Source organism: Ranitomeya variabilis, chromosome 4 (genome assembly GCF_051348905.1).
Source record: "Ranitomeya variabilis isolate aRanVar5 chromosome 4, aRanVar5.hap1, whole genome shotgun sequence".
In the NCBI taxonomy this organism is placed as follows: domain Eukaryota; kingdom Metazoa; phylum Chordata; class Amphibia; order Anura; family Dendrobatidae; genus Ranitomeya; species Ranitomeya variabilis.
Window position 1 is genome coordinate 431,041,937 of NC_135235.1, and position 72,089 is coordinate 431,114,025.

A 72,089-nucleotide genomic window follows, 5' to 3' on the forward strand; every position below is an offset into this window, starting at 1 on the left:
ACGTGCCTACATTGGTTCTAGACGTCTCGCGCCAGCCAGAGAACTAACTAACCCTAGAAGGGAAAAGATAGACCTTTCTTGCCTCCAGAGAAAAGACCCCAAAAGTTGGATACAAGCCCCCAACAAAAAATAACGGTGAGGTATGGAGAAAAGACAAACGTAAGAATGAACTAGATATTTAGCAAAGAGAGGCCCACTGACTAATAGCAGAATATAGTAAGATGACTTATACGGTCAGCAAAAACCCTATCAAAATTTCCACGCTGGATATTCAAGAACCCCCGAACCGTCTAACGGCCCGGGGGGAGAACACCAGCCCCCTAGAGCTTCCAGCAGAATCAGGAATCACATTAAGTACAAGCTGGACAAAAAATAATAGCAATGCAAATAACCAAAAAACAAGGAAGCAAGACTTAGCTTAATTTTGCAAGATCCAGGACCAGCAGACAGGAGCAAACAGAAAGGAACTGATTACAACGATGCCAGGCACTGGACTGAGAATCCAAGAAGTTTATATAGCAACACCCCTGGACTAACGACCCAGGTGGGTGCCAAACTGAGGAAAGACAATCCCAGAGTCATATCACTAGTGACCACAAGAGGGAGCCAAAAAAGTCTAATTCACAACAGGGTGCTAAAAGTTTCGAAGTACGCGCAGGAAAGGGAACAACCCATGGGGAGACAGCGATCGACGTAAAAACCTCCATCCCAATAGCAACCCAGGAGATGCATACTCTCCGGGTGAACCGGTAGTAGCCTGAAAGCCGCTTCGATATCCGTTTTCGCCAACAGTGCGCCACCCCCACATACCCGCACCCAATCCATAGCCGCATCAAATGAAGTGTAAATCACCGAAAATAACTGAGGGTCAATTCCGTCATTTACTGAGGACCCTTTCGGAAAGGACAGATGATGAATCAATCTGAATTTATTGGGTTCCTTTTTTGGTTCCACGCCCAATGGGGAAACCCTCAGAATGCGCATAGGCGCCACTGGAAAAGGGCCGGCCATCCTACCCAATTTAACTTCACTTTCCAGCATTTTAGCAACCACATCAGGAAATTGCAAAGCCGATTTCAAATTTTTTGTGGAAAATTTAAATACGGAAACCATCCCGAAAACCTCCTTCTAACAAAACTGCAGCTGGTGAATCAGGGTACCTATTTAGAAATAGCACCATCACGTCCAGACGAATTGGCATCATTCCTTTTTTCAGAACCGTCTCCACTTCTCTGTCTGCCACCCTTAAAACATTTGGATGACCCGTGCGGTCCCCCGCAAGTTGCACATTCATGCTTGAATTTGCATTTTCCCCCAAATTTACATGACCCTTCATTGAATGCAAAGCACAGTCCTGCATTGCCGCTAAGTGTCCCGACTGCCCTGAACCCCCAGCGCTTCCAAGAAATGACTGGCTGCCTGACCCGAAGCGTGACGGGACCATAACCTTCATCCACAAAGCTATATCTTTGTGATCCCACCGAATACTGGGCCTAATGGCCTTCCGTTGCCGGAATTGCTCATCGTATCTGAGCCAACCTTGGCCCCCATAAGTCCGATAAGCTTCCCCAATCGCATCCATGTAACAAAAAAGCCCCGAGCAGTTCTCGGGGGACCTCTAACCAATCACACTCGCCAAAATGGCGAATGCCTGTAACCAATTAGAAAACGTCCTAGGAATCAGCCTAAAACGCCTCTTTTCTTCCTCCTCTTTTTTAAATCATCTTTGCGCAACCTGTCCAATTGAAAATGCTCTACTGGTAATAAGGAGAATATTTCCACGTATTCCCCTTTCCAAATTTTATCCCTAGTTTCACTTTTTAAGTGTGCCTTCAACGGTCCCTCGAAACAAACGTATACCTCTCCACGGGCCGCGTCATCCAAACACACTGAGGTATCTTTTTCCGCTTCCCCTGCCTGACTGGCAACAGACATGCTAACTGAAGGTACGGTGGTACTCGTCGCCGCAGCATCATTCCCCACGTTATCTGATGACATACTCCTAGAACTCATATCAGTGAACCCCCCCAGAGAACCCCTCAAACCCGACACTTCCCCCGGATTCCCAAGCCATGCCGCAGAAGGAGAAGACCCCAGGTTTGAACCCCCCGATCCCCATAGCGCCGCCAGATCTATAAGCCCGGGCATGATAAGTCCTAACCCCCCTGACTCCCCCCATAAATACATCCCTATTAACACTGACAGAGGGAGCTAACATAGGGGTACATGAAAGAAAAGGATTGTTCTCACCTAGCTGCCCGAGCGCTGTGGACCCGGCAGCCGAAGATCCTGAAGCCAGACGTACGTGCTCCTCTCCTGAGCTCTCCATCCGTTGGTCCCCGGGTAAGTCAGATGGCCTACTGCTGTCCTGTGACACCCCATCCGAAGGTGCAGGGTCCCTTGCTGTTGACGCCGCCGCTGTGAAGATGCCTGAGCCAGCGTAAACGCTGCCCATGCTGGGAAGTGCTCCTATCTGCAGCTTTGACATGGCCAGACCCCTTGGATGGACTCAGCCCCGGACTGCGCTGGCTAGAGGAAGTCAGCCCTCCAGCTCCCTGCCCCGTCCCAGGAAGAGCGCTGCTGACAGGGCTGGCAGAACGCCGCCCGTTAGATGCCACACACCAAGAGGCCTGGGAATAAGGCCCCCGTCTCCTGGAAGCGCCCGATCCTCCGCGCCGAGCAGGCTCACCTGACCTGTCGCAGCCCGCCGCTCCTGGTCCCAACATCTGGTGAGTCACACGTGCCGTGGAGGAGGCTGACACTTCCCCCTGCTGCAGGCCCCGCCGTGCTGCCGGATTCCTCCCGGCTCTGCTGCGGGCTGCTGCTGCACCGCCGCTCACGTCTCCTGCCGGAGGGTCCCTAGAGGGGCTCCTGATACGGCGCCGGGCCCGAGGGGTGACATCGGGGCTCAAGCACGCCGGAGGCCTGGACCTCCGCGGCCGGCGTCCTTCTGCAGGTACCTGGGCTGGTCCCGTCTCCGCTCCATCCAGAAGGCTGCTGATGGACTGCTGCAGCCACTCGGTGCCCTGTGTGCTGGCCTGTTCGCGCAGTCTCTGAAATAAGGCCTCCACGTCCATCACTGGGGATTGATTTCAGCCACCGCCGGACCAGCAGGTGAGCATGGCAGTTGCTGATGTGAAATTGTCAGTTTCTTATCCAAATCACCCCCTCAGTAAGCTCCCCCTGCTTGCTCCTCTCTGACTCATCCAAACCCCGCGCCCCTCTGTCCAAATTCAAAAGTACACAGCCCAAGCAAACTAATTAACCCCGACTTGCCCTTGCCCATCCTGAGGCTTTGCCATTCCCCGTGACCCAGTCATGCAGGCCTCCCTTGAGGGCCAGAGGCCCAGTACGGCCTTTACTTGACAGCTGGTTAACTTCCAGTGAGTTCAAGCCATCATTTATTAAAGGCAGTGGAATCCACTGAGTGTTACGGCATTGACTGCAACACCAGCAGCTTGACCAGGGAGTTGAATAGACATGCAAGTGAATAAGTGAGTGCATATTGTTATTTCCTGTATACACAATAGAGGAGAAGAAGCAGGGGTAGTCACAGTATAATAAGCTGTAGATGGTTAGCTTTAATCTTGGTCATCACAAGAAGTATAAAAGAATTGCAGCAGTCACCTGATCCTTGGTGATATATGTCCTTATTCATTTGCATGGATAACATAATCTGGTGTATGCGGTGTGCAGGTGGTAGGGGAGATAAACAGGTGACACAAGAAGCCTGATGGAATAAGGCCGTTTTGCGCTTCTATGGGTCCATTATGGAATGGAATAAAGAAATATATCACCAAGGATTGGGCGAGTGATGCAATTATTTTATACTTCTTGTTATTAATTCATATATGATATGATGATGCACCACGGTGAAGTGATCCACTGAAGAGGTAAACGACGTGGTAATATTTCCACAGACACTTAAAAAGAGACACAATTGGTGCCTGAATCTTTACTTGTTGGTTAATGTTGCTCCCAATGCTGGCCAATTTACCTTTCCCAAGTTTCATGCATGAAGAATATAAGGTAAGGAAGACCTGTGGCACCCATGGAAGAACGTCAGATTATGTGTGGCCCAAGATGGTGGCCAGAAGCATGGATTCCGAGATGGGGACAGCGGCGGTGAAGAGAAGGAGAAGAACCATCTATCGTGGGTGTGGACGGTGTTTGAGAGTGTGAAAATTTGTTCAACCCCAAAGAGGGTCTGCCTGAAGAGGGATGTGCCCTGCAGCCAGGATCCGACTCGGAGTGGGAAATGCATACCTAAGGAGGACACAATGCAGTGCAAGGTACGACCGATCGGATGGAAGATGGCAATGGCAAAAGGTACGTCCAAAGGAGAAGCTGCCGAGAGGGCATCATGATGCGGCGGTAGATTCATAAGTATGGCACAGAAAGATGCGGAGTGGAGCAGCCAACGCCATTTGGAGTGAGGAGCTAGGATGAATGGCTTAGGCAGAGATGGCACATAGCGGAAAAGTCCAAGGCAGGCCCCACGACTGCCCGATGAATATGAGTGAGGGAGAGATGAAAGTGGCGGAGGAAGTGCCTGAGATCGTCACCCCCGCATGCTGTAGCCGTATTCCAGAGGAAGAGGCTCTGGCTGAGGGAGAGAATACCCCTGAGGCCACCAGCGCAGGAACAACATCCCCTGAAGAGGGCAAACCAGACCCTTTGTGGCTGGTCCCAATTCAGGTCTCTGCCAGAGAAGTCCCTGAGGAGATGTTGAAACAGGTCAGGTCTGATGTCAGCATGGCAGAGGTAAGACCGAGAGAGCAGAAGGTCCCTCGTATTATTTGGCAGGAGATAGAGCATGACTTAAAGCTCTGTACCCCATTGCCCAACATCCCCTTTTATACATGTCCCGAGGGACAGTAATCCCTGCCAAAAAAGGCAACCCCTGAAGAGCCTCATCTGACGGAATGAGAAGTGACCAGTCAGAATCCCCAGGAGGGTCATGAATCGGCTAAACTACCTTGTCAGGTGGGGTCACCAGGCTTGCTAGAGCTGTGGAAGGAAGGTCCAGGAAGGATGAAGCAGGAGTCAACTGAAAGAAACTGGGCCACAGCAGGATAAGTAGTCCATAACTTACAGATGACCAGTTATGGGTGGAACTGTTATGTCTAGAGGAGATTATCCAGTTAAATTTCCAAAGCAACCCCAGAAGTTGAAAAGACCACCCTCCCCCACTGCTTGGGCCACTTTCATCAAGGAAAGCCTGGAAGTCCTGAAGAAGTCTTGAAGGCTCGGGCCAAAGCGCCCTTGTGCTGGAATGACAGTTTAGCAGGAAGCCACCCCAACCCTATCTACCAAAAAAGGTTCAAAAGGTTAGGGTCACTTAGAAATGTCCTTTTTTTAAAAAAAGAAAAGCACAGTTTTTTTTTTTACAATGAAGCTAACATTAAGTGATTCATAAATACATTCTATACATTGTTAAAGTGGTAAATGACTATTCTAGCTGCAGATGTCTGATTTGTAATGCAGTATCTTCATGGGTGTATAGAGGCCTATTTCCAACAACCATGACTCCAGTGTTCTTATGGTACTTTGTGCTCGCTAACTGTGTAGGAATACCCTTGTGCAACTATGTTAGCACAGCTTAAATCAGTTTGGCTGATTAGAGAACCTATAAGCCTGACCTTCCTTTGTTCTAGTTGAGAATCTGGAGCATTACATTTGTTGGTTCAATTAAACTCTCAAAATGGCCAGAAAAAACGAACTTTCAAGTGAAACTCGACAATCTATTCTTGTTCTTAGAAATGAAGGCAATTTCATGCGAGAAATTGCAGAGAAACTGAAGATTTCCTACAACGGTGTTTACTACTCCCTTCAGAGGAGAGCACAAACAGGATCTAACAAGAGTAGAAAAAGAAAAAAGAAGTGGGAGGCCCCGCTGCACAACTGAGCAACAAGACAAGTATATTAGAGTCTGTAGTTTGAGAAATCGACATCTCACAGGTCCTCAACTGGCAGCTTCATTAAATAGTAACGCCAGTGTCAATGTCTACAGTGAAGAGGTGACTCCGGGATGCTGGCCTTCAGGGCAGAGTTGCAAACAAAAAGCCATATTTGAGACAGGCTAATAAAAGGAAAAGATTAATATGGGCAAAAGAACACAGACATTGGACAGAGGAAGATTGGAAAAAAGTGTTGTGGACAGATAAATCCAAGGTTGAGGTGTTTGGATTACACAGAAGATCATTTGTAAGACGCAGAACAACTGAAAAGATGCTGGAAGAGTGCCTGACGCCATCTGCCAAGCATGGTGGAGGTAATGTGATGGTCGGGGGTTGCTTTGATGCTGTTAAAGTGGGAGATTTGTACAAGGTAAAAGGGATATTGAATAAGGGAGGCTATCACTCCATTTTGCAATGCCATGCCATACCCTGTGGACAGCGCTTGATTGGAGCCAATTTCATCCTACAACAGGACAATGACCCAAAGCAACCTCCAAATTATGCAAGAACTATTTAGGGAAGAAGCAGGCAGCTACAGTAGTGTAGCTGGAGAATTCCTGTTGGGGCAAACCAACCTAATTTCAGTTGAAGATTAGTAGGCTGGAGTTTGTGTGTTTTGTTTCATTTTTGCACCTAAAAAAATATGAGAGACTGTTCTAATACCTTCAAAGCCGGGAAGGCCTGTGAGAGCTGTAGTTTATAAATTTGTTGCATCTGCAGTTTTCTTTGCTTTTGTGCGCCTTTTACACCTTTGTTTTCTGGACTGCAGGCACTGATATGACTATGAGTGTCTGATATCCTCAACAATAGAGTCTGTGAGTTTCTTGGGCTTTGTCCCTACCTACCATCAAGAGACGGTGCTAAAATGCGCAGGACGGTGCCCTTTGATAAAAGGGGCTACTGTTGTGTTGGCCCATTGGCTTCTGTTAAGATATGGACATTAACATTTTGCTTCTAGGGTCCTTACCAAGAAGGACAAGTGCATGTGAAGTTTTAAAGTTATGGACTGTGTCATTTGCTGTTCCACGACCCTTACCAATAAGGGCCAGGTGTCCACTGAGAAGAAGATGCCGGGTCAAGACTGCAGCCTGAATATTTTTACAATGTTTTATGATATATGCATTAACTCTTGTCTTAAAGGGAAGGTGCCACCAGTTTTCTTGTAGTTTGTTTTTTTGTGAAATTAAGCTTAAAATAGTAAATAAAATGTATTAATGCAATGTTTGCACTGTTTGCAAACATTTCTATATGAAAAATATTATATATTTTCTTACAAATATATATATTGACCACTAGGGGGAGCATTTTCCGTTTTAGACCTCAAGCAGCTATAGTAAGACTTACCAGCTTTACTGTTAGCTGGAAAATCTGGGCAGTAACTGCTGACATCAGCATTTCCCTCCCCTTTTGGGTGGTCTAATATCCCTGGGGCAGAATGAAGAGCAGCATCACAGGGCAGAGCCATTTTGTGTGTGACTGCCCTGTGATCTGCTATCACCAGCAGTTACTGCTTCAGAAGCACAGTTAGTTTATGTGGTGTGTATGGAGCAGCATTGTCTGTGCAGAGCTGTCTGTGACTCATCCCTCAGTAAGATAAGAAGGAGCTCCAGGTCTGCAGTGAATGGCCAGGCATTGTGGAGGGAGGGGAGGGATACATTGTATGGCAGAGAGATGTGTCAGGTGTCACCTCTCTCTGCAGGCTGGGAAAGCAGCTTAATGGAGTGAATGGAGCTCCTGTGATAGAGAGTAAGTGGAGCTGGGCAGAGAGCACTGGGCTATAATAAAATGGCTGCTAGTCACACCTACAGCAGTGAGTTGTGCAGCCCACAGAGGCGTGCCCAGCTCACTGCTAACGCCTCTCCCCTTGTTAAAGATAGGGTCAGCGCCGGTCTATTATCTCCTATGTCCATGGGGTGCTGTAAAATGACACTGTTAGTGCCCTGCTACTGCTGCAAAACCAAGATGTCAGCCCCCAGTTCCTTCTTTAAACACATATAACACACGAAATCTGTTTCACATGCATTTAAAACTTGGTTATAGCAGCATGTTATGCTACATTACAGTGATTTATTAATGATCTACAAACGCGGTACCTTACCTTTAAGGTCTCGGTATGGTTGAGGAAAACCATAATTAAAGTGTGGGGGAATGTGAGAGCGATGAAAGTGGTGTTTCATTCTAACACACCAAGTGGTTAAATGTATTTTATAGTAATGCAAGTATCTGAAAGCAAATTCCCACTGGGACTACAGTATAGCTTAGACAGGGTTAACTGTAATGGCTGGCCAAGATTGGGGAGAGGGAACTGAGAGTTAGTGTCAAGTTCAGGAAGTATCAAGTCCAGTTAGAGAAAGTGTGATGAAGTGCCAGCAGTGGTCATATGAAGTGGGCTGCTAAGACCAACATGAGCTTTTTACTCGGGGAAGTGGATTGCCAAAGAACCCTTCTGGATGAGTCGGACTGTTGGGTCAGAATCCTCAAGCTTGAGGTCGGGGCCTTTTGGGGTACTAAGCCTGTGGTGCTGCAGGGAAATATGGACTCTCAAAGGCAGAAGGTAATGAAATCTGGGTGCACTACTTCTGGGGAAGAAGAATTCCTAGTGCTAGAAAAGTAAGCAAGAGGGATACTCTATCCAGACCAAGAAATAGGGCAGAAGTCACACCTCGTACCCCTTTTGTGCCTTATCCTATGTAGGATGCTAGCAGGTGCGTTTGATGCAGTGACACACAGGAGGCAGAACAAGGGTTAACAGGTTCTTTATGTATAAGAACATTAATGGTACAAGCAGGGGGGTAAGGAATGTGATTGAAGGATAGGGGGAAATGCAATAAAATGTAACAGGTTAACTTATCAGTCTCTGTGCGCTGGAGGAAGGTGGCTGGAAGATCCAACAGCAGCACCTCAGGCAGCGCGAGATGTCTCCTATCCGGTCCCATAGAGGAGTGATGCACTTTCTCCTTGTGACGATGAATCCTCCGGGTTCATTGGCACGCGATCTCCTGATTTGTGAACACGGTGAGGCAGAAGTGATGTTCGGCAGCATAGAAGGGGAAGCAGAGAGCAAGGCCACAGTAGGGGCACACAGTCCAGCGGACTCAGCCGCAGGCATGGGCCGGTCCTCAGCAGGCGCCGCAAGGATGGGACTAAGTGGTGCCTCCGCGGTGGTGAGCAGATCAAAGATCTGTACTTTATCCTGGTCATTACCCTGTGAGGAAGTCTCTCTGTTCTGAGGGTAGGAAGCCTCGGCAGTAGTGTTGAGCATTCCGATACTGCAAATATCGGGTATCGACCGATATTTGCTGTATCGGAATTCCGATACCGACTTCCGATATTTCTGCGATATCGGAAATCGGAATCGGAAGTTCCCACAGTGCAAAAATGCAGTCTAATTGAGTGAGGGCGGTGCGTGGGCGGAGACTGCGTGTCTCTGTGTGGGCGGGGTCTGTGCAGGACCGTGGGTGGTCTGTGCGTGCCTGCCGGGGGGTCTGTACGGCCCTTCCGGGGGGTCTGTATGGCCTCTCCGGGGTCTGTGCGGCCTCTCTGGGGTCTGTACGGCCTGCCGGGGGGTCTGTGCGGCTTGCTGGGGGGTCTGCGTGGCCTCTCCGGGGTCTGTGCGGCTTGCCGGGGGGTCTGTGCGGCCTGCTGGGGGTCTTTGTGTCTGTGCAGGCATCGTCCGATGGGACTACAAGTCCCATCGGACGATGCCTGCTACAATGACAGTGATTGACACATTAGCCAATGATGGGACAGTAGTAATCCCATCATCCGGCTAATGTGTTGAATGTAAAAAAAAATACTCCATACATGCTACATACATGCTACACACATACTACATACATACTACATACATGCTACATACATGTTACATACATACATGCTACATACATACATGCTACATACATGCTACATACATACTACATGCTACATACATGCTACATACATGCTACATACATACATGCTACATGCATACATGCTACATACATACTACATACATACATGCTACATACATGCTACATACATGCTTCGTACTACATACATACATACTACATACATGCTACATACATGCTACATACTACATACAGTTAGGTCCATATATATTTGGACAGAGACAACATTTTTCTAATTTTGGTTATAGACATTACCACAATGAATTTTAAACAAAACAATTCAGATGCAGTTGAAGTTCAGACTTTCAGCTTTCATTTGAGGGTATCCACATTAAAATTGGATGAAGGGTTTAGGAGTTTCAGCTCCTTAACATGTGCGACCCTGTTTTTAAAGGGATCAAAAGTAATTGGACAGATTCAATAATTTTAAATAAAATGTTCATTTTCAGTACTTGGCTGAAAACCCTTTGTTGGCAATGACTGCCTGAAGTCTTGAACTCATGGACATCACCAGGCTCTGTGTTTCCACCTTTTTGATGCTCTGCCAGGCCTTCACTGCGGTGGTTTTCAGTTGCTGTTTGTTTGTGGGCCTTTCTGTCTGAAGTTTCGTCTTTAACAAGTGAAATGCATGCTCAATTGAGTTGAGATCAGGTGACTGACTTGGCCATTCAAGAATATTCCACTTCTTTGCTTTAATAAACTCCTGGGTTGCTTTGGCCTTAGGTTTTGGATCATTGCCCATCTGTAGTATGAAACGATGACCAATCAGTTTGGCTGCATTTGGCTGGATCTGAGCACACAGTATGGCTCTGAATACCTCAGAATTCATTCGGCTGCTTCTGTCCTGTGTCACATCATCAATAAACACTAGTGACCCAGTGCCACTGGCAGCCATGCATGCCCAAGCCATCACACTGCCTCCGCCGTGTTTTACAGATGATGTGGTATGCTTTGGATCATGAGCTGTACCACACCTTCCCCATACTTTTCTCTTTCCATCATTCTGGTAGAGGTTGATCTTGGTTTCATCTGTCCAAAGAATGTTCTTCCAGAACTGTGCTGGCTTTTTTAGATGTTTTTTAGCAAAGTCCAGTCTTGCCTTCTTATTCTTGATGCTTATGAGTGGCTTGCACCATGCAGTGAACCCTCTGTATTTACTTTCATGCAGTCTTCTCTTTATTGTAGATTTTGATATTGATACGCCGACCTCCTGGAGAGTGTTGGTCACTTGGTTGGCTGTTGTGAAGGGGTTTCTCTTCACCATGGAGATTATTCTGCGATCATCCACCACTGTTGTCTTCCGTGGGCGCCCAGGTATTTTTGCATTGATGAGTTCACCAGTGCTTTCTTTCTTTCTTACGATGGACCAAACTGTAGATTTTGCCACTCCTAATATTGTAGCAATTTCTCGGATGGGTTTTTTCCTGTTTTCGCAGCTTAAGGAAGGCTTGTTTCACCTGCATGGAGAGCTCCTTTGACCACATGTTTACTTCACAGCAAAACCTTCCAAATGCAAGCACCACACGTCAAATCAACTCTAGGCTTTTTATCTGCTTAATTGAGAATGACATAACGAAGGGATTGCCCACACCTGTCCATGAAATAGCCTTGGAGTCAATTGTCCAATTACTTTTGGTCCCTTTAAAAACAGGGTGGCACATGTTAAAGAGCTGAAACTCCTAAAGCCTTCATCCAATTTTAATGTGGATACCCTCAAATGAAAGCTAAAAGTCTGAACTTCAACTGCATCTGAATTGTTTTGTTTAAAATTCATTGTGGTAATGTCTATAACCAAAATTAGAAAAATGTTGTCTCTGTCCAAATATATATGGACCTAACTGTACATACATACATGCTACATACATGCTACATACATGCTACATACATACATGCTACATACATGCTACATACATACATGCTATATACATGCTACATACATACATGCTACATACATGCTACAAACATGCTACATACATGCTACATACTACATACGTACATGCTACATACATACATACTACATACATGCTACATACTACATACATGCTACATACATGCTAAATACATGCTACATGCATGCTACATACATGCTACACACATGCTACATACATGCTACATACATACTACATACATGCTACATACATGCTAAATGCTAAATACATGCTACATACATGCTACATACATACATGCTACATACATGCTACATACATCCTACATACATACATGCTACATACATTCATGCTACATACATACATGCTACATACATACATGCTACATACATACATACTACATACATGCATGCTACATACATGCTACATGCTACATACATGCTTCATACATGCTACATACTACATACATACATGCTACATACATGCTACATACATACTAGCATACTACATACATGCTACATACATGCTACATACATGCTACATGCTACATACATGCTTCATACATGCTACATACTACATACATACATGCTACATACATGCTACATACATGCTACATACATACTAGCATACTACATACATGCTACATACATGCTACATACATACTACATACATACATGCTACATACATGCTACATACATGCTACATGCATGCTACGTACATGATACATACATGCTACATACATACATTCTACATACATGCTACATACATACATACTACATAAATACAACATACATACTGCATACATACTACATACATGCTACATACATACTACATACATACATACTCCATACATACTGCATACATACATACTACATACATACATACATACTACATACATACTACATACAATACATTCATACATTACATACAATACATACATATAGACATACAGTACATTAAACATAGATTACATACTCACCATTACTTGTAATTTTGATCCCCGAAGCCAGTGTCTTCTGTAAAAAATATTAAAAAAACAAACAACCAATATACTCCCTGTCCGCAGAAATCCACGAGTGTCCCACGACGATCTCCCGTGGAGAACAGCAGCAACAGCTGTTGCAACCGCTCTCCAAAGGCTCCAGGAACACAATGACGGGAGGAAGGTATTCCTCCGCCGCTGTAAAAAAAGTCCCTAGTCTCACTTTATGGCATTGCTGTAAGAGAAATTATCCCAGGCAGGAATTGCCATAAAGTGAGACTTTGAACTCAGGTAACCTCAGTGATGCACTGCAGGAGCCATTGTCTCCTGTCAGTGTGTCACTGAAGGTCCTATAGAGCAGTGACATCACCCGATGTCACTGTTCTATGGGGAGATCGTCCTGGGACCCTCGTTATTAATTGGACTACGGCAGACAGGTAGTATATGGTTTATTATTTTACGTTTTTTGCAGGTGCTGAAGTATGGTAAGTATGGTGAAATGAAGAATATTAAAATACTTTTTCTTAATGTGTGCGTGTTTTATTAACCCTTTCTTACTATTGAATTAATAATGGATAGGCGTCTTATTGACGCCTCTCCGTTATTAACCCGGCTTAATGTCACCTTACAATAGCAAGGTGACATTAACCCCTTATTACCCCATATCACACCGCTACATGGGAGTGGGAAGAGAGGGGCTAAGTGCCAGAATTGGCGCATCTTACAGATGCGCCATTTCTGGAGCTGTATGTATTGTATGTAATGTATGAATGTATTGTATGTAGTATGTATGTAGCATGTATGTAGTATGTATTGATGTATGTATGTTGTATGTATGCATGTATTATGTATGTATGTAGCATGTATGTAGCATGCATGTAGCATGTATGTAACATGTATGTAGCATGTAGCATGTATGTAGTATGTAGCATGCATGTATGTAGCATGCATGTAGCATGTAGCATGTATGTAGCATGTATGTAGCATGTAGCATGTATGTAGCATGTATGTAGCGTGTAGCATGTATGTAGCATGTAGCATGTATGTAGCATGTATGTAGCATGTATGTAGCATGTATGTATGTAGAATGTATTTAGCATGTAACATGTATGTAGCATGTAGCATGTACTGTATGTAGTATGTATGTAGCATGTAGCATGTATGTTGTATGTATGCAGCATGTATGTAGCATGTAGCATGTATGTAGTATGTATGTAGCATGTATGTCGTATGTATGTATGGAGTATTTTTTTTTTTCATTCAACACATTAGCCGGATGATGGGACTACTACTGTCCCATCATTGGCTAATGTGTCATTCACTGTCAGTGTAGCAGGCATCATCCGATGGGACTTGTAGTCCCATCAGACGATGCCTGCACACACGCACAGAGCCCCAGCATGCCACACAGAGCCCCCCCCCCACACCGCACAGAGACCCCCCCACGCCGCACATAGACCCCCGCGCCACACATAGACCCCCCGCACTGCACAGAGACCCCCCATGCCGCACAGAGACCCCCCACGCTGCATAGAGCCCGGGCAGCCCACATCGAGCCCTGGCACGCCGCACAGAGCCTGGGCAGCCTGGATACAGCCCCGCACAGAATTAGATCCCTGGCAGGCCCGCACAGACCCCTCCCGCACACATAGACACTCACAGTGTCTGCCCACGCACCGCCCATGCACCGCCCACACTCTTTCCCCCTCTGGAACAGCATATAGAAGGATAGAAAGGGCTTATTTACGTTCCAATATTTGTGTCCCATTGACTTGCATTGGTATCGGGTATCGGTATCGGCGATATCCGATATTTTTTGGATATCGGTAGATCAAATCCGATACCGATTCTTTTGAATATCGGAAGGTATCGCTCAACACTAGTCGGCAGTCTGGCTAGCTGGGGGTATAGGCACAGCTGGCGGGTGTGGGTCCGTGAAGAGGGAGTTAACCGTCTTACTACTCACAAGCTCGGTCCCTCGAAAGTGTCCCATCTTCCTACTCAAACTATTTAAGTCTGACGCGTCCCCGTCAGTCAGGTGCCCTGTACTGCTCCGGTCAGTAATCTCATCCTCCTGCACCACTGCTGACAGCCCCAATGGTTCCGACACAGATACGAAGGAGAAACCATCAACTTGGTTCTCCCTACACCTACATTCTTCATTTTAATGACTATAAACTGCCAAGTAAAAGATTGACTGTTATAAAGTATTCAGTGTCCCTTGGATTGTGTACTGTAAGTATCTGGAAGATGAAAGCCTGGAGCCAGTGGAAGTCTATGGGCCACAAGTAAGTGTAATACACCCCACACACAGCAGCACATCGGGACTGGGACAAGAGTTTCCTGTAGGGTGCTGAAGTGTGCAGAGGCAGCAGCTCATCCACGACTACCTTGCTCAGGTACCTGGAACAGGTTGTCCAGCCTCTAGCTGGGGAGGCAAGTGACCTGCTCCCTACCTTGGCTTATGGGACAGCATCACACCCTACAAAAGCTCTCAACTTCCTGCTGGAAGCTGTCAGATATATTTCCTGTTTCTGACTTCAGGACGTTTGGTGACCATTAACGTGCCTGATGTTTATGCACCTTGCCTACCCTACTGCTTCTTACCAGGCTACCTGACAATTCCTAACAGCCTGCACCATCAATCAGCAGCTAACTCAATGACCCAAGAATCCCTGTGTCATACAAGATCCCTGCATTTGGGTTAAAGAGTGAAGGCCAGGACCTCTCTGTGATCTGCTAACTGAAGTGACTAGCTCCAAGCCTGTTTGTTATAGTAATTTTTAGATCTGTCAGACAACTATAAACAGTGCCCTCTATTATAATCTTATTACAGATTATGGTCCAAGAGCAATGAATGGTCAATAAATTTAAAATTTTGGCCCTTATTAGCATTATTGAGAAGTACTGTCTTTTTAGGGACTGCTTATTTTTAACTTGTAACTGCAGCAATATATTAGTACACTTGTTGTAACAGTACTTCATATGAAATAACTTTATCTTCTAAAAATGTTCACAGGTCATGTTTAACTTCAAACAGACTAGGGTTGAGCGACTTTTATTTTTATAGGATCGGGTCGGGTTTCACGAAACCCGACTTTCTCAAAAGTTGGGTCGAGTGAAATCGGCCGATCCTATAAAAAAGTCGGGGTCGGGGTTGGCCAAAACACGAAACCCAATGCAGTGCAATGGGATACTATGGTTCCCAGGGTCTGAAGGAGAGGTAACTCTCCTTCAGGCCCTGGTATCCATATTAATGTGTAAAATAAAGAATCAAAATAAAAAATATTGATATACTCACCCTCGGACGCGCCCTGGTACTAACCGGCAGCCTTCCTTCCTAAGAATGAGCGCGTGAATGACCTGCGGTGACGTTGCGGATTGTGATTGGTCGCGAGCGGTCACATGGGCGGTCACGTGACCAATCACAAGCCGCGACATCATCTAAGGTCCTTCACGCGCTCATTCTTAGGAAGGAATGCTGCCGGAAAGAAGCAGGGCGTGTCCGAGGGTGAGTATATACCTAATAGGAATATACTCACCATCGGACGCGCCCTGCTTCTTTCCGGCAGCCTTAGATAGGAAGTTAGTGAGAAGCTGACTGGGTTGGAACCAGGCAACATCCTGTGGCAGAGGGTGTTGCAGGGGAAGATTCAGGGGGGTCCCTGTCAGGGGTGGGATCCTGACAGAGGCCTAGCGAACAGAAAGAACGTTACGGGACCGCGCCTGCACTTCATTGCGGCGGTACCCCAAGAAAGGACAAGAAGCGAGGTTTATTGTGAAGAGTGAGAAACGAGATCAACGCAACAAGGAGAAACGCCAGTAGGATTCGTGCTGTAAGAACGAGGCAACATCCTGAGGCGCGTAGCCGGTGGCCGGAAACGCCGAGGAAGTATTGAGCTCCAGGCCTTACTTCAAACCTATGGCAGGACAGTCAGTTATAGGCGGGCTGTCCCACCCAAAATCACCTAAGCAGACATAGGGGGCAACAGTTGGAGAGGGGCGACTCTAGGGTCCCGGAAGACCTCCAGGCCTACCCGTCATACGGGTGCATCCTAGCCATATCATCTGGGGGACGAAGAAGAACATCAGAATCAGTTGTGAGGGAACTTCAGAAACAGACACAACAGTTGTGAGGACTATCCCGTGGTGCTAAGCAGGGAAGGACTACAACACAGAAGCGCTAGAAGGTAGGCACAGATTTCCACCTGCAAAGGGAACTCTGGAGGTGCCATCGGACCGGCCGGTCTCAGACAGCCCTGTTAACCGTATTCCGGATTGAGGATCCTGAAGCCTTCAGTAAAGAGGTAAAGAGACTGCAACCTGGTGTCCTCGTTATTCATCGCAACCTGCACCACACCACAACATCGTCACTCTCCACTTTCACTGGACGCCCCTCAGCAGGGTCACGGACCGGGTCTAGCCACCGTGACAATTCCAGAACCGAGACAGAGAGGCCCAGTACCTGGTACCCCTCGGCCCTGCGGCAGTGGGGGCGCTCCAACTTGGCGTCACGAACAGGATCTACTTAAGCCTGAAGAATCAGGTCATGTGTGCCTTGGAACTGTGATTTATTGTGCTTGGACTGTGACTTATTGCAAAGACTGTGTATTGCCACTTGCCGCCAGAAGTTGCCGCCAAAACCGCCGCCATTACAGCGCTAAGGAGAGCACAGGAGAAGAAGAAGGGCGTGGAGTGGGTGTAGACAAGCTGAAGAGCGCGAAAGACAATGGCCGCCCAGTCTAAATATTTCGGCCCTTTGAGAACGTGTCCGTCAGCAGCCGAGATCCGCCTCCTGATCCTCAATGGTGGGCAGAGACAAAGAAAGCGAAACTACCCACGAAGGAGAGAGCGGGAAAAGGACCAGGAAGAAGAAGTCAGCGACATGGAGGACGCCATGGCCAGCCACCCGGAGCCGGAGCGTGGGGTAGGAGCAGAGGACTCCCCCAGCTACCCGGAGGGGCACCGCAACCAGGCCTCTACTGCTGATGCTGATCTCCTGCAGGCTGGCGTGGAAGAGCTCAGCGACCAACTCCTGCGGATGCAGCTGAGCACTGAGGCCGGGTGGAAGAAGATCTTCATCGGGAGCCTCGCCAGACGCCTGTCGGCAGCCTCATTTGGTCCGGAGCAGGAAAGAAGGTCCAGCGCTCCGAAGCTGGAAGGCAAGGCCCTGCCGGAAAGCGGGATGCTGCAAGCAGAGATGACGACGTCGCAGCTCGAGGCCCCGCAACCAGCGTTCCCGACCCCAGCGGAGACAGAGCAGACCGGCACCGGAGGGACCACGTCTGAAGCAGGTATGAAGGACGACCCTGCCCTGACGACCGACACCACTCCAGTGACTGCTAGTGCCACAGCTGCTGACCCCGTTCCAGTGACTGATCTTGCAGCAGCCGCTCCCTCTGCTACAGCAAATGCCCATACTCAAGCTGCGCAGACCTCCATCGCTGTGCATGATTTAACCGTACATGAAAGACGGATTAACGGTGTGTGTCCAGCACTGGGTGTAACCCTGGACCTCACTTTTCCCAGGCCAAGAAGGGTTAAGTGCCAGGTGCAGCCCTGGAAGCCGTCCAACTAAACCTCGGAGAACCGAAGATTGTAAATAGTTAACTGTTTGTTTCCTGCTGTTTTGCTGCTAATACCCGACTAGAGTTATTCTTAAAGGGATCCCTTCGTTTACCCGGGATCCCTATTGCTTTTTATTTTTGCTTTTATTTTTCATTTTTGCTTTTGTTCCACAATGATACAAAGACTACCGAATCATGGACGGTGAATGATTCACAAACTGTTTTGTAAATAGTTCGCACCTTATTAAAGGTGCCCCCTACTGGTTTTACAAGGAAAAGGACTCTTTGCGAAGAAACTGTTCCTGGAAACAGTACAGGAGTCCCTGCCTTATATGAACTTGCAGCTTGAGAAGTTGCACTACCTCCAAGAGACTTGGTTCCCTCTTAAAGGGAACGTTCACCAATAGCACTTAAAGTATAATGTTGCCTTAAAAGAAGTAATGATAATATTTATATGTAAAAGTTATATGTAGTCAGTTAGTTGATTGTAGAAATGTTTAATAATGTGTTAAAGAATGAGGACAGGAAGTGAACCCGTACGGGGTTAATTGGTGAGTCCTCCTAGGAGCCATACAGAGATGGCTCAGTGATCTTGTGCTGAGAGAAGGTTGATAAGTCCTATACTGTGTATAGAAAGAGAAAGGCAGTAGGCCCAGACGAGGAATGGGGCGGTCCTGCAAAAGAGCGAGAAGCAGTAGGCCTGGGTGTTGTGGATTCTGTTTGTGGGCTCCCTCTGGTGGTTACTGCTGGTACTGGGTGACTTTGGTGGGTTGCGGCCTTTGGTTTCCACCTGTCCATCAGTGGCTGGGTGTTTCCTATTTTACCTGGCCTTTCTGTCATTTCCCTTGCCGGCTATCAATGTATTCAGATGTGCTCTGTTTGGTTCCTGCCTACCTGCTCCCAGATCTTTCAGGATAAGCTAAGTGCTGATTTTCAGTTGTTTGGTTTTTTTGTCCAGCTTGCTTATTATGTCTCTATGCTAGCTGGTAGCTCTAGTGGACTGGGGTTCTCCCCATGTGCCATGAGTTGGCACATGGGTTCTTGTAATCTCAGGATGGTTTTTTTTTATTAGGGTTTTTTGCTGACCGCTCAGTCCCCTTTTGTATCGTTCTGCTTTCTAGTTTACAGCGGGCCTCAATTTGCTAAAACTATATATATCATCTCTATGTGTGTGCCTTCCTCTCATTTCACCGTCAATACATGTGGGGGGCAACTATATCTTTTGGGGTTCATTCCGCTGGAGGCAAGTGAGGTCTTTATTTTCTCTGCAGTGCTAGTTAGCTCTTAGGCTGGTGCGTGGCGTCTAGAACCAACGTAGGCACGCTCCCTGGCTATCTCTAGTTGCGTTTGTCAGGCGTAGGGCAGCGGTCAGCCCAGGTTCCATCACCCTAGAGCTCGTCCGTAATATATTTGTACTTTGCTTGTCCTGTGCTATCCCTAGCCATTGGGATTCATGACAGTATAGCCGGCCCACAAAGTGTTAATTGTTTGGGCTGAAGCAGGAGATAGAGAAGTGTTTAAGGGAATTTTTTTTTTTTTTTTTTTTTCCCTTCAGAGTTTTGCTGCCTAGCCCTTAATTGCTGTCTAGCTGCTTCTTACCTCCTCTTAACCCTTGAATGGCTCTGATCTTAGCTGTTTAACATGGATGTCCAGAGTTTGGCTTCCAGCCTGAGTAATCTCGCGGCAAAAGTTCAAAACATACAGGATTTTGTTGTTCACACTCCCATGTCTGAACCTAGAATTCCTATTCCAGAGTTCTTTTCTGGAGATAGATCTACCTTCCTGAATTTCAGGAACAATTGTAAATTGTTTCTTTCCTTAAAATCTCGCTCCTCTGGAGACCCTGCTCAACAGGTCAAGATTGTAATATCTTTCCTGCGGGGCGACCCTCAGAATTGGGCATTTGCATTGGCACCAGGGGATCCTGCATTGCTCAGTGTGGATGCGTTTTTTCTGGCATTGGGATTGCTCTATGAGGAACCTAACCTGGAGATTCAGGCTGAAAAGGCTTTATTAGCCCTCTCTCAGGGGCATGATGAAGCGGAGATATATTGTCAGAAGTTTCGGAAATGGTCGGTGCTTACTCAGTGGAATGAGTGCGCCCTGGCTGCAAACTTCAGAAATGGTCTTTCTGAGGCCATTAAGGATATTATGGTGGGGTTCCCTACGCCTACAGGTCTGAATGAGTCTATGGCTATGGCCATTCAGATTGATCGGCGTTTACGGGAGCGCAAACCCGTGCACCAGTTGGCGGTGTCTTCTGAACAGGCACCTGAGACTATGCAATGTGATAGAATTCAGTCCAGAAGTGAACGGCAAAATTATAGGCGGAAAAATGGATTGTGTTTCTATTGTGGTGATTCAGCTCATGTTATATCAGCATGCTCTAAACGCACAAAAAGGGTTGATAAATCTTTTGCCATTGGTACTCTGCAGCCTAAGTTCATTTTGTCTGTGACTCTGATTTTTTTCACTGTCTTCCATTTCCGTCGATGCCTATGTGGATTCGGGCGCTGCCCTGAGTCTTATGGATTGGTCATTTGCTAAACGCTGCGGTTTTAGTCTGGAACCTCTGGAAGTTTCTATTCCTCTGAAGGGAATTGACTCTACACCATTGGCTATGAATAAACCGCAGTATTGGACACAAGTGACCATGCGCATGACTCCCGTTCATCAGGAGGTGATTCGCTTCCTTGTACTTTATAATTTACATGATGTACTAGTGCTTGGTCTGCCATGGTTACAAACTCATAATCCTGTCCTGGACTGGAAAACAATGTCTGTGTTAAGCTGGGGATGTCAGGGGGTTCATGATGATGCACCTCCGATTTCAATCGCTTCATCTACTCCTTCTGAGATCCCTGCGTTTTTGTCTGACTATAGGGATGTTTTTGAGGAGCCTAAGCTCAATTCGCTCCCTCCGCATAGAGATTGTGACTGTGCTATAGAATTGATTCCTGGCAGTAAGTTCCCTAAGGGTCGTTTATTTAATCTGTCACTGCCAGAGCATACTGCTATGCGGAATTATATTAAGGAGTCCTTGGAAAAGGGACATATTCGTCCATCTTCGTCCCCTCTGGGAGCAGGTTTTTTTTTTGTGGCAAAAAAAGATGGTTCCCTGAGGCCTTGTATAGATTATCGCCTTCTGAATAAGATTACAGTCAAGTATCAGTATCCATTGCCATTATTGACTGATTTGTTTGCTCGCATTAAGGGGGCTAGGTGGTTCACTAAGATAGATCTTCGCGGTGCGTATAATCTGGTGCGGATAAAACAGGGTGATGAGTGGAAAACCGCATTTAATACGCCTGAGGGCCATTTTGAGTATTTGGTAATGCCTTTTGGACTCTCCAATGCTCCGTCAGTCTTTCAGTCCTTTATGCACAATATTTTCCGTGAATATCTGGATAAGTTTATGATTGTGTATTTGGATGATATTTTGGTGTTTTCTGATGACTGGGAGTCTCATGTTCTACAGGTCAGGAAGGTGTTTCAGGTTCTGCGGGCCAATTCTCTGTTTGTGAAGGGCTCAAAGTGTCTCTTCGGAGTCCAGAAGATTTCTTTTTTGGGGTACATTTTTTCTCCTTCTACTATTGAGATGGATCCCGTCAAGGTTCAGGCGATTTGTGACTGGACACAACCTACATCTGTTAAGAGCCTTCAGAAGTTCTTGGGGTTTGCTAATTTTTATCGTCGGTTCATTGCTAATTTTTCCAGTATTGTTAAACCTTTGACTGATTTGACTAAAAAGGGTGCTGATGTTGCTGATTGGTCTCCTGCGGCCGTGGAGGCCTTTCAGGAACTTAAGCGCCGGTTTTCTTCTGCTCCTGTGTTGTGTCAACCAGATGTTTCACTTCCTTTTCAGGTTGAGGTTGATGCTTCCGAGATTGGAGCGGGGGCGGTTTTGTCACAGAGAAGTTCTAATGGCTCGGTGATGAAGCCATGTGCATTCTTCTCTAGAAAATTCTCGCCCGCCGAGCGCAATTATGATGTGGGTAATCGGGAGCTTTTGGCCATGAAGTGGGCATTTGAGGAGTGGCGTCATTGGCTTGAGGGTGCTAAACTGTTGTGATTTTGCTTTTTGCTCCCTCTAGTGGTCATTAGTGATTTGACTCTGGAGCTTCTGTCTTTTCCTATATCCTCACCTGGGCCGTTAGTTCAGGGGCGTTGCTATATAAGCTCCCTGGACCTTCAGTTCAATGCCTGGCATCGTTGAAATCAGAGCTAATCTGTTGTGCTCTTGTCCTATGATCCTGGTTCCTGTATTTCAAGCTAAGTCTGCTTCCTTGCTTTTTGCTTTTGTTTTGTTTGGTATTTTTGTCCAGCTTGTTCCAATCTGTATCCTGACCTTTGCTGGAAGCCCTAGGGGGCTGGTGTTCTCCCCCCGGACCGTTAGACGGTTCGGGGGTTCTTGAATCTCCAGCGTGGATTTTTATAGGGTTTTTGTTGACCAGATAAGTTATCTTGCTATATTCTGCTATTAGTAAGCTGGCCTCTCTTTGCTGAACCTGGTTCATTTCTGTGTTTGTCATTTCCTCTTACCTCACCGTTATTATTTGTGGGGGGCTTGTATCTTGCTTTGGGGTCCCTTTCTCTGGAGGCAAGAGAGGTCTTTTTTTTCTTCTCCTAGGGGTAGTCAGATTCTCCGGCTGGCGCGAGTCATCTAGCGATCACCGTAGGCATGATCCCCGGCTACTTCTAGTGTTGGCGTTAGGAGTAGCTATTTGGTCAACCCAGTTACCACAGCCCTATGAGCTGGATTTTTGAATCTCGCAGACTTACACGTTCCTCTGAGACCCTGTCCACTGGGGTCATAACAGTATGCCAGGCCAGTATTAAATGTTTAATGCATTACAGAAGTGGGATTATAAGAAAGAAAATTTTGAGGTTTTTTTTTCCCGCTCTCATTTTTTCTTTTTTTTTCTTTTCCCCTTTACCTCAGAGTGGCTTAAGCTTGCTGCAGACATGAATGTCCAGACCTTGATTACAAGTGTGGACCAGCTTGCCGCTCGTGTGCAGGGTATACAAGATTATGTTACCAGAAATCCTAGGTCTGAACCCAAGATTCCGATTCCTGAACTGTTTTCAGGAGACCGATTTAAGTTTAGGAATTTCAGGAATAATTGTAAATTGTTTTTGTCCCTGAAACCTTGTTCGTCTGGAGACTCTGCTCAACAAGTAAAAATTGTTATTTCATTTTTACGGGGTGACCTTCAAGATTGGGCTTTTTCGTTGGCGCCAGGAGATCCGGCATTGGCTGATATTGATGCGTTTTTTCTGGCGCTCGGTTTACTTTATGAGGAACCCAATCTTGAGATTCAGGCAGAGAAAGCCTTGCTGGCTATGTCTCAGGGCCAGGACGAGGCTGAGGTGTATTGCCAAAAATTTCGGAAATGGTCCGTGCTGACACATTGGAACGAGTGTGCACTGGCCGCTAATTTTAGAAATGGCCTTTCTGAGGCCATTAAGAACGTTATGGTGGGTTTTCCCATTCCCACAGGTCTGAATGATACCATGTCCCTGGCTATTCAAATTGACCGGCGATTGCGGGAGCGCAAAACTGCAAATTCCCTCATGTTGTTGTCTGAACAGACACCTGATGTGATGCAATGTGATAGAAAAACCGCAAATTCCCTCATGGTGTTGTCTGAACGGACACCTGATTTGATACAATGTGATAGAATCCTGACTAGAAATGAGAGGAAAATTCATAGACGCCGGAATGGCTTGTGCTACTACTGTGGTGATTCTACACATGTTATCTCAGCATGCTCTAAACATATATCTAAGGTTGTTAGTCCTGTCACCGTTGGTAATTTGCATCCTAAGTTTATTCTGTCTGTAACTTTGATTTGCTCACTGTCATCTTATCCTGTCATGGCGTTTGTAGATTCAGGTGCTGCCCTGAGTCTTATGGATCTCTCATTTGCTAAGCGCTGTGGTTTTATTCTTGAACCATTAGAAAATCCTATCCCTCTTAGGGGTATTGATGCTACGCCATTAGCAGAAAATAAACCGCAGTATTGGACACAGGTTACCATGTGCATGACTCCTGAACACCGCGAGGTGATACGTTTTCTCGTTCTACATAAAATGCATGATTTGGTTGTTTTGGGGCTGCCATGGTTACAGACCCATAATCCAGTCCTTGACTGGAAGGCTATGTCAGTGTCTAGTTGGGGCTGTCGTGGTATTCATGAGGATTCCCTGCCTGTGTCTATTGCTTCTTCTACGCCTTCGGAAGTTCCGGAGTATTTGTCTGATTATCAGGATGTCTTTAGCGAGTCCAGGTCCAGTGCATTGCCTCCTCATAGGGAATGTGACTGTGCAATAGATTTGATTCCAGGCAGTAAATTTCCTAAGGGAAGACTGTTTAATCTGTCGATACCTGAACATACCGCTATGCGTTCATATATCAAGGAGTCTCTGGAGAAAGGACACATCCGTCCGTCTTCTTCCCCTCTTGGTGCGGGATTCTTTTTTGTGGCTAAAAAGGACGGATCTTTGAGGCCTTGTATTGACTATCGGCTTTTAAATAAGATCACTGTCAAATTTCAGTATCCTTTGCCGCTGTTGTCTGACTTGTTTGCCCGGATTAAAGGTGCCAAGTGGTTTACCAAGATAGACCTTCGTGGTGCGTACAACCTTGTGCGCATTAAGCAAGGGGATGAATGGAAAACCGCATTCAATACGCCCGAAGGTCATTTTGAGTACTTGGTGATGCCTTTTGGGCTCTCTAATGCCCCTTCAGTTTTTCAGTCCTTTATGCATGACATTTTCCGGAACTATCTGGATAAATTTTTGATCGTTTATCTGGATGATATTCTGTTTTTTTCTGATAATTGGGACTCGCATGTGGAGCAGGTCAGGATGGTCTTTAAAATTTTGCGTGAAAATTCTTTGTTTGTCAAGGGCTCAAAGTGTCTTTTTGGTGTACAGAAGGTTCCCTTTTTGGGGTTCATTTTTTCCCCTTCTGCTGTGGAGATGGACCCAGTCAAGGTCCGAGCTATTCTTGATTGGACTCAGCCCTCGTCAGTTAAGAGTCTTCAGAAGTTCTTGGGTTTCGCTAACTTCTACCGTCGTTTTATCGCTAACTTTTCTAGCATTGTGAAACCTTTGACGGATATGACCAAGAAGGGCTCCGATGTGGTTAATTGGGCTCCTGCTGCCGTGGAGGCTTTCCAGGAGTTGAAACGTCGGTTTTCTTCGGCGCCTGTTTTGTGCCAGCCTGATGTCTCGCTTCCCTTTCAGGTTGAGGTGGATGCTTCAGAGATTGGAGCAGGGGCCGTTTTGTCGCAGAGAGGCCCTGGTTGCTCTGTTATGAGACCTTGCGCCTTTTTCTCTAGGAAGTTTTCGCCTGCGGAGCGAAATTATGATGTGGGCAATCGGGAGTTGTTGGCCATGAAATGGGCATTTGAGGAGTGGCGTCATTGGCTCGAGGGTGCTAAGCATCATGTGGTGGTCTTGACTGATCACAAAAATCTGATGTATCTCGAGTCTGCTAAACGCCTGAATCCTAGACAGGCCCGCTGGTCATTGTTTTTCTCCCGTTTTGACTTTGTTGTCTCGTATTTACCAGGTTCAAAAAATGTGAAGGCCGATGCTCTTTCCAGGAGCTTTGTGCCTGATGCTCCTGGAGTCGCTGAACCTGTTGGTATTCTTAAGGATGGTATTATCTTGTCAGCTATTTCTCCAGATCTGCGACGTGTGTTGCAGAGATTTGAGGCTGATAGGCCTGATTCTTGTCCACCTGACAGACTGTTTGTGCCTGATAAGTGGACCAGCAGAGTCATTTCCGAGGTTCATTCCTCGGTGTTGGCAGGTCACCCAGGAATTTTTGGCACCAGAGATCTGGTGGCCAGATCCTTTTGGTGGCCTTCCTTGTCTAGGGATGTGCGGTCATTTGTACAGTCCTGTGGGACTTGTGCTCGAGCTAAGCATTGCTGTTCTCGTGCCAGCGGGTTCCTCTTGCCCTTGCCTGTCCCTAAGAGACCTTGGACACATATCTCCATGGATTTCATTTCTGATCTTCCGGTGTCTCAAGGCATGTCTGTTATCTGGGTGATATGTGATCGCTTCTCCAAGATGGTCCATTTGGTTCCTTTGCCTAAGCTGCCTTCCTCTTCCGATCTGGTTCCTGTGTTTTTCCAGAACGTGGTTCGTTTGCACGGCATCCCTGAGAATATTGTGTCAGACAGAGGATCCCAGTTCGTTTCCAGATTCTGGCAATCCTTTTGTAGTAGGATGGGCATTGACTTGTCGTTTTCGTCTGCTTTCCATCCTCAGACTAATGGACAGACGGAGCGAACTAATCAGACTTTGGAGGCTTATTTGAGGTGTTTTGTCTCTGCTGATCAGGACGATTGGGTGACCTTCTTGCCGTTGGCTGAGTTTGCCCTTAATAATCGGGCTAGTTCCGCCACCTTGGTTTCGCCGTTTTTCTGCAACTCTGGTTTCCACCCTCGTTTTTCTTCGGGTCATGTGGAACCTTCTGACTGCCCTGGGGTGGATTCTGTGGTGGATAGGTTGCAGCGGATCTGGAATCTTGTGGTGGACAACTTGAAGTTGTCACAGGAGAGGGCTCAGCGCTTTGCCAACCGCCGCCGCGGTGTGGGTCCCCGACTACATGTTGGGGATTTGGTGTGGCTTTCTTCCCGCTTTGTTCCTATGAAGGTTTCCTCTCCCAAATTTAAACCTCGTTTTATTGGTCCTTACAAGATATTGGAAATCCTTAATCCTGTATCCTTTCGCCTGGATCTTCCTGTGTCGTTTGCTATCCACAACGTGTTTCATAGGTCCTTGTTGCGGCGGTACGTTGTGCCTGTGGTTCCTTCTGCTGAGCCTCCTGCTCCGGTGTTGGTTGAGGGCGAGTTGGAGTACGTGGTGGAGAAGATCTTGGATTCTCGTCTCTCCAGGCGGAGGCTTCAGTACCTGGTCAAGTGGAAGGGCTATAGTCAGGAAGATAATTCCTGGGTGGTCGCCTCTGATGTTCATGCGGCCGATTTAGTTCGTGCCTTTCACGCCGCTCGTCCTGATCGCCCTGGTGGTCGTGGTGAGGGTTCGGTGACCCCTCACTAAGGGGGGGGGTACTGTTGTGATTTTGCTTTTTGCTCCCTCTAGTGGTCATTAGTGATTTGACTCTGGAGCTTCTGTCTTTTCCTATATCCTCACCTGGGCCGTTAGTTCAGGGGCGTTGCTATATAAGCTCCCTGGACCTTCAGTTCAATGCCTGGCATCGTTGAAATCAGAGCTAATCTGTTGTGCTCTTGTCCTATGATCCTGGTTCCTGTATTTCAAGCTAAGTCTGCTTCCTTGCTTTTTGCTTTTGTTTTGTTTGGTATTTTTGTCCAGCTTGTTCCAATCTGTATCCTGACCTTTGCTGGAAACTCTAGGGGGCTGGTGTTCTCCCCCCGGACCGTTAGACGGTTCGGGGGTTCTTGAATCTCCAGCGTGGATTTTTATAGGGTTTTTGTTGACCAGATAAGTTATCTTGCTATATTCTGCTATTAGTAAGCTGGCCTCTCTTTGCTGAACCTGGTTCATTTCTGTGTTTGTCATTTCCTCTTACCTCACCGTTATTATTTGTGGGGGGCTTGTATCTTGCTTTGGGGTCCCTTTCTCTGGAGGCAAGAGAGGTCTTTGTTTTCTTCTCCTAGGGGTAGTTAGATTCTCCGGCTGGCGCGAGTCATCTAGCGATCACCGTAGGCATGATCCCCGGCTACTTCTAGTGTTGGCGTTAGGAGTAGCTATTTGGTCAACCCAGTTACCACAGCCCTATGAGCTGGATTTTTGAATCTCGCAGACTTACACGTTCCTCTGAGACCCTGTCCACTGGGGTCATAACACTAAACATCATGTGGTGGTCTTGACTGATCACAAGAATCTCATTTACCTTGAGTCTGCCAGGCGTTTGAATCCTAGACAGGCTCGTTGGTCGTTGTTTTTTTCTCGTTTCAATTTCGTGGTTTCATACCTGCCAGGTTCAAAGAATGTGAAGGCAGATGCTCTTTCCAGGAGTTTTGTGCCTGACTCTCCTGGAGACTCTGGGCCTACTGGTATCCTTAGGGATGGGGTAATATTGTCCGCCGTATCCCCAGACTTGCGACGTGCATTGCAGGAGTTTCAGGTGGATAAACCGGATCGTTGTCCACCAGAAAGACTGTTTGTTCCGGATGATTGGACCAGTAGAGTCATCTCCGAGGTCCATTCTTCTGTGTTGGCTGGTCATCCTGGAATATTTGGTACTAGAGACTTGGTGGCCAGGTCTTTTTGGTGGCCTTCCTTGTCTAGGGATGTGCGTACCTTTGTGCAGTCTTGTGAAGTGTGTGCTCGAGCTAAGCCTTGCTGTTCTCGGGCCAGTGGGTTGTTGTTATCCATGCCCATCCCGAAGAGGCCTTGGACGCACATTTCCATGGATTTTATTTCTGATCTCCCGGTTTCACAGAAAATGTCCGTTATCTGGGTTGTGTGTGACCGCTTTTCTAAGATGGTTCATTTGGTGCCCTTGCCTAAGTTGCCTTCCTCCTCTGAGTTGGTCCCTTTATTTTTTCAGAACGTGGTTCGTTTGCATGGGATTCTGGAGAATATCGTTTCTGACAGGGGATCCCAGTTTGTGTCTAGATTTTGGCGGACGTTTTGTGCCAAGATGGGCATTGATTTGTCTTTCTCGTCTGCATTCCATCCTCAGACGAATGGCCAGACGGAGCGAACTAATCAGACCTTGGAAACTTATTTGAGGTGTTTTGTTTCTGCTGATCAAGATGACTGGGTTGCTTTTTTGCCACTGGCCGAATTTGCTCTTAATAATCGGGCTAGTTCGGCCACGTTGGTCTCTCCTTTTTTTTGTAATTCGGGGTTTCATCCTCGTTTTTCCTCTGGTCAGGTGGAGCCTTCGGATTGTCCTGGAGTGGACGTGGTGGTGGACAGGCTACATCAGATTTGGAATCAGGTGGTGGACAATTTGAAGTTATCTCAGGAGAAGACTCAGCAGTTTGCTAATCGCCGTCGCCGCGTGGGTCCCCGACTTCTTGTTGGGGATTTGGTGTGGTTGTCTTCTCGTTTTGTCCCTATGAAGGTCTCTTCTCCTAAGTTCAAGCCTCGGTTCATCGGTCCTTATAGGATCTCGGAGATTCTTAACCCTGTATCTTTTCGTTTGGATCTCCCAGCATCGTTTGCTATTCATAATGTGTTCCATCGGTCGTTGTTGCGGAGGTATGAGGTGCCCGTTGTTCCTTCGGTTGAGCCTCCTGCTCCGGTGCTGGTGGAGGGAGAATTGGAGTATGTTGTTGAGAAGATCTTGGATTCTCGTGTTTCCAGACGCAAACTCCAGTATTTGGTTAAGTGGAAGGGTTATGGTCAGGAGGATAATTCCTGGGTGGTCGCCTCCGATGTTCATGCGACTGATTTGGTCCGCGCCTTCCATAGAGCTCACCCTGATCGCCCTGGGGGTTCTCGTGAGGGTTCGGTGACCCCTCCTCAAGGGGGGGGTACTGTTGTGGATTCTGTTTGTGGGCTCCCTCTGGTGGTTACTGCTGGTACTGGGTGACTTTGGTGGGTTGCGGCCTTTAGTTTCCACCTGTCCATCAGTGGCTGGGTGTTTCCTATTTTACCTGGCCTTTCTGTCATTTCCCTTGCCGGCTATCAATGTATTCAGATGTGCTCTGTTTGGTTCCTGCCTACCTGCTCCCAGATCTTTCAGGATAAGCTAAGTGCTGATTTTCAGTTGTTTGTTTTTTTTGTCCAGCTTGCTTATTATGTCTCTATGCTAGCTGGTAGCTCTAGTGGACTGAGGTTCTCCCCATGTGCCATGAGTTGGCACATGGGTTCTTGTAATCTCAGGATGGTTTTTTTTGATTAGGGTTTTTTGCTGACCGCTCAGTCCCCTTTTGTATCGTTCTGCTTTCTAGTTTACAGCGGGCCTCAATTTGCTAAAACTATATATATCATCTCTATGTGTGTGCCTTCCTCTCATTTCACCGTCAATACATGTGGGGGGCAACTATATCTTTTGGGGTTCATTCCGCTGGAGGCAAGTGAGGTCTTTATTTTCTCTGCAGTGCTAGTTAGCTCTTAGCCTGGTGCGTGGCGTCTAGAACCAACGTAGGCACGCTCCCTGGCTATCTCTAGTTGCGTTTGTCAGGCGTAGGGCAGCGGTCAGCCCAGGTTCCATCACCCTATAGCTCGTCCGTAATATATTTGTACTTTGCTTGTCCTGTGCTATCCCTAGCCATTGGGATTCATGACACCTGGGGCAGATAGACAGGCGGTCCTGCGAATGTAAAGTTGGAAAATGAAGAAAAAGTTGATTAACATTGTAGTGTTTTATGAGTAAGCCTTTAGTGGATTCAGCTTATACGTCCTTAGAGGCAAAGTTAAATTATTGTTCAGTGATTGCACTAAGTAGAATACCCGGTTGGGTAATAGAAGTTATTTATAGTCTGTTATTTAAAATATTTAACCATGTTTGTAACGTTTAAGAGTCCTCACCTCCCATAAAGGGAAGCACTGTTCTTATTACTTATTACTTGTTATTGCATTTCAAAAATTGTGTGTATTTTTGCTGACATGTATTGTTGTTTTCTTCCCAGTCCAGGAGTACTGGATTTAACCGGGGGGAGTGCAGCGCCCCAGAGTCCTGGTCGTTGCAGTACTGATGCTCCGCCGCTAAGGGGGGTATTGGTATGTTTGAAGGCACTGAAGGAGTTCACCTGACCAGGTATCACAGACACCAATACACTTCACAGTCTGGCCTCCAGGGGAGCTAAGGGTGCTATGTATTAGGCCACTCCTCACAATCTGGTAAAACTGGGGGTTAGATAGGAAGTTAGTGAGAAGCTGACTGGGTTGGAACCAGGCAACATCCTGTGGCAGAGGGTGTTGCAGGGGAAGATTCAGGGGGGTCCCTGTCAGGGGTGGGATCCTGACAGAGGCCTAGCGAACAGAAAGAACGTTACGGGACCGCGCCTGCACTTCATTGCGGTGGTACCCCAAGAAAGGACAAGAAGCGAGGTTTATTGTGAAGAGTGAGAAACGAGATCAACGCAACAAGGAGAAATGCCAGTAGGAGTCGTGCTGTATGAACGAGGCAACATCCTACTGAGGCGCGTAGCCGGTGGCCGGAAACGCCGAGGAAGTATTGAGCTCCAGGCCTTACTTCAAACCTACGGCAGGACAGTCAGTTATAGGCGGGCTGTCTCACCCAAAATCACCTAAGCAGACATAGGGGCAACAGTTGGAGAGGGGCGACTCTAGGGTCCCGGAAGACCTCCAGGCTTACCTGTCATACGGGTGCATCCTAGCCATATCATCTGGGGGACGAAGAAGAATATCAGAATCAGTTGTGAGGGAACTTCAGAAACAGACACAACAGTTGTGAGGACTATCCCGTGGTGCTAAGCAGGGAAGGACTACAACACACAAGCGCTAGAAGGTAGGCACAGATTTCCACCTGTAAAGGAAACTCTGGAGGTGCCATCGGACCAGCCGGTCTCAGACAGCCCTGTTAACCGTATTCCGGATTGAGGATCCTGAAGCCTTCAGTAAAGAGGTAAAGAGACTGCAACCTGGTGTCCTCGTTATTCATCGCGACCTGCACCACACCACAACATCGTCACTCTCCACTTTCACTGGACGCCCCTCAGCAGGGTGACGGACCGGTTCTAGCCACCGTGACAATCCCAGAACCGAGACAGAGAGGCCCGGTACCTGGTACCCCTCGGCCCTGCCGCAGTGGGGGCGCTCCACTGACACCCTGCAGCAATGCCCATGATTGCGGATGTTTAACCCCCCTGATGCTGCTGTCAATAGTGACAGTGACATTAAGGAGCATTGCACAGGGTGTGAGCTCCCTGTCTGCTCCCATCAGCACAATGCGTTGCGATCGCTTTGTGCTGATGGTCTCCATGGTGACTCCTGATCGCAAGATGACCACAGGGTCCTTTAGGGTCCTGCAGAAAAGGTGGCTTGTGAGCACCTGCTAAGAGCAAGAGCTGACATGGTTCCTCTTATGCCTATCAGATGCTGTGCTGATGCCCTGCAGTGCAGAAGCATTGCAGAGTATCAGATGAGCGATCTGTCAGTGTAAGGATGATGTCCCAAAGTGGGGCAATGTAAAAAAGTAAAAGTTATTAAAAAGTGTAAAAATATTTTTTAAAAATCCCCAAATAAAGAACAACAAAAAGAAAAAATATGTTTCCAATAAATAAATTTATTTATGTAAAAAAAAATAAATACACATTTTTGGTATCACCAACAGCATAAAAAGAAAAACAAAAACCAATTCCTGAATTGATGGTTTTTCATTCTACCTCCCAAAAATTGGAGTAGAAAGCAATCAAAAAATGTCATGTGGTCAAAAATGGTACCAATAAAAACATCACCTCGTCCATCAAAAAAGAAGCTTCGATTAAATAAACATTAGCTCACAGCACCTCATGGAAGGATAGGGTTAGCATTACCCAAGGCAGAAGCGCACATCAAATCCAAGGAGTCCTTCTTGGAACACGTCAAGATACCAAATAGTAAAAAAAGGACAGCGCCTCACAAGTTGGTGAATTTGCATCACATTTATTCTGCCTCCAGTTGCGACGTTTCGATCCAAAGAGATCTTTATCAAGCACTTTTTTTAATAAAAAAATAAGCTGTCGGCTCTGTCGGCTGAAATGTGCAAAAATTATAGCTGTCTAAATATGAGGATGCAAAAACTTGTTTTTGCAATAAAAAAAGTCTTTTAGTGACAGCAGCCAAACATAAAAACCCGATATAAATCTAGTATCGCTGTAATCACACCAATCCGAAGAAAAAGTAATCTAATTATTTATACTGCATGAAGAATGATGTAAAAAATTAATGAAACCAATTCTTCACCTGCTGTGGATTTGTTCTTTCTTCTTCCCAAAGATCGCAGTAAGGCTCAGTGCACATTTATCCTGCTCTGCGCTGAAAGCTTCTGAGGCTTCTGTGTAAATCTCAGAAATGCATTATTCAGACGGAACCTCTGGCAGAAGATTCCCTATAATAAGGCAAATGAAGTCACTGTGGATGCCTCTTTGTCTTTTTAGGCGAGCATAAAAGCACGGTCGACCACAGTTTTGTGCTCTTATGAAAAGAAGGACAATGCTGAACAGAGGACAGATGGAGTTCAGAGTAACTCTGCTGCCTCATTATAGTGAATGGATCCTTCGGGGGTTTCATCTGTCACATCACTCAGAGATTTAGATGGAAACCCCAAAGTAAGTGCTCAGCATAAAGCGCTGGATAAATGTGATCCTAAATGTTATGCAAAATGTTCCCAATAAAAGCTTCAGTCCACAAAAAAGCAAGCCCTCACTCAGGTCCATCATCTGTTAACGGAAATATAGGGGGCTTCCACTTTACAGGTAGCACAAACGCAAATGGCTCCTCACCCCTCAAAAGAAATTCAGCAAATTATGCACTCCCAAATCCAAATGCCCCCCTCCCTTCCGAGCTCCAGTGTGTTTAAATCAGATTTAGCGCCCACATACTGTATTTGGCATTTCTGTAGTAATGAGAGCCTGACTAATTTATGGGTGCATGTCTCCAGAAGAATAATGTACTGGTCACTTCAACATACCAGTTACTACAACAGCTGTTTGCAATTTTCTCACCGCAAAATCCACTACTGCTTGTTTCTGGAAAACACATGGAGTCAAAATCTTCACTACACCTACAAATTATTCTAGGACAATCTGCGCTCCAGGAGGCAAATAGCACTTTCTCCCTCCCAAGTCTCTCTGTGTCACTAAGTAGTACTGTACAGCCATACTGTATATAGGGTATTTCTAAATTCAGCAGAAATTGTGGGACAAATTTTGGTGCCATTTTTACCCATTTCCCAGTATGAAAATGTAAAATTTGGGGTTAACACACAATCTTAGTGATAAAAATGTAAATTATTTTTTCTTCACTGCCCAATGGTATAAAATGCTGTGACACACCTGTGGTGTCAATATGATCACTGAACTCCCTGGATGAATTCATTGAGAGGTGTAGTTTGTAAAATGGGGTAACTTATGGGGTTCTGCTGTTTTGGCAACTCAGGGGCTTTGCCAATGTAACATGGCACACTCAAACCAGTGCAGCAAAATGTGCACTGTAATATGGTGCTACTTCCCTTCTGAGCTTTGTATTGTGCCTCAAAATTAGCTTTGGGTCCATTTTCTACTGTTACCCTTGTGAAAATACATAATTTGGGGCTAAAAAACATTTTGGTGGGTAAAATTTGATTTTTTTCTTTTCATGGCTCAACATTATCAACTTCTGTGAAGCACCTGGGGTTTCATCACACATCTAAATAAGTTCCCTGGGGGGTCTAGTTTCCAAAATGGTGTCACTTGTGGAGGTTTCCACTGTGTAGGCACATCAGGGGCTCTCCAAACGTTCGCTAATTATTCCAGAAAATTTTCAATTCAAAAAGTTAAATGGTGCTCCTACCATTCCAAGCCCTGCTGTGTGCCCAAACAGTAGTTTTCCTCCACATATTGGAGAAATTGCACAACAAATTGTATGGTGCAATTTCTGCTGATACCCTTATGAAAATGCAAAATTTGGAGCTACGGCTCAATGTTGTAAACTTCTGTGAAGCATCTGGGGTTTCAAGGTGCTCAATAAATGTCTGGATACATTCCCCGAGGGTCTAGTTTCCAAAATGGTGTCACTACTGGGGAATTTCCACTGTTCAGGGACATCAGGGGCTCTCTAACTCCTTAAGGCATCTGCTAATTATGCCAGCAAATTTTACATTCAAAAAGTCAAATGGCACTCTTTCCCTTCGGAGCCCTGCTGTGCACCCAAACAGTGGTTTATCCTCACATATGGGGTATCAGCATGCTCAGGAGAAATTACACAACAAACTATCTGGTCCATTTTCTCCTGTCACACTTGTTATAGAAAAAAAATTGGGTCAAAAAGAACATTTTTGTGAAAAAAAAAAGTTTTAAGTTTTTTTTCCTTCCACATTTCATTAATTCCTGTGAAGCACCTAAAGGGTTAATAAACTTGTGTAATGTGGTTTTGAGCACCTTGAGGGGTTCAGTTTTTAGAATGGCATCACTTTTGGGTATTTTCTGTCTTAATGGCATATATTTAAGTTACTTCAAATATGACGTGGTCCCTAAAAAAATGGTATTATAAATTTTGCTGTAAAAATGTAAAGTTGCTGGTCCACTTTTAACCCTCATAATTTACTCCCCAAAAAATGATGGTTCAAAAATTGTGCTGGTGTAAAGTAGACATCTGGGAAATGTTATTTATTAACTATTTTGTGTGACATAACTCTGATTTAAGGGCATAGAAATACCGTGTTTGTATAGCCCCTGGTGTGCCTAAACAGTGGAAACTCCCCATAAGTGACCCCATTTTGAAAACTACACCCCTTACTTTGGAAACTACATCAGTAACTTATCTAGATGTGTGATGAGCACCTTGAACTTACAGGGGCTTACAGAATTTTATATTGTTTAGCCATGAAAAGGAAAAAAACAAATTTTTCTCACAAAAATGTTTCTTTATCCTCAAATATGTCATTTTCACAAGGGTGATAGGAGAAAATGGACAATAACATTTCTTGTGCAATTTGTACACATATACCCCACATGTGATGGAAAACTACTGTTTGGGCACATGGCAGGGCTCGTAAGGGAAGGACTACCAATTGAATTCTGGAGCGCGATTTTGTCTGGAACGGATTTTGAATGCCCTGAAATGCCAAACAGCAGGAACCCCCACAAGTGACCCCATTTTGGAAACTATACGTCTTGAAGAATTCATGTATGGGTGTAGTGAGCATTTATAACCCTCAAGCGATTCACAGAATTGTACAACATTGGGCTGAGTCAATGGAAAATTACAATTTTTTTCCACTAAAATGTTACTTTGGCCTCATGTTCAATTTTAAAGAGGGATAAAAGGAGAAAATGGACCACAAAATATGTTACGCATATTTCTCTTGAGTGTACAATACCTCATATGTGGTAGAAAACTACTTTAGAGGCACAGTGCAAAGCTCCAAAGGAAGGAGTGCCATATTGTAGGGCACATTTTGCTGGAATGATTTGAAGATGCCATGTCACATTGACAAATCCCCCATAAGTGGCTTAATTTTACAAACTACACCTCTCAATGAATTCATATAGAGGTGCAGTGATCACATTGACAGTATGGGTGTATCACATAACCTTCTACCATTGGGCTGTGAAGAAAAAACAATTACCATATATTTTTGCAACAAAAAGTTTGTTTTAGCCCTAGATTTTACATTGTCACAGAGAAATGGTAAAAATGGCACCAAAGTTGGTCACATAATTTCTGCTGAGCTTGGCAATACTCCATATTTGGATATGCTGTACTGCTTATGTAGCCACATGGCAAGGCTCAGGAGGCACTTTTGGAGAACAAATTATCTTACAATTGTGGGCTCCATATACAAAGCACCTAAAAGTTAGATGAACAGAATCCTCCCTCAAGTGATCCCATTTTGGAAATTACACCACTCTGGGAATTTATCTACTGGTCTAGTGATGATTTTGACTCCATGGATATTTGCCAGAAACAAGCAGCTGGAATGTTGCTGAGTGAAAATTGCAAATCTGCCAGTGTAGTCCCAGTACATTGTAGTTCTCGTACATTGTGTTTAGCTGTTGCTTCTGGAGATATGTGCCTGAAAATTAGGTAGGTGCTCATCACTACAGAAATGCCAAACATGTGGTTTAGGCACACTGTGAGTCTCAAAAGGGAGGTCGGCATTTGGATTTGAGATCGTAGAATTCGCTATATTTCTTTTGGGGGGCTTGGCGCCATAGCATTTTTCCAGAGCCTTTGTACTACCAGTAATAAAATGGAAGACCCCTTTATTTCCATTGACATATGACAGACCTGATTGGGGGCTTTTTTTGTGGTTTGAGTTGAAGCTTTTGTTGGGAACATTTTATATAACATTTTGCATCACATTTATGCTGGGACCTACGCTGAGCACTTACTTTGGGGTTTTCATCTAAATTTCTGAGTAACGTGATTTAGATGAACCCCTGAGGGATCAATTCACTATAATGAATCAACAGAGTTAGGCTATGTGCCCACGTTGCAGAAATGCTGCAGAAATGTACGCGGCATTTCCGCAACTCCCTGCTGTGGGTAAAATGCATGCGGAATTTACATGTATTTTCCTGCAAAACACAAGCGTTTTAGCTTGCAGAATGCTTGCGCTTTACAAGCGATTTGAAGCATTGCTTGGAAAAGTGATTGACAGGTTGGTCACACTTGTCAAGCATAGTGCTTGACAAGTGTGAACAACTTTTTACTATTGATGCTGCCTATGTAGCATCAATAGTAAAAAGATCTAATGTTTAAAATGATTAAAAAAATAAAACATCGTGATAGAATGTTAAAAATAATAAAAAAAATAAAAAATATGGTTAGTCTCACATTCCGACGGCCCCCAATCTCCTCAGCGGTGCTCCCGGTACATTCCGTTTTAAGGGATGCTTTGCGCGAAGGACCTTTGTGATGTCAGTCGCGTGACTGCCATGTCATCTCAGGTGATTCGCGCAATGCATCCCTGGGAACAGAAGCCGCCGCGTGCACTGCTGAGAGGCAGGAGGACTCCGGGGGCCATCAGAAGGTAAGCATATCCATATTTTTTATTTTAATTCTTTTTTTTACAGGAATATTGTACCCAGGGCCTGAAGGAGAGTCTTCTCTCCTCCAAACCCTGGGTACCATCCGCACATGAAGCGCTCACTTTACTCATGGTGGGCATAGCCACATGCGTAAAGTGAGGGTTTCAACGCAATCTTATGGTGGTGGAATCATGATTACCATCTTTTCAGTTAGCCATTAAAAGGTATCAACCACTGAGGACTCTCAATTCTAAATATTTTTCTACAGAAATAATGAACATGCTGCGGATTTTACCGCTATGCGATTCTGCAGCGGGAAAATCTGCAGCATGGGCACAGCAACTGCGGAATTCTATAGGATTGCATGGGAATACGTTTTTAAGCATTTTTTAAGCATTTTCGCTGTGGCAAAAAGCACGGCAGAAATGCATAAAAAATGCAATGTGGGCACACAGCCTTACTCTGGACTCTGTCTGGCCTCTGTTCAGCAGTGCCTTTCTTTTCAGAGGTACACAAATCTTGGCAAACAGTGCTTTTATGCTCACCTAAAAAGAAGGACACTGATGAATTATAGGCCAGACGGCATCCACAGTGCCTCCATCTGCCTCATTATAGGGAATTTTCCTTAGGGGGGTCTATCTAAATCCTGTATTTCTGAGATTTACATAGAAACTCTGGTGTAAGCGCTCAGTTTAGAGAGCAGAATAAGTGTGAGCAGAGCCTTACTGCGATCTTTGGGAGGCAGAATGAACAAATCAACTGCAGGTAAAGAATTGGTTTTATTCATTTTTTATGCCACTCCTCATTTGGTATAAGTGATTAGATAACTTTATTCTTCAGGTCGATGCGATTACAGCAACACCAGATTTATATAGTTTTTTTTTCTGTTTGGCTGCTGTCACACACTAAAAGATACTTTTTTTGAAAAACAAAGTATTTGCATCGCCATATTTTGAAAGCTATAATTTTTCTATATTTTTGCTGACAGAGTCATGTGAGGGCTTGTTTTTTGCAGGACGAGTTGATGTTTTTATTGGTATCATTTTAGGTCTCATGACATTTTTTGATCACTTTCTGTTCCGATTTTTGGGAGGCAGAATGAAAAAAGCCCAGCAATTCAGGAATTTTTTTATGTCATTCACCATGTGGTAAAACTCAATTTTATTCTTCGAGTCAGCATGATTACAGCTATACCACCTTTACAGTGGGTGTGAAAAGTATTCATACCCCTTTAAATTTTTCACTCTGTTTCATTGTAGCCATTTGGTGAATTCAAAAAAGTTCATTTTTTTTCATTAATGTACACTCTGCACCCCATCGTGACTGAAAAAAAAAACATAAATGCAGTAATTTTTGCAAATTTATAAAAAAAAACCCTGAAGTATCACATGGCCATAAGTATTCAAACCCTTTGCTCAGCATTGAGTAGAAGCATCCTTTTGAGCTAGTACAGCCATGAGTCTTCTTGGGAATGATGCAACAAGTTTTTCAAACCTGGATTTGGGATCCTCTGCATTCTTCCTTGCAGATCCTCTCCAGTTCCTTTAGGTTGGATGGTGAACGTTGGTGGACAGCCATTTTCAGGTCTCTCCAGAGATGCTCAATTGGGTTTAGGTCAGGGCTCTGGCTGGGCCAGTCAAGAATGGTCAGAGAGTTGTTCTGAAGCCACTCCTTTGTTATTTCAGCTGTGTGCTTTGGGTCATTGTCTTGTTGGAAAGTGAACCTTTGGCCAAGTCTGAGGTCCAGAGCACTCTGGAAGTGGTTTTCATCCAGGATATCTCTGTACTTGGCCGCATTCATGTTTCCACCAGTTGTCCTGTCCCTGCAGCTGAAAAATATCCCCATAGTATGATGCTGCCACCACCATGTTTCACTGTTGGCATTGTATTGGGAAGGTGCTGAGCGGTGCCTGGTTTTCTCCACACATACCGCTTAGCATTATCACCAAAAGGTCTATCTTCGTCTCATCAGACCAGAGAATCTTATTTCTCTTGGTCTGGGAGTCCTTCATATGTTTTTTAGCAAACTCTATGTGTGCTTTCATATGTTTTGCACTGAGTAAAGGCTTCCGTCTGGCCACTCTGCCATTAAAGCCTAACTAGTGGAGGGCTGCAGTGATAGTTGACTTTGTGGAACTTTCTCCCATCTCCCTACTGCATATCTGGAGCTCAGCCACAGTGATATTGGGGTTCTTCCTTACCTCTCTCACCAAGGCTCTTCTCCCATGATTGCTCAGTTTCGCGGCCAGGTCTAGGAAGACTTCTGGTGGTCCCAAACTTCTTCCATGTAAGGATTATGGAGGCCACTGTGCTCTTAGGAACCTTGAGTACTGCAGAAATTCTGTTGTAACCTAGAATTGTTTTTGCATTGCTTTATTTTGAGAGCTATAGCTTTTTTATTTTTGCGTTCATGGAGCTGTGCGGCAACTTTTTTTTGCAGGACAAGAGAGTCTGGGTCCTTCTGGATGTGGCCATGCCAAATATATACTTTTCAAGAACCAGACAAAAAAAGATGATCAAAAGGTCAATTTTTATCCAAAATCCATATAAATTTTATTTTACTATAAACCACAAACTTTTAAAATGCATAACACCAATTGGGGAAGAAGGCGAAATAGAAAGACACGTTTGCATAGTGTCAGGCCCCTGGAGAAAGGAGAGGTCCGAAACGCGCGTCAGAGCGGACATACCTGTCTGGACATTGGTTTAGCCCCCAAACTCCCGACAGCCGCTTATAGGTAAATATAACATGATTCATTGGCATGGTCCTCTGGTACTATGGGAGACACTGAGGTGGTAGTAATTAGCCGGTGATATGTCTGGGGGTGTGACCTCTATCTATGCACTAGCTGGGATTGTTGAAGATAGTCGTGGCAAATTGCTATGGCTATGCATATACGCATTATGGTGATAGGTTGCATTTTGCTAGATTGGTAAATATTTGTGGATAGAGGCAGAGCATTATTAGTATTTTTATATGTTTATATGACCTAAGTAAACCGGTGGCCCAGATGAAGGCGTCACTTAATATGTACTACACTATGTAAACATGTCTTTCTATTTCCCCTTCTTCCCCAATTGGTGTTATGCATTTTAAAAGTTTGTGATTTATAGTAAAATAAAATTTATATGGATTTTGGATAAAAATTTACCTTTTGATCATCTTTTTTTGTCTGGTTCTTGTGAGGTATTTGATGATAGGTCTGTTAATCCTATGGACACATGGAGAGGTTAAATGATAGGTGATTGATTTGAACCATATGTCCTCGTCATACTTGTTGTATTTGGTCAAATATATACTTTGTATATTTTTGTTTTTGTATAAATTAGATTTAAGGATTTATGGATTTATTGGATTCATATTTTTTCAGTTTGTTTGTTTTTTATTTTGTAGTTTATTTTCAATATTTTTACAATTTTTTACTTTTTTACCTTGTTCTAGGATGGGACATCAACTTTTAATGCCCTGATTGCTGATCTAATACTCTGCAATGCCTTTGCTATGCAGGACATCTGCACCTCACTAGCCCACAAAGATGAGTATAATCTAACCTCTTTTTCTCATCTTTCAGGATACATCGGGGGCTTGTGTACAGCATGCCAGAATGCTGTAGATAAGCCCCTGATGCTGGTGGGCTTAGCTCATCTTTGATTTGGGGGGTGACAGGTTCCCTTTAATGTTTTCTTTTCATGGACCAAACATCTGCATGAAAAAAAATGCAGCACGCACTAGTCTCCTCAATATTTCGGCTAAGTCTTACTTGTTCAAGTCTATAAGTGCACAACAAAAAAACAGTTTTCACATGGATCATCCATATAAAACCCGATTTTTATGGGTACACTGCAGTTGTACCATAGTAAATTGTATTTGTTCTTGTAAATGATAATAACGGCTGATATTTAAATACGGATGCCATACAGATTACCTACGGATGACAATACAGATGAAAAAAAGTCATTTTTTTGTGGTTGAAAATTGGATGATTTTTTTATACGCTTGTGTGAACTTAGTCTGAGGAGAAAAGTCTAATTGAAATCGATACCTGACCATTCAATTTATCTCAAGAAACTGTTGTTGCTTTTACAGAATGTTTTTCTCAGAGGGACTGAGGTGAAGACAAATCCACATAACCTCATCCATGTTTCAGGAAGCCTCCTTGCCTTGTACAGTGTCACAGAATACCAAATAGTATAATAAGTGCTACTCTGATACATTTGGTCACTAGATGGCATAATCTCATAGACAAATACCTTTTTTCACTCGTATCCTTGGAATTTGTCAGAATAGCATTTGTATTAGAAAAGAATTTGTGTTATTGTTTAATTTTATGATCATGTTGTGCAAAAGCAGGCAACAAATCTACTATATAATTGTCTAAGGGTCACTTCCGTCTTTCTGTCTGTCCTTCTGTCTGTCCTTCGGTCTGTCACGGATATTCATTGGTCGCAGCCTCTGTCTGTCATGGAATCCAAGTCGTTGATTGGTCGTGGCAAAACGCCCACGACCATTGCCACGACCAATCAGCGACGGGCACAGTCCGGCGGCAACATGGCCGCTCCTTCCTCCCAGCAGTCAGTGCCCGCTCCATACTCTCCTCCAGTCAGCGCTCACACAGGGTTAATGCCAGCGTTAATGGACCGTGGTGTAACGCACTCCATTAACGCAGCTATTAACCCTGTGTGACCAATTTTTTTACTATTGATGCTGCCTATGCGGCATCAATAGTAAAAAGATCGGTTACAAATAGTAATAATTAAAAAAAGGTTATTCTCACCCTCCGACGTGGCGCGGTGTCCTTGGCAGTGCAAGCAGCAGGTTCCGGTGCCAAGAATTATATGCGAGAAGTACCTGCCATGACGTCACGGTCATGTGACCACGACGTCATCACAGGTCCTGTGCTCATACCAACCCTGGGACCGGAAGCTGCCGCATGCACCGTACACAGGCGCCAGGACTTCAACGGCACTTCGGAAGGTGAGTATATGTTTATTTTTTATTTTACGTGAACAAAAAACCGTGTGCACTACTCAAGTGGATGGTGCCCAGGTAGGTTCCAAAACCGTGTGATTCATATAAGAAATAACCTGGCACTCAACTCGCATTAAGATGCTTTTTAATAGTTGCAAGCGGGAATACAGTGACAGCAATAGCAAAACGTTTCGGTCATGTATGTCTGACCTTCATCAGTTGCAAACAGTGATTGCTGATAGCATGAATGTTGTCACTTACAGGTAATATGTGGTACAGATAGCCCTTAAGTGGAAAGGCACTGTTTTGTGTGATATGACATGGGCGCAGCCCTGCTTGTGGCGCTGCCTGACGCGGAGTCCACCGCTTGTCTGCCACAAATTTATTTTACGTCACTGGGCAATATACTACGTTACTGGGCAATATACTACATGGCTGGGCAATATACTATGTGGCTGACCAATATACTACATACTACATGACTGGGCAATATACTACGTGGCTGGGCAATATACTATGTCACTGGGCAATATACTACGTGGCTGGGCAATATACAATGTGGCTGGGCAATATACTACATGGCTGGGCAATATACTACGTGACTGGGCAATATACTATGTGACTGGGCAATATACTACGTGGCTGTGCAATATACTACGTCGCTGGGCAATATACTATGTTATTGAGCAATATACTACGTGACTGGGCAATATACTACATGGATGGGCACTATACTACGTCGCTGGGCAATATACTACGTGACTGGGCAATATACTACGTGACTGGGCAATACACTACATCGCTGGGCAATATACTACGTGGCTGGGCAATATACTACGTGGCTGGGCAATATACTACGTCTCTGGGCAACATACTATGTTACTGGGCAATATACTACGTGACTGGGCAATTGCAGCGCCCCAGAGTCCTGGTCATTGCAGTAATGTCGCTCTGCCACTAAGGGGAGTGATGTTACGTCTGACTGCACTAAAGGAGTTCACATGACCAGGTAACACTCACACTACACTTCACACTCCGACCACCAGGGGGAGTGGTTCTATCTAGTAGGCCACTCCTCACACTCTGGTAAAACTGGGGGTTGGACAGGAAGACAGGGAGAAGTAACTAGGAAGAGCTAGAGAGAGGACCTGTCAGGGATGGGATCCTGACAGATTCCTAAGAAAGGACAAAAAGAGAGAGAAAAAATGAGAATACAGCAAAGGGGCAATAGGACCAGAAAGAGTCGTGCTGTAAGATCGAGGCAACATCCTTCTGAGGCGCAAACAGTCGGTGGCCGGAACGCCGAGAAAGTAAGAGACTTTAAGCATTACTTCAAACCACGGCAGGACAGTCAATTATAGGTTGGCTGTCTCACTATAACACCTAAGCAGACAACGGAGGCAGCTGTGGGAGAGGGGCGACTCTAGAGTCCCGGAAGAACTCCAGGCCTACCCCGTCATACGGGTGCGTCCTAACCATATCATCTGGGGGATGGAGAGAACGAACATCAGAGACAGACAGAATCAGTTGTGAGGACTATCCTGGGGAGCTCAGCAAGGAAGGACTACAACACACAGGCGCTAGAAGGTAGACACTGATTCCCACCTGCAAAGGGAACTCCGGATGCGCCGTCGGACCGGCCGGTCTCAGACAGCCCTGTTAACAGTGCTCTGCATTGGGTACCTCCAAACCTTCAGTAAAAAGGTAAAGAGACTGCAACCTGGTGTCCTTGTTATTTACTGCGGCCAGCACCACACCACAACACCATACCCTCCACCTTCATTGTACGCCCCTCAGCAGGGTCACGGACCGGGTCTAGCCACCGTGACAACCCCAGAGCAGAGACTCAGAGGCCCGGTACCGGGTACCCCTCGGCCCTGCGGCAGTGGGGGCCTTGGAACTGTGATTTATTGTGCTTGGAATGTGACTTATTGCAAAGACTGTGCATTGTTATTGCCGCCAAGAGTTCCCGCCACAATTCGCCATCGCTGCGCACGGAGGGAGGAGCCTTAGCTTCGTGGGCGGAACCGGTTAAAAAGAAGCGCGGAACGAGAAAGCGCGGTAAGGTGCTAACCCCGGAAGAGGAACTCCGACCTCCAGCAGGTTAGTGGGAGGAAGGGACAGCCATGTCCGAGTCAGGGGAAGCGGAGGCGGCGGTAGCAGCTGTGAGCGCAGAGGCAGCTCCGGTCCCCGTAGCGGACGTAGCCGCGGCCCTAATACTACCACTGGTGGCCACGGAGCCCGCTGCCCCCATCAGCCAGTCGGACACTGCCGCTACCACAAAGGCCATAATGCCCTTCTCTATGCCGTACCTGCCCGGAGTGGCCTGGCTCCCGCGATACTCCGAGGAGTCGCACACATTAAATGATTTTAAAGAGGGAATCTGCAGCCTGCTCGAGTTCTATCCCCTGACGGAGCCTCAGAAGGTTCATATGATAATCAGCCAACTCTTCGGGGCGGCTCTGAGAGAAGTGAAGTCCTGGCCCGCTGCGGATAAAGGAACTGCACAGCAGGTTTTTGCAAAGCTTAAAGCCACCTTCGATACCCGCACTGCTACAGAAATTAAACTGACTTTCTATGGATGCAAACAGAGACCGCAGGATAGCTTACGGGACTATGCCCTTAATCTCCAGGAGGCGCTGCGGGCTATTAAGCAGAGTGATCCCGACAGCATGCAGGATGAGATAAACTCCTGAAGGAGCGGTTCATAGAGGGGCTCCTGTGCAGTCACCAACGGGGCCAATTGCACTTCCTGGCCATGCAAAATCCAGACTTGACTTTTGCGCAATTCAAGGATAAAGCTATCCAGGCGTTGCAGGAGCGACAGCCCAGCCGTGCAGTGCCTCCCAGGCGTCCCGCTCTCACATACCACCAGGAGGTGGCGTCAGATGCCCCAGTCGCCGCCGAGGCCGATGCCCAGAGCCTAGAGGACGACTCCCCTGCAGGACTCCGCCTCCAGATGCAGGAGCTGACCAAGAGTGTTGCTGCCCTGGCCCGGACGGTGCAGTCCCTACAGGAGGCCCCCAAGGAGAAGATCCAGCTGGCCTCCAGACCAGAGGATGTCCCTTGGATGCGACAGAGGAGGACTCCGCCGACCAGAGGCCGGGACGACGATCGCTTCCATTGGGACGGATGACCCATCTGCCGCCGCTGTCATCAGGTGGGCCACCTTGCAAGGTACTGTCCTTTAAACGAGCAACCCCTGGGGCAAAGGGCCAACCCCCAGGAGTAGGACGACCAGGCCCGTAGCATTGGAGAGCCAAATACATTGGAGGGCGACCAGTTCTTCCTGTAGTCGTTGACGGTATCCCCATGAACGCTTTGCTGGACACCGGTTCTCAGGTGACGACTATGCTTTACGTGCTTTATAAACGGTATTGGGAGGACACTGATATTACTCGCGGCCCCGATGACGATTTCACCATAATAGCCAGTAATGGTCAGCCGTTGCCACAAGTGGGGTATAAAGAGGTCACCATCAAGGTGGGGCGGGTGGAATTGGAAGCCCAAGGGATTGTAATTGTTGATATTGACCGCCGAGAATGTAATCCCATGATGACTATCGGTACTAATGTTATAGAAAATTGTCTTGCAGAAGTTATTGTTTTGTTGCAACAGGTAGCAGAAACCGCTGGCCACAGTGAACAACGCACCCTGCAAAAAGAAATCAGAGCTCTGATGCAGAGACAGCAGGTACAGCTGACTGGTGGTGAGATTGGTCGTGTCACTGTGAGTGATTCCAACCCAATCGCGATACCCCCCAGGAGTGAGATGTTAATATGGTGTCGGGCAGCCATAGGCCTCAGGGGTAAGGACTACCAGGCCTTGGTAGAACCTGTATATTCAGACAATAGGCCTACTATCCTGACAGCCCGGGGGGTGGTCGACGTCCACCAGGGGAGGTTGCCCGTACGTGTCCTCAATTGTGGGGAGGAAGAGGTCCACCTCACCAAGTATGCCACGCTCGCCAAACTGTTCGCTGTCAATAATAGTGTGATACAGACACCTGAACCCTTGGTCCCGTCAAACGTGGCGGAGGACAACGGTTCTGCAGGGCACTCGAAAGATTGGTGTCGGGTAGGGTTGAGCGAAACGGGTCGGCAATTTTCAGAAGTCGCCGACTTTTGGCAAAGTCGGGTTTCATGAAACCCGACCCGACCCCTGTGTGGGGTCGGCCATGAAGTCGGCGATCTTCTGAATCTGGAATCGGAATTCCGATACCGATTCCCGATATGTTTAAGATATCGGGAATTGGTATCGGAATTCAGATTTAAGTGTAAAATAAAGAATTAAAATAAAAAATATCGCTATACTTATCCTCTGACGGGCCCTGGTACTAACCGGGAACCTTCCTTCCTTAGAATCAGCCTTCCAGGACCTTGCGGTGACGTCGCGGTGACGTCGCGGCTTGTGATTGGTGCGCGGCCGCCCATGTGACCGCTCGCGCAACCAATCACAAGCCGCGACGTCACCGTGACATCACCGAAGGTCCTGGAAGGGCTGATTCTTAGGAAGGAAGGCTGCCGGAACGAAGCCGAGGGTGAGTATATTCCTATTAGGTATATACTCACTCTTGGACATGCCCTGCTTCTTTCCGGCAGCCTTCCTTCCTAAGAATCAGCCCTTCCAGGACCTTCGGTGACATCACGGTGACATCGCGGCTTGTGATTGGTCGCGCGAGCGGTCACATGGGCGGCCGCGCACCAATCACAAGCCGCGACGTCACCGCGACGTCACCGCAAGGTCCTGGAAGGCTGATTCTAAGGAAGGAAGGTTCCCGGTTAGTACCAGGGCCCGTCAGAGGATAAGTATAGCGATATTTTTTATTTTAATTCTTTATTTTACACTTAAATATGGATCCCAGGGCCTGAAGGAGAGTTTCCGCTCCTTCAGACCCTGGGAACCATTGGAAACCCAATGCACTGCATTGGGTTTCGAGTTTTGGCCGACCCCGACCCCGACTTTTTTATAGGATCGGCCGATTTCACTCGACCCGACTTTTGAAAAAGTCGGGTTTCGTGAAACCCGACCCGATCCTATAAAAGTAAAGGTCGCTCAACCCTAGTGTCGGAAATTGCATGTGGGCACTGACTCTACCCCATCCCATCAGAAACAGGGGGCCTACAGGGTGGTTCACAAGTACGAGCAGGTATTCAGCAAACACCCCTTAGATTTTGGACAGGTGAAAGGGATCCAACATCACATCCCCACGGGAGATCACCGACCCATAAAAGAGAGATATCGCCCTGTACCCCCAGCTCATTACCAGTGTGCCAAGGACATGTTGCGAGAAATGAAGGAGGCCGGGGTGGTGAGAGACAGTTGTAGCCCCTGGGCAGCTCCATTAGTCCTTGTTAAAAAGAAGGATGGTACAATGAGGATGTGTGTTGATTACAGGCAGTTGAATCGCATTACACATAAGGACGCATACCCATTGCCCAGGATAGAGGAGTCTCTGGCTGCCTTAAAATCTGCTAACTACTTCTCTACCTTAGATCTCACCAGTGGGTACTGGCAGGTTCCCGTGGCGGAGGCGGACAAAGAGAAGACGGCCTTCACGACACCGATGGGTCTCTGCGAATTCAACTACATGCCCTTCAGATTGTGCAATGCCCCGGGGACGTTCCAGAGGATGATGGAGTGCTGTCTGGGGCACAAGAACTTTGAAACCGTACTGCTGTATTTGGATGATGTCATTGTCTTCTCTAAGACCTACGAAGACCATCTAAAACACCTGGCTGAGGTGTTTGAAGCCCTGTCCAACTTTGGCTTAAAGGTGAAACCGTCCAAATGTCATCTGCTGAAACCCAAGGTGCAGTACCTGGGCCATGTGGTGAGCGCTGAAGGAGTGGCCCCAGACCCAGACAAGGTCACGGTGATCCAGGACTGGCCGAAGCCCAGCAACCTCCATGAAGTCCGGCAGTTCCTCGGGCTGGTAGGCTATTACCGGAGGTTCATTAAGGACTTCACCAAGAAGGCCGCGCCCTTGCAAGACCTGTTGGTGGGCCAATCAAAGAAGACCAAGGGGAAAAACACCCCATTTGATTGGAACAAGGGGCTGGAAGGATCCTTCACTTGCTTGAAGTCGGCACTGACGGGAGAAGAGGTATTGGCCTACCCTGAGTATGACCAACCGTTTGTGCTGTATATGGATGACAGCAATGTAGGATTGGGGGCCATGCTGTCCCAGGTCCAGAAAGGCCAGGAGAGGGTAATCGCTTACGCCAGCAGGAAGCTTCGTCCCACGGAAAGGAACCCTGACAACTACAGTTCCTTTAAGCTGGAATTCCTTGCCATCGTCTGGGCAGTGACAGAGAGGTTCAAACACTACCTGGCCTCAGCGAAATTCACCGTCTTCACGGATAACAATCCGCTCACGCATCTGGATACCGCCAAACTCGGGGCCTTGGAACAGAGGTGGATGGCCCGGCTGTCCAACTACGACTTCACCATCAAGTACCGGGCAGGACGCAAGAATGCAAATGCCGATGCCCTGTCCCGAATGCCCAATTTGCCAGAAACGGGAGAAGACCCGGAGGCACTTGAAGAGGTGGAGCTGCCTGCATTCCATCGCCCCAAAGCCACTCAGAACTCCCATCATGTGAAGAACAGGCACAAGAACCAACCGGATGCCATGCCGAATCCCCTGCCCCACCACGGATGGGCGGAGACCCAGGATGGTGACCCCGCGGTCCGTCGGGTGAAAGAGCTCTTGACGCAGGCAGGGTTGCATCCCGGCCCAGATGATCCACAGGAGACCCAGCAGCTGTGGAAGGGGAGAAGCAAACTATTTATCCATGATGGCAAGCTGTGCCGGAGAAGCATCGACCCACGTACTCACAAATTGGTATGGCAGATAGTAGTGCCAAGGCGAGATGCGCCCATGGTTCTGGGAGCCTACCACGATGGAGCCGGACACTTCGGATGGAAGAAGCTGGAGAGGCTACTCCGAGGGAGGTTCTATTGGCATGAAGAGAGCCATTGAGAAGTGGTGTAGGGAGTGTGGTCCATGTAGCCTACGCAGGAGGGACCGTGGCAGCCAACGGGCTCCCTTGCAGCCTATCATCACCAAGCGGCCGCTCGAACTGGTCGCGCTGGATCATGTGAAGCTGACACCTAGCCGGTCAGGCTATGTCTACGCTCTTACCATCGTGGATCACTACTCCAGATTTTTGGTGGTTGTGCCTGTCAAGGATCTAACGGCCAGGACGGCCACCAAGGCTTTCCAGCAGTACTTTTGTAGGCCCCATGGCTACCCGGAGAAGGTACTGACCGATCAGGGACCAGCATTCGAAGCGGAAGTGTTCCAAGAGTTCTGCCAATTGTACGGGTGTAAGAAGATCAGAACCACACCGTACCATCCCCAAACCAATGGGATGTGCGAAAAGATGAACCAGGTGGTGATCGACTTACTAAAGACCTTGCCCGTAGAGGAACGGAGCCTGTGGCCAACGAAGTTGCCTGACTTGGTGGAAATATATAATCACATCCCAGTAAATTCCACCAACTGCACTCCAGCGTACCTGATGCGAGGAAGGTCTAGCAAGTTACCTGTTGATCTGGACATGGGGGTCCTAACCCCCGAAGATACCTCGCCGGATGCCGATTGGGATACCGAGAGGCAGCAAAGGTACCGCAAGGTACAGGAGTGCGTGGAAAGAAGCCTTGCTCAGGCCAGGCAAAAACAGGAAAGGGACTACATCCAGCATGCCCCTGCAATTCCCTTGCCACCTGGTGAGCATGTACTCAAACGAAAGAGAAGGCTAAACAAACTCGACGACCAATGGGAAGCGGAACCGTATACTGTCCTGCCATCCGATTTCGACAACACGAAGGTTTGCCTCATCAGCAAGGATGGAGGGGATACCTCGACGGTGATATCCAGGGACCACCTTAAAGCCTGCCCTGAGAAACTGAGAGCAAGGGAAATGGATCCAGGAACCTCCCCACCTGTAGAAAAGGAGATGATCCACACTGTCCTTGGTGACTTTCCCCAGTCCTGGACTCAGATAAATCAGGCCATCGTGGTACCTGTTCTAACGTTCCAACAGCCAAACCCACCAGAACCAATGGTGGTACCAGATCATCCGACCCCGCAACCTCAACAAGCCCTACCTGAAGATGCCGTGCCGACCGTTGAACTGGCAAATCCTCCCTCTGCTATCGGCGAGCCTGCCGCACCCACTGTTGCTAGCAGCAGCCCTGAGAACCCCAGCCTGCCAGTGCTACCCAGACTCACTAGAAGTGTAGCTAGAAGGCAGTGCACTACACCAGCAATAGCAAGCATAGTGGGCCCTGTTAGGCCAGTAGCAACCCCTGTGCTGCAAAGGTCTACGCGCAGCACTCAGAATCAAACTCCCCTCCGCTACAAAACTTGGAGGCATTAGTGAGGGCTGCTATTTAGTCAACAATTGTTTGTGTGCATATCTTTTGTTACAGGTTTTAAAATGGACAACGGAGTAATGGACAGTGATTGCTCCAAAAACTTCTAGAAGGGGACCCCTTTGTTTACCCGGGGTCCCCGCTGTTTCAACCACTGAACTGAGAGTCATAAACTGTGCATGACCTAACTTTCGCAACGTTCAAGAGTCCTCACCTCCCATAAAGGGAAGCACTGTTATGTTTAATTGTTTATGGTATTTCAAAATTTTGTGTGTTTTCTGTTAACATGTATTGTTGTTCTTGTCTTCCCAGTCCGGGAGTACTGGATTTAACCGGGGGGGAGTGCAGCGCCCCAGAGTCCTGGTCGTTGCAGTAATGTCGCTCTGCCACTAAGGGGAGTGATGTTACGTCTGACTGCACTAAAGGAGTTCACATGACCAGGTAACACTCACACTACACTTCACACTCCGGCCACCAGGGGGAGTGGTTCTATCTAGTAGGCCACTCCTCACACTCTGGTAAAACTGGGGGTTGGACAGGAAGACAGGGAGAAGTAACTAGGAAGAGCTAGAGAGAGGACCTGTCAGGGATGGGATCCTGATAGATTCCTAAGAAAGGACAAAAAGAGAGAGAAAAAACGGGAATACAGCAAAGGGGCGATAGGACCAGGAGTCGTGCTGTAAGATCGAGGCAACATCCTTCTGAGGCGCAAACAGTCGGTGGCCGGAACGCCGAGAAAGTAAGAGACTTTAAGCATTACTTCAAACCACGGCAGGACAGTCAATTATAGGTTGGCTGTCTCACTATAACACCTAAGCAGACAACGGAGACAGCTGTGGGAGAGGGGCGACTCTAGAGTCCCGGAAGAACTCCAGGCCTACCCCGTCATACGGGTGCATCCTAACCATATCATCTGGGGGACAGAAAGAACAAACATCAGAGACAGACAGAATCAGTTGTGAGGACTATCCTGGGGAGCTCAGCAAGGAAGGACTACAACACACAGGCGCTAGAAGGTAGACACTGATTCCCACCTGCAAAGGGAACTCCGGATGCGCCGTCGGACCGGCCGGTCTCAGCCAGCCCTGTTAACAGTGCTCTGGATTGGGTACCTCCAAACCTTCAGTAAAAAGGTAAAGAGACTGCAACCTGGTGTCCTTGTTATTTACTGCGGCCAGCACCACACCACAACACCATACCCTCCACCTTCATTGTACGCCCCTCAGCAGGGTCACGGACCGGGTCTAGCCACCGTGACAACCCCAGAGCAGAGACTCAGAGGCCCGGTACCGGGTACCCCTCGGCCCTGCGGCAGTGGGGGCGCTACACAATATACTACGTGGCTGGGCAATATACTACGTGACTGGGCAATATACTACGTGGCTGGGCAATACACTATGTCACTGGGTAATACACTACATGACTGGGCAATATACTATGTGGCTGGGCAATATACTATGTGTGACGCCCGGGAGACCGAGGTACCCAGCACCAGATCAATGAGGTCCGTCTCTTGAGGGGGATGTCACTAGTGGCTTGACCCGGTGCTGTCGCCTCAGGCGATGCACAATGTAAGGGATATCATGAAGGAACAGACACTTACTTGATCAGCAGCAGGTCCTCTCAGCTGTGATGACCCCGATCCTGGATCGATGGCTATTGTCCAAATGAAAGACTGAGGCGCTGAAACGTTTAACCAGTTTACTTCAACAAAAAGGGATTTGCAACCAATACTGTCACCGGAGTCTGTTTAAGAACTCTGAATTACTTTGACCCTGTCAGGATTTCCACCTCTTATTATGCGCAGTTTCTGTATGGCCCTGCTGCTGTTTGTGAACTGGCTGCCGACCCAATCTGTCTCTTCTGTGCTCTGGTTCGATGGACAACCCGAGTCCTTTTTTTTGTCGGCTTACCCCCTCTGGGAGTACCGCTGAACTCTGTGTCTGTTGCTGCGTCTTACCCTGGTGAAGCTGATATCACCTCACTTCCTTCCGGTTGCTGTATTATATACAATGAATATAGCCACGGATCCGGTATCCGTCTCTGCGCCTATTCTGGGTAGAGGTTATTGCTACCCGGTTCTCACAATGTCCTTTTTCTCTATTCCTCTTTTCCTACTATGGGTATCACGGGCCTATAATCCGTCATAGGGCTGTTAGGAGTTCAGTTATACGACCTCTCACTTTCAGCTCCTCAACCCAACTGCCAGTCCTTTTCTCAGACCAGAATAGATCAAGGGGAGTCTCAGGAGCTCCCCCTTCCGGCCGGAGATGGTAGTGCAGTCTTGCTATTTTAATATTTGTATTTGGTGTCAATAACTATTTTTGTGGCAAATACCCCTAGGGGCGCCACATATGTCGCTGGGCAATATCCTACGTCGCTGGGCAATATCCTACATTACTGGGCAATATACTATGTGACTGGGCAATATACTACGTGACTGGGCAATATACTATGTGGCTGGGCAATATACTACGTGACTGGGCAATAAATGATGTGGCTGGGCAATACACTACGTCACTTGGCAATATACTGCGTGGCTGGGCAATATACTACGTCACTGGGCAATATACTACATGGCTGGGCAATATACTATGTGGCTGGGCAATATACTACATGGCTGGGCAATATACTATGTGGCTGGGCAATATACTACGTCACTGGGCAATATACTATGTGGCTGGGCAATATACTACGTGGCTGGGCAATATACTACATGGCTGGGCAATATACTATGTGGCAGGGCAATATACTACGTGACTGGGCAATATACTACGTCGCTGGGCAATATACTATGTGGCTGGGCAATATACTATGTGGCTGGGCAATATACTACGTGGCTGGGCCATATTCTACGTGGCTGGGCAATATACTATGTGGCAGGGCAATATACTACGTCACTGGGCAATATACTATGTGGCTGGGCAATATACTACATGACTGGGCAATATACTACATGGCTGGGCAATATACTATGTGGCAGGGCAATATACTACGTGACTGGGCAATATACTACGTCGCTGGGCAATATACTATGTGGCTGGGCAATATACTATGTGGCTGGGCATTATACTACGTGACTGGGCAATATACTACGTCGCTGGGCAATATACTATGTGGCTGGGCAATATACTATGTGGCTGGGCAATATACTACGTGGCTGGGCCATATTCTACGTGGCTGGGCAATATCCTACGTGGCAGGGCAATATACTACGTGACTGGGCAATATACTACGTGGCTGGGCAATATACTACGTGGCTGGGCAATATACTATGTCACTGGGCAATATACTACATGGCTGGGCAATATACTACGTGGCTGGGCAATATACTACATGGCTGGGCAATATACTACGTGGCTGGGCAATATACTACGTCGCTGGGCAATATACTATGTGGCTAGGCAATATACTACGTGGCTGGGCAATATACTACGTAGCAGGGCAATATACTACGTCACTGGGCAATATACTACATCGCTTGGCAATATACTACGTGGCTGGGCAATATACTACGTCACTGGGCAATATACTACATCGCTTGGCAATATACTGCGTGGCTGGGCAATATACTACATAACTGAGCAATATACTACGTGGGTGGGCAATATACTACGTGGCTGGGCAATATACTACGTGGCTGGGCAATATGCTACGTCACTGGGCAATATACTACGTGGCTGGGCAATATACTACGTGGCTGGGCAATATAATACGCGACTGGTCAATAAACTACGTGGCTGGGCAATATACTACATGGCTGGGCAATATACTACGTGACTGGGCAATATACTACGTGGCTGGGCAATATACTACGTGGTTGGGCAATATACTAGGTGGCTTGGCAATATACTACATGGGCTTTGCAATATACTACATGGACATGCATATTCTAGAATACCCGATGCGTTAGAATCGGGCCACCATCTAGTGTAGAAATAATTACATACAGTTTCACTGAATGCTTCCTTACCCAGGTTTTTTTTACCCCTTCCTGATGAGGGTATTTTTCTTTTTCTCCTTTTTGTTTTTTCCTCACCATCTTCCAATAGCCATAGCTCTTATATTTTTCTGTCCACGTATCCATATGGAGGGCTTGTTTTTTGCGGGACAAGTTGTACTTTTAAAAGACACCATTTGATCATGTGATGCACTGGAAAGCTGGAAAAAAAAGTTCCAAGTGCGTTTAAATGGCAAAAAAGTGCAATTCAACAATTGTTTTTTGGGTTATTTTTATTTACCATGTTCACTATATGGTTAAACTGACCTGATAACATGATTCCCCAGGTCAGTACAATTATACAGATACAAAACATGTATAGGATGTTTTAATTTATTTTGGTAGATCTGACTTACGAACGCAGTGATGCCAAATATGTGTTTTATTTTTAATGCAGCAAACATTGTTTTTTTGTGCTTTTTTATATTTTTAAAATATTTTTTTCTTTAACTTTTTACTATATTTAATAGTCTTCTCAGGGGATTTGAGGCTGTGATCATCTGATCGCTTGAAATCAACATCTCCTATGAACTCCAGCTAAACACTGGCTTTCACAGGAGTATTGCAATGACCAGTATGGAGGTCTTCAGCAGCCCCCCCCCCCTGGCTACCCATCAGTGCCCCACGATTATGTCACGGGTGCGCCTATGGAACATAGAATGACGAGCCCTCCTGTCAGCATATGTTAAACACTGCTGTCAGAGATTACCAGTGGCATTTATCAGGTTAACAGCCAGGGGCAGAACTCAGCTCCACCCGTGGTTGTTAGAAGCAGATGATGGCCCCATAATTCAGTCAGGAAAGATGCAAGTTCAGTTTGCGAGCCCAGTACGTCATATGTCGGTAGGAGGTTCATGTAAAGTGTTGTAATTCAGGCTGTAGATAGTTGTAGTGGTTCTTATTTATTTTATGCCCTCTTATGTTATGTGAATGTGCACCAAAAAGAAAGAATAAAGTTTAACACCGCCCAAAAGATAATACTAAATTAACAACACAACTAGCAAACACTTTTATGCAACCACTTCTATTGCAACCAAATAATCCATTTATCAAATAAGGCTATTGAAGCAGCCCCTTTCAATATGAATTACTACGGCATATAGACATAATAGAGACGGGCTCACTTTTCTTTAAGACACAGCAGATTTGCTAAAACCATGAGAATTGCTAATTGACTTTAGGAGCTAATGTGCTATCAACTTCCCCATACTGTATCTGATGGCAATAGATAGTCAGGTCAGATTTGGCCTACCCTTGGGTCCTCAATATTGGTGCCCCACTGATCAGCTGTATGCAGCTCTCACTTCAGCAAGACGTAAAGACGTGTACTGCATCTCAGCTCCCATTCACTTCAATAGGAGCTTACCTGCAGCTACAGTACTTGAGAATAGTCACCATATGGGGGAAAGTCATCAAAATCTAAATCCTGGACTAGCCATTTAATCCAAACCTGATAAATACCTAATAGTTAATGAGTTTTTCCAATAATACTTGTATAATAAAGAGTCAATGTTTCTTTAATGAATAGATAATTAGCACATTATGACAATAAAATGCCAATTATACACAGACTAATGGACGAAAAGGTTACATTAAAGACTCCTTGTCACCCGGGTCAAAAGTGTCCAGATATGGGCCTCTCTGACCTTTCCCGGCGCCTGTGCAGTACTTTACGCTGCCCTACAGGACAGACAAAGTACGCCTGCGCCGGAGCCGCAGCAGGAAGACAAGAAGAGGACGTTATTGTATGAAGATAGGAGGCCCCGGACCTGTGACGCCCATCTGACCGGATCGCACCGGGACCGCCCCTGGGTGAGTATAGTCTAACTTGTTTTTCTTATCTTTCAGGTTACATCGGGGGCTTATCTACAGCATTACAGAATGCTGTAGATAAGCTCCTGATGCCGATGGCCTTAGCTTATAGGCGAAAAATGGGGTGACAAATTCCCTTTAAAGCAAATCTTCAATTTTCTCTGCTGCATAGCACCATTTGTCTTTGCAAATACTCCTTTAGGCCGGTTTCACTTGTCTGTTTATTTCCGGTACCGGAAAAAAAACTGTACCGGAGATATCCATGTCTGTGTATAAAGAGGCCTTAGACTGAATTCACAAAAGCAGTAGTGTACCATATGGAAAATCCATGTGTATATTTATTGAAAATTGCTATTGGATTGCTGTGCGCTTATTCGGCCGTTTTTTTTTACAAATAAAATATATTGTTTTTATAATTTTCACCTTGTAATAATTGTGCAACCAAAAAGTGTTCCACAAGTCCAAGCAGTTCACAGTAAAAGCGCTAGTGTAAATCCAGCCTTTGAATTGGAAAGCTTCAATGTGAGATTTGTTGCCATTTGTCTAATGATGAGGATAAAATCGTGACTTTCAGATAACCTAAGAGAGGAATGGCAGACATTCTCCTTAACTGTGGTCATTGGTGATATTTGTTTCCAGATGTTTTCCCTGTGGCTACGACCCATGGATCATTTGCTTCATCTTCTGTGTATAGTGCTTATTTCCTGAAATCCACCAGAGGGCACTGGAGCAATAGTTAGTGCTAATATGCCAGCTACCAGGTGACATCACTTCAGTTTGCTCTGTGCAGCCACTTTTGTATTTGTATGTGCAAATTTTTATAAACTCAGTATAGAAAAGGTCAATTTTTGGAACTGCAAACTAATAGCAGCTATTTCCTCATATATATAGTTTCCTCAAACACGTTCCTCACCAAAGAGAGTGCAGAATGGTATCATAATTATAAAAACAAGTTATAGCAACTAAAAAGAGTAGAGATCAACTTCGAGTCGAATGTCTTATAATTCTCTGATCCTCATAAATTGAATTTGCAATTCGATTAACTCTTTCCTGCAAAAGAAGTTATAGTCACATCCTGGAAACGGATCCTCGGATGTGGAGGAGGCTTAGGTGCTGAACTCCCTCCATAAATGGCAGACACTGTCTGTATTATATAGCTGCCATCTATATCTAAAAACTGGTGCTGAGTTCCATCGGCGGCTGTTAACCATTGAAAGCCAATCTTGGTCAATAGCATTTAAATAGAATGTGTGCTGGTGCCCACATGCACTAGCTTCCATTGCTTCCCTAGGGCACGATTGTGGGGGATCGATGAGTTAATGAAGACCCCCATCGCTCTCATATTTGTCCTCAAGTGAGTCTCAGCCATAGGTTGAGCTCTATAGGATACTAAGATTTTCACTATATAATAAAATACTTTTGTATTTGCAATATTGCAGTAGAAGACATCAAACTATCACAGCTTCAAGACCACTAAGGCTTCTTTCACACTAGCGTCGGCACAGGGCCGTCGCTATGCGTCAGCCCGACGTGCCATCGCGCGTTGTGAAAGTGATGCCCGACGTGGGCAGCGGAAGCAGTCTTACGACGCTTCTGCTGCCCCATTGTAAGGTCCGGGGAGGAGGGGGCGGGCACAACGCGCAAAAAAAGTTAACATGTAACGTTTTTTGTGCGACGGTCCGCCAAAACACGACGCAACCGTCGCACGACAGTTGCGACGTGTGGCCATACGTCGCAATGCGCTGCTAATGTAAATCTATGGGGAAAAAACGCATTCCTGCAGACAACTTTGCAGGATGCGTTTTTTCTCCTAAGCGACGCATTGCGACGTACAGCAAACAACGCTAGTGTGAAAGAAGCTTAAGGGGACTAAAAAATAACATAAAGAGTAAAGTTTTTAAAAATATAAAAAAAAACTAAGCCTGTCTTCACCTTCCTGACCAGGCCAATTTTTTCAGTTGTGAGTGACCACTGTCATTTTATGTGGTAATAACTCTGGAACGCTTCAACAGAGCTTAGTGATTCTGCAACTGTTTCCTAGTGACTTATTGTACTTCATGATACCGGTAAAATTCGATACAATTTTCAAACTTTTGATGTTTTTGCTCTTAAACTAGAGTTATATTATGCAAAATAGTTAATAAATAACATTTCCCATGTCTACTTTACATCAGCACAATTTTTTTAAGGAAGTTGTAAGAGTTAAAAGTTGACCAACGATTTCTCATTTTTCCAACAAAATTTACAAAACCATTTTTTAGGGACCACATCACATTTCAATTGACTTTAAGGGGTCTGTATGTTAGAAAAAACACAAAAGTGACATTATTCTAATAACTGCACCCCTCAAAGTACTCAAAACCACATGCAAGAAGTTTATTAACCCTTCAGTTGCTTCACAGGAACTGAAGTAATGTGGAAGGAAAAAACATTTAACTTTTCTCACAAAAATTTTAATTTAGACCCAATTTAATTTTCACAAGGATAACAGGAGAAAACTTCTCTTGACCATGTTGATACCCAATATGTGGGGGAAAACTATTGTTTGGGTGCATGGCAGGGTTGGGAAGGGAAGGAGCGCCATTTGACTTTTTGAATACAAAACTTGCTGGAATCATTAGAGGACACCATGTCATGTTTGAAGAGCCCCTGATGTGCCTAAAGAGTGGAAATCTCACCAATTGGCCCAACTTTGGAAACTAGACTCCTCAAGGAACTTATTTGGATGTGTGATGAGCACCTTAAACCTTCAGGTGCTTCATAATGTTGAGCCGTGTAAAAAAAATACACATTTTTTCGCACAAAAATGTTTTTAGACCATAATTTAGTATTTTCTCAAAGGTAACAGGAGTAAATGGATCTATTTTGTGGTCAAAAACTATGTTTGAGACACAATGCAAAGCTCAGAAGGGAAGAAGCATCATATTGGAGTTCAGATTTTGCTGGATTGGTTTGAGGGTGCCATGTCACATTGGCAGAGCTTCTGAGGTGCCAGGACAGCAGAACCCCCCTTAAGTATCCCTATTTTACAAACTACACCTCCCAATAAATTCATCTAGGGGTGATGTGATCATATTGACATGACAGGTATGCCACAGAATTTTATACCATTGGGCAGTGAAGAAAAGAAATTAAATTTTTACAATCAAAATTTTGTTGTGGCCCCAGGGTGATGACACAGCATTTCTTCTTAATTATTGGGGCAAGGAGCCATAGCGCTTTTCTAGTAACAAGGAAGCATCTATATTTTCATTGACATATGATGGACCTGAGTGGAGTGGAAGCCTTTATTGGGAACATTTTACATAACATTTGGGATCACATTTAATGCTGATCACTTATATCGGAGTTTCCATCAAAATCTCTGAGTGATGTGATTCAGATGAAACCCCCAAGGGAGCCACTCACTATAATAAAGAAGCAGAGTTACTCTGGACTCCATCTGGCCTCTGTTCAACATTGTCCTTCTGTTCAGAAGTGCACAAAACTGTGGCAGACTGTGCTTTTTTTATTTTATGCAAGCCTAAAATAACAGACACCTCGGAATCATAGGACAGACAAAGTCCACAGTGCCCCATCTGCCTCATTATAGGGTATCTTCCCTCTGGGTTCCATCTGAATCATGTAGTGCGGAGACTTACACAGAAACCCTGATGTAGGAGATCAGAGTAGAGTGCAGGATAAATGTGACCCAAGCCTTAAGGCCCCGTCTCACATAGCGAGATCGCTAGCGAGATCGCTGCTGAGTCACAAGTTTTGTGACGCAACAGCGATCTCAGTAGCGATCTCGCTATGTGTGACACGTACCAGCGATCAGGCCCCTGCTGCGAGATCGCTGGTCGTGTCGGAATGGCCTGGACCTTTTTTTGGTCGTTGAGGTCCCGCTGACATCGCTGAATCGGTGTGTGTGACACCGATCCAGCGATGTCTTCACTGGTAACCAGGGTAAACATCGGGTTACTAAGCGCAGGGCCGCGCTTAGTAACCCGATGTTTACCCTGGTTACCAAAAAAAACAAACAGTACATACTCGCCTTTCGGTGTCCAGGTCCCTTGCCGTCCACTTCCTGCTCTGACTGCCAGCCGGAAAGTGAGAGCAGATCACAGCAGTGACGTCACCGCTGCGCTCTGCTCTCACTGTACGGCGGCGCTCAGTCAGAGCAGGAAGCAGATGGCGAGGGACCTGGACACCGAAAGGCGAGTATGTACTGTTTGTCTTCACTGGTAACCAGGGTAAACATCGGGTTACTAAGCGCGGCCCTGCGCTTAGTAACCCGATGTTTACCCTGGTTACTGGGTGCTACAGGGGGACTTCGGCATCGTTGATGACAGTTTCAACGATGCCAAAGTCGTTCCCCTGATCGTTGGTCGCTGGAGAGAGCTGTCTGTGTGACAGCTCCCCAGCGACCACACAACGACTTACCAACGATCACGGCCAGGTCATATCGCTGGTCGTGATCGTTGGTAAATCGCTATGTGAGACGGGGCCTTTACTATGATCTTTGAGAGGCAGCCAGAACAAATCAACAGCAGGCATTGAATTGGTTTTATTTATTTTTTACGTCATTCCTCGTGTTGTATAAGTGATTAGGTGACTTTATTCTTTGGGTCGACACTATTACAGCGATACTAGATTTATATTGTTTTTTCTGTTTGACTCCTGTCACACAATAAAAGATGCTTTTTATTGCAAAAAAAGTTTTTGTATCCCCATATTTTTTAACTACTTTCTATTTCAATTTTTGGGAGGAAGAATGAACAAAAACCAGCAAATCAGGAGTTGTTTTTTAGGTTTTTTTTAATGCCGTTCTGCGTGTGGTAAAATTGATAATACATCTTTATTCTTTGGGTCAGTACAATTACAACGTTACCACATTTATATATTTTTTTTACGTTTTGGTGCATTTACACAAAAAAAACTATTTTATAGAAAAATAATTATTTTTGCATCACTTTATTCTGAGATCTTTTTATTTTTTTATTTTTTTTCTGACTGACTTTTTGTTCGGCGGTATGATGAGAAAGCATAGTTCTTTGGCTCATTTTTTTTTTGTTTATTTTTGTTTAAACATAAATAAATGTATTTATTGTATTCATAATTTTTCTTAGTTTTTTGTTCTTTATTTTGTTTATTCTTTTACAAATATTTTGTCAATTTTTAATAACTTATCTTTTTTACTTTCCCTGCCCTGATCACTGATGTATTACTCTGAAATTCTTTTGCATTCCAGTGCTCTGAGATGGAGTTTACAGACCACCGTCCCTGTGTAAGCTCGCTGCCATCTTTTGGCCAAGTGTAACCATGGAGACCATCGGCACAATGTGATCGTAATCGCGTTGTTCCTATGAGAGCAGAGAAAGAGGACCCTCCCAATGCGATGCCCATCGATGTCACTGTCACTACTGACAACGGCATTAGAGAGGTTAATCGCCTGCTAGCACCAATCGTGGGCGTTTCTGCATGAGTTACTCCATTTTCTTTATAATATCTCGTTGTTCTTCATTAATACGGTAGAGAGTGGTTCTTCCGTTGTTGTTCACTTTTTACTTTCTTTTTTATAGATGTCCTCTACTTATACTGGGACCTTATGTAAATTATGTAAATTATATATGTACTATATGGACCCTTGTTCACGGGTAGTTTGATACATGTAGTTTCATACAGATGGTTGGATACATACCTTATATAGCTTATATATGATGTTTTTTCTTTTTCCTTCTTTCTTTTCTTTTATTACCACATGTATTGCATCCAGTATGTGTACATTATTTTTTTGTTTATTTATTTTATTCATGTATATTACAGATAGACAGATACCCCTTGAGAAAGGCAATAAGCGCCGAAACGTTGGGGGCACTTCTCATACGTCTACGACTGTGACCATTTCTTTTTGTATGGTATCCCACCATTTTTGAAGTGAAATACAAATAATAAAAATATAACAATTGTTTGAAGCATTTTTGGTGTGCCGGAGTGATCTATAGCAGATTGTTTCTGCATAGTGTCAGCTCTCATACAGAGCTGACAGTCGCATTTGATCTCGACAGCGCTCAGCGTGAGCCCGTATAATCATGGCACAGTATATATATGGTGGTTTGTGGGAATGCATCCTCGCAATATTATATATATATGGCGCATGTCATGGAATGGTTAAAGTCACCCACATTATTCCCTGTTAAAAATAAAGGAAAACATTTAAAAATAAACATATTTAGCTTTGCCGCATTTATAATAATCCGATCTATTAAATTATGGAATGTATTAACCCAATCAGTAAATGCAGTAAAAAGAAAAAAAAATCAAAGGAGTAGAAAACAATGGAAAGGTAAGCCATGCTCAACTGGTATTGTGGGATTGACTGGGATTGACCACTACTACCACCAGTTTATTCGTCATTTCTCGTCCCAGACTGCTCTCACTACTTCAATGATCCGCAAGGGTGCCAATCCCAAGATTCAGAGGCTGAAAAGGCATTTATCTACCTGAAACAGACATTATCTTCTGCTCCTGAGCTTCACATACTGGAAATCAATAAGCAATTTTTCCTGGAGGTGGATGTTTCCTCATATTGAGCAGGGGTGGTTCTCACCCCAAAATTTTCCTCCGGTCATATTTTAACCTGCAATTTCTTCTCCAAGGTCTTCTCCACCCTCAATAGAAACTACTCGATTTATGATCAAGAGTTTTTTTCAATAAAGTTGTCTTTGGAGGAATGGCATTATTTACTCAAAAGAGCAGTACATCCATCCGATAGTCATGTACACTGACCAAATGAATCTGGCCCACCTACAGTCTGCACAATGGCTGAATCTGAGCCAAGCTAGTTGGTCTCTATTCTTCATCCACTTTGACTTTGTATTACATTTTTGTCTGGCCGACAAGAACATTAATACAGGCACTATCCCCTGATCAAGAGGAAGAACTCCAGCATTTTATTGAACCTTCCAGAATGGTGACTGGGGCTCCTATGAACTTGTCTCAGATTTTTCCCGGGAAGACTTTGCTTACAGAATCGGATAAGATGTGAGTTCTGCAGTGGGGACATTCCTCTCAATTGGCTGGTCATGCTGCAAAAAAGAAGACTACTCAACTCATTTCTAGTTATTATTGGTGGCTTTTGATGAAAAAGAATATCCTGGAGTATGTTTCTGCATGTCCTTCCTGTGCTTGAAATAAAACCCCTAAGTATCTTACATTTAGGCATCTTGTACCGCTTCCTGTTCCTTCCATTTCCGGGCAGCATATCACAATGGACTTTATTATCGACCTCCCTCTGTCCTCTGGCTGCTCTGTCATCTGGGTTGTGGTGGACCATTTCTCTAATATGGCTCACTTCACTCGATTGCCGGGTCTCCCATCTTCTTTTGAGCTCTCTGAAAAGTTTTCATATCACATCTTCAGCCTTAATGGGTTTCCTCTCCATATTGTGTCTGACAAGGGTGTCCAGTTCATGTCCAGGTTAAGGAGAGCTACTTGGAAACTGTTGAAACTGGACTTCTCATCTGCATATCATCCTTTGTGCAATGGTCACATGGAGAGAGTTAAAGAGATTCTGTCAAATTTCCTGTGGCACTTCACAAATGTGCACCACGATGACTGGGTCAAGCTGTTAACTTGGGGTGAGTTCTCTTATAATAACCACATAAGTAAGGCCTCTGCAAAATCTCCGTTCTTCACCATTTTTGGTCACCAGCTAGGGATTCCTCTTCCAGTGTTGGCCACTTTTGGCATACTCGCAGTCAATGTCTCCACTGAAGAATTTTCCAAGATCTGGAGAGATGCCAAAGCTGGATCCATCAACACCTGGATACATTAACCTTTCAGCCAGGAGATAAGGTATGGCTCTATTCTAGGTAAATCCACCAGAAGATACCATCTTATAAGTTGGTTCCCCGCTTCCTCAGTCCTTTCGATGTCCTTTCAATGTCCTTGTGTCCTTGTGTGTGCCTAACTTCTTCCATGTATCTGTCCTCAAACCAGTCGTCTTAAGTCCTTTCTTAAGATCAGAGGATGTCTTTGATGTAGAGAACATCTTGGCCACTAAGAGGGTAAAAGGAAAAACCTTTTTTTCTAGTGGATTGGAAGGGGTTTGGTCAGGAGCGTAAAGGTGGGATACTGTAGTGCCAGCATCCTTGCATGCTTTCCTCCTTCCCCCAAGCAAGGATGATGACTTACTCACCACCCTAGCGGCACATTCATATCTACTTCCTCTGCTCCCCAGGGTCTGCGCAGATCCCGAAAGTGTGATTAGGGTGCTTGTGCCATGTCTCTTAAAGAGACAACGTGCAGTCTCCTAAAGTGTTCCTAATCAATAGCTTTGAGACACTACGTAAGGCACCTCCACCTGTTGGGAGTTGCCTCAGCAACATTTGTGCAAAGTTTGTTAATACTTGCCTGCCTGCTGTTAGGCCACTTGTCCGCTTGTCTTTTCCTGAACCTGCTTAGAGTATCCTGTTTCCATTTCTGACATGGCTGTCTTCTATCCTGAAGCTGCACAATCTGAACCCGTACTAGTGGCCATCCTGTCCTGCCTGAGTCACACTTTCCGAACCAGCATCTCTGATCCTTGGAGTCAGCTGCTAGTGTCCCGGACACTGCCCTGGGGTGGCATCTAGCAGCTACCTGCCGCCGCTGACCTCACCATCAGAGGATTCAGAGAATACCAAGTAGCTGGTTTGTCACGCCACTGCAGGGTAAGCTGGGCCATAGCACAGTGGTTCCGCGATGCACAGGCCTTACAATGCTCTGTATTATATATAGTGTTATATTATTCATAGCACTGCCACAACTTCTGCCCTCTTCCTGAAATGATGCGGCAGCGTCATAAGTGACATTCATTTCAGAGGCTGGGCTAGTGTCTACACAATGTGCACTATGCAATGTGCACACTAACAGTGCCCTGTGGTGCTCATTACTGCTGATCTGAGCCAGCAACAGAGTGAGTGCTGTCATTGTGCACATCGCACAATACACATTGCACAGTGACTATCCCAAACCCTGAAATGAGCCATTTCAGGGAGGGTTTCAGAGGGTGTCAGTGACTGCAGCCTCTTCCCCTTGATGACGCTTCATTTTAATATTCCAGTGCATGCACTGGGATTCTCAAACAAAGCATTATCAAAAAGATAGAGAAAAAAAGAAAAGAAAGGCAGTTAGTGTAAATAAGAAAAAGTAGGACATTTTTAATTCAAGTGTATTAGAAATTTGTTTAAATTTTGGCATTAAATAGATAGGGATTTATAGTGAAACTTACTTTGTCTGTTGGACCACCCCTTTAACTCATCCATGGGTAAACATGCTGCCAACCAACCATTGAATGAGCAAAACATTCATTCTTTGGCTGATTGGATTGGTCTTACAGACTACAAATGTATCATCAGTGTTAAGGTACCGTCACACTAGGCGATATCGCCAGCGATCCGTGACGTTGCAGCGACCTGGATAGCGATATCGCTGTATTTGACACGCAGCAGCGATCTGGATCCCGCTGTGAAATTGCTGGTTGCTGCTAGAAGGTCTGCACTTTATTTGGTCGCTAGGTCGCCGTGTATCGCCGTGTTTGACAGCAAAAGCAAGGATACCAGCGATATTTTACACTGGTAACCAGGGTAAACATCGGGTTACTAAGCGCAGGGCCGCGCTTAGTAACCCGATGTTTACCCTGGTTACCAGCGTAAAAGTTAAAAAAACAAACAGCACATACTCACCAGCGCGTCCCCCAGCCTCTGCTTCCTGACACTGACTGAGCGCCGGCCCTAAACTGAAAGTGAAAGCACAGCGGTGACGTCACCGCTCTGCTGTTAGGGCCGGAGCTCAGTCAGTGTCAGGAAGCAGAGGCTGGGGGACGCGCAGGTGAGCATGTACTGTTTGTTTTTTTAACTTTTACGCTGGTAACCAGGGTAAACATCGGGTTACTAAGCGCGGCTCTGCGCTTAGCAACCCGATGCTTACCCTGGTTACCCGGGGACCTCGGCATCGTTGGTCGCTGGAGAGCGGTCTGTGTGACAGCTCTCCAGCGACCAAACAGCGACGCTGCAGCGATCGGCATCGCTGTCGCTATCGCTGCAGCGTCGCTTAATGTGACGGTACCTTTAACAACACCCAACCCTATGTAAAGAGGGGATGTGCTGCTAAAACAATTAAATTTGTGATGCTTTTCATGTCTCACAGCCAAGCCGTGAGTCAGAATGTTCAAGGAGTCCAAAGTCAGAACCAGGAGAGTATGTCATAAACAGAAGGAAGAGACAAAAGTGTGGTCAGGTAGCGTTCCAAGGTCAGAATACCAGGAGGATAGTGGATCACAGCAGAAGGAGTTAATCAGTCATATGGTCAGACCGAAGTCCAAGGTCAAGCAGCAAATTATCAAGCATACAGAACTCACAGCACAGGGAGCACAAACCTAGATGAATGTAAAGGCCCCGTCTCACATAGCGAGATCGCTAGCGAGATCGCTGCTGAGTCACAAGTTTTGTGACGCAACAGCGACCTCAGTAGCGATCTTGCTATGTGTGACACGTACCAGCGATCAGGCCCCTGCTGCGAGATCGCTGGTCGTGTCAGAATGGCCTGGACCTTTTTTTGGTCGTTGAGGTCCCGCTGACATCGCTGAATCGGTGTGTGTGACACCGATCCAGCGATGTCTTCACTGGTAACCAGGGTAAACATCGGGTTACTAAGCGCAGGGCCGTGCTTAGTAACCCGATGTTTACCCTGGTTACCAGCGTAAATGTAAAAAAAAAAAACACTACATACTCACCATCTGTTGCCCGTCAGGTCCCTTGGCGTCTGCTTCCTGCTCTGACTGAGCCGCCGCAAAGTGAGAGCACAGCAGGGACGTCACCGCTGCGCTCTGCTCTCAGCTCTCACTGTACGGCGGCTCAGTCAGAGCAGGAAGCAGACGCCAAGGGACCTGACGGGCAACAGATGGTGAGTATGTAGTGTTTTTTTTTTTACATTTACGCTGGTAACCAGGGTAAACATCAGGTTACTAAGCGCGGCCCTGCGCTTAGTAACCCGATGTTTACCCTGGTTACCCGGGTGCTGCAGGGGGACTTCGGCATCGTTGAAGACAGTTTCAACGATGCCGAAGTCGTTCCCCTGATCGTTGGTCGCTGGAGAGAGCGGTCTGTGTGACAGCTCCCCAGCGACCACACAGCGACCACACAGCGACGCTGCAGCGATCAGCATCGTTGTCTGTATCGCTGCAGCGTCGCTGTGTGAGACGGGGCCTTAAGTCTGGCAGAGGTCTGGGAGAAGCAGCTCAGATAAATAGAATGGCAATCACCCAGGATGGTGAACACTTGGAGACGGCCGACACCTCCCAGTCTCAGACTGGATAGTCGAGCTATCAGTCAACACACTGACAGCTCAGCATGCCCCTGTACCAGATTGGATAGCCAAGCTGTCAGTAACTGCATCCCAGACACACTGAGGGGTGGAACTGTAACCCAACTGTTATGTGCCCATAAAATTGTGTTGTCCCATTTAAGCAGGGCCTTAAATGAGTCAATTTAATCAATCAGTCAATCAACACTAATTTTTTGGGTAGAAATTGACCCACGTGAATGGGCTATACGTCCCTGGAAATTTCACATATTGTGGTTTTGTGCTTAAAAGCAAGTTCCAGACTTAAATTTGACAGATTATCAGATTCAGGATTCTAGAAATGTTTCATTATACAGAAGCATTATAGATATTTTTTTCAGAGAGATATGGAATGGTTCATGTTTTCATTTTTGCTTTCATGGTATTAGATCATGTGATAGGAATCACATAAAAGAGAAGCATTACTGTGTATATTTACCTCTGATTTTTTGCAGATTTTTTCATATTTTTGATTTTACAGCAAAGTCTTCTTTGATTTAAGGCAAAGTATTGTTTAAATTGTATAAAATCCAATATGTCTGTAATCTAAATTGGAGGATAGCTCCTAGGCTTAGGGGATCATGGGGGACTTTCTATAAAATATTAATTTGAAGTGGAGCCATAGTAAGCACACGAGTGCTGGCTACAGAATCGCCTTCCTAACATGTGTTCCACAGCTGGGATATGGTTTCAATCAGTAAAAAATACGGAGGAAGTTAGTGTTTGTGAGCTTGGCCAATCCATGACGCAGCCACAATTCTATATTTCCTGGCTAGTTCACATTTTTTATGTCATCTTTTTATGATCATTTTTATGAAACTGTAAAAAGTCACATACCTTTTGCTTGTCATGAAATCTGATTTTAGCATTGAATAACACATGAAAGTAATAAAATGTGTACTCTGAACGCAATAGCAGTGCATAAAAATTAGCAGGCAGTATCCAGTTAAATTAGAAGAATGTAAACAAAAGAAACCACACAGAAAATTTTTATTGTGTCACATTGATTGCAGGTAATTTGACCACCAATTGGAAATTCTTAAGTGAATGATTGATTCTTTATCAACCTACCACTGGGTTGGTGACTAGAGATTAGCAAACCTGAACTGCAAATTTCCGGGTTTGTACTAGAAAAATATTTAGAATTGAGAGTCCTCAGTGGTTGATACCTTTTAATGGCTAACTAAAAAGATGATAACAAATTGCAAGCTTTCGAGACTACTCAGGTCTCTTCATCAGGCATAGACTAAGGGTATGTGTCCACTGTCCGGATTGCCGGCACTTTGGACGGAGTGGAAAACTTGCTCCACCAAGAGCGCCCGCCCCCTTCTGTATGCGCGGTAATTCCGGATGTGTTCATTGCACAGATCCGGAATCTCTGCACCCTCTACATAGGACCCTGTTATTTACCTTGCAGCAACAGAACATGACCGCAAGGTAAGCAGACATGCTACATTCTAAAAAGATGCGCCGCATGTTTGTAAACGCAGAGTCGCCAGATGCGTGTTCGCACGCATAGTGGAGACGGGATTTCATAAAATCCCCTCCACTATGTTTTAACATCTGGATGCTGCGGGTTGAACGCTGCGGTTGTACACAGCGTTCAATCTGCAGCTAATCTGGATGTAATCTGGCCCGTGAACACATACCCTAATAGAAATTCTGAAGAATCACATATTTATGCACAACACAGCACAGAAAAATGCCATAGATAAGACAGGTGACGTTAAGCAGAATTACCATTATGTGAGTGATAAACAGTTATGTCCATAAATATTGGAACAGTTCATAGATAAGGAGTGTGAATGTTTATTGTCCTCTGATTGGGGCCTGGTTCTATGTTATGGTGACCCCACGTGGTCTGAAGAGCAAATTCCTTAGTTGATGTAAAAAGACATAAATCCATGCAACACATTTATTCCTGCACTGAGAGTGTCAAAGGTCATCATCAGCTTATATTCCCAGATCCTTCTGTCTTGCTGAGATTTGAAGTTACTTTTTAATAAAAGTAATTTCATGTCCATAAGGCTATGATCGGGGAGATAATCCCCCCATCATAGCATAATGGACATGAAATTACTTGTCTCGAAAGCTTGCAATTTGTTACCATCTTTTCAGTTAGCCATTAAAAAGTATCAACCTCTGAGGACTCCCAATTCTAAATATTTTTCTATCCGCTGGCTAACACGGTACCAAGATATATATCTTTCCTGTATCGGGTTTGTACTAGACATCTAATGTCTGGTGCAGAACTCCGAACAAACACTTCTCCTGGAAATCCGTTTTATAGTTTGGGAGTTTGAGGAGGAGAGAGTGAGAAAGGAGAGAGAAAGTCATTTTCCGGCTCAAAAGTTCAGGTCATTATTGAGTTCGATGGGGTTTGAGTTCATGTTCAAGTTCAGGTACAGTTCTGGTACCTGAATCGAACTTTGGACTAAAGTTCGTTCAATCCAGACAAACCGGAACTTCAACTGCTCATCCCTATTAGTGGCACATCACAGAATTGCATGGGAATAGTGTTTCAAGTACTGTTTATGCCTCATGAGATGAGATCTCGCATATTTAATGACCTACTGTTTCACTTCTTTCTGTAAGACTACTGTTTCTTCTTTTTTTCCATCTTGCCCTGCCTACTGACACAGATCCCAAAACGCAAACCACTAGAGTACTTGGCAATTGCCATATTATATTAGAGAAGACTTCGGCCTTACACCACAAGGTAAAAACAATTTACAATTGACTATTATTGCTGCATTGAACTCTATATTATTAACCCAGTTACGGAACTGGCATGATCTAGATAAAGGCAGGGACTTTCTCCTCTCTTCCCCCCAAAAAGCACATGAATGTTCAGCCAAGCCAAGCACTCATGTGATGGCGAGCTGGGGGCAATAGCTTTCGAAAACCATCTCATGTGTATGGGCAGTGTACATGAAACTTTGGAAATCAGGTAATAGACAGACAGAGATCAGACAATCCAAAATGTAATCCAATAGGGTATCCATAGGTTAAATAGAGGAATTTTTAGACTACAGCAAAGGATGAGTTCAGTAAATAATTCCAATTAAGGAAAATTAAGAAAGTAAGATACATTAACTGGCATTGAAGGTAAGTACAAGGGGATTTTTAAAAAGGCACTATACGAATGTATTTGATGGTGCACACACCTTTTGATTTTCAAGCTAATAGGATCATATCCAAAACACACAGCCCTATTAATTCTATTGGCTCAGGCACACACAAACTGCCAAACATCAGAGAAGGTACTGCCCTCACCCCTATCAGCACTGTCACTAGAAACTGAGCAGTGGCATCACTTTATGTGACTGTAGACTTGTGAATAGTGTTGAGCGATACCTTCCGATATTCGAAAGTATCGGTATCGGTTTGGATCGGGCGATACCGGCAAAATATCGGATCTCGCCGATACCGATACCCGATACCAATACAAGTCAATGGGACACAAATATCGGAAGGTATCCTGGATGGTTCCCAGAGTCTGAAGGAGAGGAAACTCTCCTTCTGGCCCTGGGATCCATATTCATGTAAAAAATAAAGAATAAAAATAAAAAATATGGATATACTCACCCCTCCGGCGGACCCTGGACCTTAGCGATGTAACCAGCAGCCTCCATTCCTAAGAATGC